General features: G+C 41.6%; 1 protein-coding gene across 6 annotated transcripts; it reads right to left on the bottom strand.

Annotated features, from left to right (window-relative positions):
- Positions 1-3,690: 3,690 nt before the first annotated feature.
- CUNH10orf71 (chromosome unknown C10orf71 homolog) lies at positions 3,691-33,392 on the bottom strand. Of its 6 annotated transcripts, none has more exons than XM_018069136.3 (4): positions 33,314-33,375; positions 17,715-17,945; positions 12,828-12,998; positions 3,691-11,071 (listed from the first exon to the last, which is right to left on the bottom strand). In XM_018069136.3, exon 4 carries the CDS (start codon positions 10,893-10,895, stop codon positions 6,252-6,254), a length of 4,644 nt encoding a protein of 1,547 aa, XP_017924625.2. In that variant the 5' UTR covers positions 10,896-11,071; positions 12,828-12,998; positions 17,715-17,945; positions 33,314-33,375; the 3' UTR covers positions 3,691-6,251. The 6 variants fall into 6 exon arrangements, 5 of the variants coding, with proteins under 5 accessions (XP_017924625.2, XP_017924622.2, XP_017924623.2 ...); XM_018069133.3 differs by lacking the exon at positions 33,314-33,375 and adding an exon at positions 23,654-23,936; XM_018069134.3 differs by lacking the exon at positions 33,314-33,375 and adding an exon at positions 23,654-23,936 and having other exon boundaries at positions 12,895-12,998.
- Positions 33,393-52,118: the final 18,726 nt, after the last annotated feature.

Raw genomic sequence — 52,118 nt, 5'->3', positions numbered from 1 at the left:
AATGTTTTCACCCACGTTCATGGGATGCAGTCTCAGGGGACTTGTTCAGGCAGTCAGTGCTCACCAGCAGAAACTGATTCTGCCAATAGACTTTGAGCAATCTCAGTGCAATCAAGGAAAGACTCTCTCTTGGGCCATATCCAGTTCTCATCTCCCACAGCTTATCAGTGCTAGGAACAGAAAGAAGGATCAATGTTTATCTCAGAGTCTGTCTGCCATCTGTGGTCTGTCAATATAAGGAAGATCCTGAAGAAGGCCACCTTAGCTCATCTGAAATGCTCCATGTTTTTGGTGACAACACTGACAACTCTGGCATAGCAGTAATTCCACTTTTATGTGCTCTGAATGTTGCCACTTCCTGTGCCAGTTTTAACCAACCAAAGGGACAGTTGTGATGAGACAAAGCTCTGACACCGAATGCCAGTGGGCAGGAGTGTGAACACACTGGGGAGCTCCAGGATAAGGGAGTCCAAGCCAGCACAGGGAAGAGTCAGCCTGTCAGGCAGCTTTGCCTTTGACAAGGCCTGACTTTTCAAAGTGCATTTCCAGCTTTGAACATTTTTTTACTTTTTGCTGGAAATCAACTTCTTTTCATTGCTAGAAGGATTTCAAAGATTGTCCCTGCTTCTCACAGGGTCTTCCCACTCTCCTTCTTTCAAAGTATCCAGGTCTCAATTTGTTCAATGGACTTCGACAGGGGAAAATGCTTATGTTTTAGGACTGAAAGCTGCTTCCTCAAGGCTTGAGTTAAATCTACTTTAATAAAAACACAGAGCTTTAGTCAGTTGGGACATAAATGATTTCTCTTCTGTGCTATTGAAATGCTGCTTTCTAAGTATGTTCAATAACATATTAAAAGAAGTCTCTAATTGGCCATAGAGTACCAAAGACCTGACTATCTAATGTGAAAAAGCAACATCATGAAAACTTTGAGAATATCAAAAGAAGCAAGGGAAGACCACAGGTCATTTTCAGCCATTCCCTATCCATTTAAACCCCATAATTACAATGTTATGTTTAATATCAAGGGACAGTGGTAAATGTGAGATCATCATAAGACCCGAGTAATCATCCTAAAGACAAAAATAAATCAATCATTGACCTCTGCTGTTATAATGAGCATTTTACAAAAAAACAACCCCCCCCCACATTCAAGTTCAATTTATGCAAGTGTTCCACGTTCTTTCTATCTCCTATAAGGCTCTGAAGCAGAGTTTCTTTAATAAAAATGACTGATGTACACCATTTCCTCCAAATTACACATTTATATGCATTCACTAGAGCCCATGTAACTCATCATGTACAATATCACTAGCTTCTGATGCTGCTTTTCAGTGAGGGAGGGGATCAAACTTAAAGTTCTTTATTTACTCAGAAAGGAAACAGAGTGTATCCCCCAAATACACATATGCAAATCTCTCAGTGTATTTCTGGTAAAACCCATAACTAGCCAACTATTCTCCATATGATCTGTTATATTCAAATCACAGTAACACTTTCGCTGTCAGCAAGGACTGCTTGGTTAGTCAGGGACCAAAGTAGAGCAGACCTAAATAAAATTGACAGTCTGGACAAGGACTGAGCCAAAATCACTTTGAGAAGAGTCCCTCCTGTGTTTAATAATGCAACATACAGTAAGAGAAACTGAGGAGAAATGTGAAAAAAAGCAAGTTACACCAAGTTACACTCCTAGTAGCTTCCCCCAGATGGATGGGGCATAGGGAATACAAAAGCCCTGATGTCCTCGGGGTGATGGTAAGAAGGTGATCCTCTTCCAGTGCTTTTCGACTGGGTGCTGGCACCACATTCCCAAGGTCCTCTGGCCAGACCACTGTCCTTGCACAGCAGGGAGGGGTGAGAATGACCACAGGAGTCCTGGACCAATGGTGTTTCTGCCCAGCTTTCTGTTCCCTCTCTTTAAGAACAGGAGGAAGGGGATGGAGCCCTGCATCCTGTCATCTCCTAGATCTTTTAACTGTGTACCACACACGTGCACACACACAATTCCCTCTTGTCAACTTTTTCTGCCAGCATAACTGGAGACAAAATTACAAAGACATATAATTGCAATGAAAAAGCTGGCTAAAAGGCATTCAAGTATTGCAAAACAAGTCCCATTTATTTTGTTTATTAATTAATAAATAATTACCTATTTGCAAATACAGTTGCATTGATGGAACGTGCCAATGACACACATCTTCTTGAACAAATTACTTAGGAAGGCACTGAACACCCAAGGAGGAGTTGACAAAAATCCATGCCTGTAGGCCATTTTAATTAAACCGAATTCTCTAAAACAAAACCAGCATTTTGCACGAGGAAATTCAAGCCCTTGGGACAAAGCCATGGCTGTGGGATTGCAGTCCAAGTCTGACATGTGACAGCTTGACTGGAGGCATTGCAGTTGCCTCAGGAGGAGGAGGTCCAAAAGGAGGAAGTTCTGGCCCTAGAACCAAAGACTAGGTGTAAGTCAGGTTCGACCTCAGCCACATCTGCTAAGGAAGAATCACCACTGTAAACAAGCCTCAGGGCACCAAGAAATGCAACATGCAAAAAGGCCACATGTAGGAGAAGGGAAACAGTGAAAACAATGGCCTCTGTTACCTTCAGCCTACCGTACTTCCACACATGTAAAAAACCTGCTGTGTTCTTTAGTCCTAATTCCCGTCTGCTAGCGAGGCAGAATTTAGCTTAGTTTGTCTCAGCATCTCTTTAACCTATGATTTAATATCACTGTCATGAAACAGTGCTTTCCTACAACTGCTTTCATGACTATTATTGCACGTTTCCCATAGCACCCCTTCCCCAAAGAAAGGGGTCAATTCACAGCTGTCATTTTGCCTGGTGTTGACCTCTTCCAGCCTTGTTTCCCACAGCAGCAATGGAAAATATCCCTCCAACAAACACAAACAAAAAAGGGCAAGGAAAGAAAAATATTTGTTATTTCGAAGGTGTACTTTGTCTTCCTTTTAACACGTAAACATTTTGTGTTTATAACATCCTTCAATCTCTGTGGTAAAGTGCTCTAGGGAAAGCTCTGGATACATGAAAAGAACCACTTTCTCATCTGTTCTGTTTGTTTCATTTCATAGAATCATTAAGGTTGTAAAAGACCTCTAAAATAATTGAGTCCAGCAGTTAACCTAGCACCAAGTGTTCACCACACCTTATGAACACTTCCAAGGATGGTGATTCCACCACTTGCCCGGGCAGCTTATTCCTATGACTGAACACCCTTTCAGTGAAGAAATTTTTCCCAGTAGCTAATCTAAACCTCCCATGGAGCAACTTGAGGTCATTTCCTCAGGTATTGTCACTTATTACCTTGGAGAAGACCCCCCACCTTGCTACAAAAGTTTAGCTACAAATTCTCTATGTTGAAACTCCCTCTGGGACCAGTTCAGAGACACAGTCCACTGTGAACGCAGCTCCCTGAAGCGAGCAGAAAGGATAGACAGAAATGAAGAAGTCCTGCTTGAAACGTATATGTTATTCAAGTTAGGACTCCTTTTTAGGTGCCCATGTTTCAGTTTACCTTCACAGCAGAGTGAAAAGTACACCCTGCTTTCCTCAGATACCTAGAAGTAGTATAATGGAGCATCCCATTCTCCACAAGAAGAGTTTAAGAAGACCCTTCATAAAAGGGTGCAGAAATGCGCATATCTACAAAACAAATGACAGTTAACAAAGTAAAAGGGATTTTTTTTAATACAGTCATACATTTTTGTTATCATATTACCATTTATTTTTTTAATCTGTGCACAGATACTTTGTATCCATAGTCTTCCCTTGGAAAGCAAGTGTTTATTGTGTCCTCTGAGAGCCTACTCCTTGACTTGCGCCTGTTAAGGGCATTTAAATTTGTAATATCACACCAAAAAAAATTGCTTGTACACTCTGCTAGGCTTTCAGATTACATAGGTTTTGTCTAAATGTACCATGGAAACCTAATAGATCTATTTGTCTATATTTTAACATGGATTATATTCTGCTCTATCCTGGATAGATGTTATGCTCTATAGAGTGACAAAGAAGGGCAACATGAATAGCACCATCAGTTTAGCAAAATATTTGTGACAAAAAAAAAGAAAAAATTTCATAATAAGAGCCATTTCCCTTAATTTAACAACTTGAAAATTAGTCTTTGTTCCTGAAACAATATTGATTTTCATTTTTTTAATGTCTTTCAAAAAGATCCCTTTCCCAGGGGAGACTGTATTTTCTGAGTTCCAAGTCAAAGTTGATTTAAAAATTCTAGTGTTTGCAGAACAGCACCATAGGTTAATTCAGGCTGCAAAAGATCTCAGGAGGTCTCTGCATGAACCTCCTGCTCAAGCAGGGTCAGTTTGGAGGCCAGCCCAGGTTGTTCAGGGCTTTATCCAGTCAGATGTTGAAAACTTCCAAGGGTGGAGACTGAACAATAAATGTTTATTCAAATATGGGCATTTGGCTGAATATGCTCAAAACCCAAACCATACCAGTACAAGCTTCTCCATTTCCACCCCACACCCCTGCTGCAACCAAACCTACCAAATCACAAAATGTATAACAGGTGAAATGAACCTCAGAAAATCATTAAAGGCTAAATTCAAGCCCCACTGAAATCAATGAAGCAATGCCCTTAGTATTTGTCTAGCACCTCTAAGGGAAACATTTTAGCAAATGACACTGGTGAAAGGAAGTGTCTGGTGGGATCAGGGCAGGTTGTGAACACATGGTTCTTGTCAGGGATGGAGGAAGGCTGAGAGCTGAATTCAGGTTAAGGAAGGAGTCAAAGCACCGAGTGTTGCTCTGTGTTCTGAGAGCAGCTTCAATCCTGGCAAATTTACTGAAAACCTCTGCCATAAATATTAGCACTGAGAGTGGAGAAGTTCCTGTATTTATTAGCAAAAGGCCTGATTCTTCCCTTTCTTTTCAGGAAGTCAAGAGCTGCTTCACTGAAAGCAATCCTGTAAAAGCAGCCCAAGATGTGAATCAGGCTGAAAGTCACTGGTTTTATTCTTCCTTAAAGCTTCTGCACTTCAGTTTTAACTGGGAAAACAGTATGAAAATGCGACAGAAAAAACCTAAACCAATACTCCAAATACAGATATTTATAAGCAGGCACATTACATTCAATTCTTTCATCTTTTCACCTAGGTTCCCTCATTATCTACGATGATAAAAAAGAGCTTACACAAGGATGAGTGATATTTTGATACAGATCTTTTAAAGAAAACTGATAATTTCAAGAAACATTTTTCTAGAAATTAATACTTTGGATGTTTTGCATCTTTTGTTTGTTTTAAATCACAGAATTCACAAGAACAAAATTAGGTACATTTTTCAGGTTTTAAAAGTTAGTGCCATGTTTCAATGGGAGCCTGAAAACAAAACAAAACACATTTCAATTACAATAAGCAAAGAACTTCTTGTCCTAACAAACAATTAAATACTGTTACGGGATTTCATTCAACCTTGTTACTCACCAAAATATTTCAGGCCAAGTATCAAGATAATTTGAAGTTTTAGGTTGCACTATAAATAAACTCTGACCCTGGGGGAACCTATTTGGATATTATCAGAAATATAAAGAATTCAGCAGTATGTTAGTGGTCACTGCAAAAGTATATGAGAAGTCTAGAGCAGCTGCAAGTGTATTTTGGTTGTTTAAAATGTGAGGGTTTTTGACATGGTTTTTGTATTGTGCATCCAGTATACAATCTTCTTGTCAATAACATTGGGGTAATCAATGTGTGCAAAAAATGAATCTTGCTAATATGGCATATTTGTAGCCACATACTTTCTACTTGTCAATATAGTTCAAAGGCAGTGAGTGAGGAAAGTTCAGTAGATGCAGCATCTGTCCTAGGTATCATAGGATGGATAGGATGGTCTCACAGTTTTATTTTGTCTCATGTGTCATGCAACATATCTGGGTAAAAGGACACTTGCTTTGGCTATCCCAGCCTCCTTAATGGCAAAACAGAAGCAGCAGCAAGCAGTGGCTTCATACTGTCATATGCATTTGTCTAGCTGGCATTGCCCCTTCATCTCACTGATAATTTGGTGCTTCCTAAATTTCACTCTTCTTCAGAGTGCTCATCACCTTGCATCTTTGAACATGGTCAGCTTTCACTTTCCTTCCTACCCAAACCACAATGAGATTCAGACAAAGTGTACAAACATCAAATCTGCATGTGCTTTTGTGTGCATGTGTCTGTCCAAACAGTTCTTAGAAACACTAGCTGGCATATTTTGTTATTCAATTTTCAAGATACTCCTTCAGCAGCAAAATCACCTAAATCAGTGAGGGTCACTATGCCAGTATTTGGGGTTGGGCTCATGTCCTTTCCTAAGTGAACCTGAATTTCTTCAGCATCTTGACTGTAGGAGTAAGAGGCTGGTTCAATATAGGGCTGAGTGTCCACAGATTCAGTGTATCTGTAGTCCTGCTGGACGTCTTCAAGTAGTTCGGCTGGTCCTGGTACAGCAGATATTGACCAGGTAGGTTTAGAGAGCTGAGAAGGTGACTTCAGCACTGCTACTGAGGAAGCTGGTAAAGGCAACACTCTAGGGTAGGAGGCATAGGGAGAATTCTTAATTTCTGAAGAGGTGGACTGGTATAAATTCTGTTCCAAGGAAGGGAGAGAGACTTGAACATATTTGCCAGTTTCTGGGTCATAAAATGTCTTTAAATTAACTTCAGCTGGTAAATCAACCACATAGTATTGACCAGAGTCAGGGTCTTGGAGGAGTTTACGCTGGGTTGAAGAGGGTGAAGGGCCTACTGCTGGTGCAACACTAGGTCTTCCAGTACTAGTTTCTGTGGGAGTAAAACTTGAGTGAAGGTGAGGATGGAAGGGAGAATATCCCAAGGGTGAAGCAGATGCTATTGTCTGTCCAGAATGAGAAGGATTTCTCTCTACAGCATCTGTATGCTCAGTCTGATGTTTTTTCTGCTGCTCTTGCACTTTTTTTCTCCTGCTTGCCAGCTTTTTAGCCCGACGCAGAGCCTTTTCTGTTTTTGGTGGTACAGTGGGTGGCTTGCCTGTTGTTCTCTCACCAAGTCCCTCGGGCTCCAGCCTCACAACTTCCCCTGCAACATCAGAAAGCAGGTTCTTCTGTGCTGAATCAGGTGTCTCTTCTGCAGGCGTATAAGCTTGCCTCTTTAGTGCCATGTTCAGCAAGGCAGGGTTTATAACATCCTCTGTCTCTCTAAGGTCAGAAATAGTTGGTTTATCTGACAATGAACTGGCAGCAAGAGAGGGCATTGTGCTGCCTGACCTGGGACTTGGAACAGCAGAGCATATAAGATTGTCTAACAAAATCGGCGCACCTTCTGTATGTAGGCTGTCCTCTAAAGCATCATGGGATACAGAAGAATATGTGTGGTCCTCTGATATGGAGCCAGTCACAGGGGAAATTGTCTCCCTAGTGATTATTTTTTTTGCACAAGAGCCACCTTTGCGGTTAGATAAATGATTATTCTTAAAGTAGTTCGTTTTAATTTCTGCAGGATAGCTGGGGTTGTTTTGTGCTTGGTCATTTTCCAGACCTATAATTGGCTGTGTTAAGCTGTGTCTCGCCTTTGTATTCTGAGGCTTCTCCTTATTTCTGCAGATACTTTCCTCATTCCTTTTCCCACCTTTAGTTAACAAAACAAAAGTCTTTCTATCTTCTTTCATCAGTTTCCCTAATGAAAACGTCTCCGTACCTTCCAGAAGATGGGGATCCAGTGTTGCTGAAGTAGATTCAGGTTCACTGGCTTCTTTCTCTCTGTCAATTGCTCCATCCTTCACATTCTGCTGACCTCTGTGTCTTGACGCCAACCAGCCTATCTCCTGGGCATGCAACAAGTTTCGGTGCTGATTGTTGTAAACTGCTGGGGGCATATACCTACGTTCCATTTCCTTATAACTGCTGCTAACAGTATCATCCAGGGAAAAGGACCTGAATAGGGGCAGCTTGACAGCCTTTATTACTTGAGGTGATCTGAATGTGTTATCTTTAATCATAAACAGGCTGGGTTTGGTTGAGCTTGAAGATGATGGTGTTTGCGGTTCCTCACACCTGGGGATTGACGTGTCTGTTATACTGTCAGAAGCAGAATTTGTGCAATTGGCCTCTTCCCTTTTCTCTCTCCCTACTTTCTCTTTCATTAAGCTCCTCTGTTCATTCCCAGTAACCTTTTCTTCCCTCTTCTCTGCTGCATTAATATCAGGACTGATACAAGCACAATATTGCAGTTCATCTTCACCAACCTCTTTCCCTCTCTCCATGTCTCTTTTCTTACTATCTGCATCCATTTCACTCTCAGTCCTCTGGCTTTCTTGAAGGCATGCTGTCTGCATCCCGGGCACTTGTAGAAATGGCTCCCCCTGAAGTGGCTGCTCTACTGTGGAGACATAAGATTGCTCCGAAGAACTAGTGCTTCTTTTGCATTGTGCTTCATGGCCAGATACCACAATGTTGGTTTGGGTGTCACTGTAAGGTACATCTTCTACTGGTGAGAGTTGGCTTAGGAGTGTTTTGAAGGCAAAATTTTCATTCTGAATAGCAGCTTGTCTCTCATTTTCCTCACTCTGGGCACTGTGATTTTGCATGGGCTGCCCAGGTGTTTTGTCCTCATTGCTTCTACTGAACGGTCTCTGTGCTGGATACTGCAGATGTTTTCCTAAATCAGGTTCATGTGATTCATGTCTGAATGAGGAGAAGTTTTCATTATCCCTTGTGCTTTTAACCAGTTCTTCATGTTTTGAATCATCTTGCTGCAAACTGTCTCCAGTTTGGTAAAAGGAAAGGTCTGCTGTTGTCTGGGGTGATGTCAAAGTCAGGTAATTGTCTGCAAAGTGTCCAGTTGGGTCAGTTTTATCATCCTGTTCCTGAACACTGCTAGACAGTACAGAAGCTATATCACTCAATTCATCTTTCTCTGTAATATTTTTCTTACTGTTTTCATGCAAAGTCAAGAGTGAGGCATCCATTTTTGTACTCTCCTGTATATTTTCCCTATTTTTATTTTTCTCCTCCAAGGCCCTTAACAGGGGAGAAGGGGTATAGATGCTTTTAACACGTTTACGCACATCCTTCAAGTTGAATAACAGACTTGATGCTGTCAATTTGTAATTATCCCAAGACCTATAATCGCCCAAGCTGCTCTCCTCATGGTCTCTCGATGATGTGCTCTCAGTGGGAGGAGGTGTCAGTGGGATCAGCTCACTTTCAACAGTGTCCACCTCCTGTTTTGGTGGTATGACAGGTGTCAGGAGTTCGGTGATGTTGAAAGAGGGACTGATTGATCTAGGGGAGTTTACCTGTTTAGCCAGAGGAGTCACATCCAGACCAGGTTTGGTACCAGTCGGCTTTTCAGACAAAGAGTATGTCTTGTGTCTGTCTGTGAACTTCTCCTTTGCAGCCTGTCTCCTCTCTGCTGCCCCTTCTGCAACCCTCTGTCTTCTCCAGGGTGGACAGGTATTGCCCAGTTGGGGGGTGGGGGATTCCTCTTCAGTTAAGATGGGCTGGGGTCTTGGTGGAGGTGGGCTGGGTGCCTGGAACGTTAGTGAGGGTGAAACCATCCTATAGGACATAGACTGGGGTGAGACAGAGGCTTGGGACATGGCAGTGGGGGAAAGTCGAGCTGGCACTGGGGGTGGTGGCACGGGAGGGGCGTCAGAGGTAGGGGGTGTTGGAGGATGGCCCTCCTGGGTTGGGGGTGGAAGAGGAAGTGCCTGTGTGGCCGGGGGTGGCCGAGGGGGACCCTGGTGTGCATGGTTCCTAGGGGGAGGTGTGGGAGGAAAAGCAGCAGGAAATTTGTTTTCTGAAGGGAGGGGACCCTGAGGTACATATATAGCTGGGAGAGGGAAAGCAGTTTCTGGTGGAATTGGCTTCATCTGAAAATCTTTCTCTTGCTTCTTAGCAGCAGTGGTTGTGACAGGTGACAATTTATGTTCACCTGTGTGGGATCCTTTAATAAATGGTGCTTCTTCCAGGTATGAAAGACCTTCCTTTTTCATTTTTATATCAACAAATTCCTCCTTTTCAGTCAATTTTTTATGATGAACATTCCATGATTCAAAGGCACTATTCTCACTGTGAAGAAAATTACCTTTTTTTGCTGGTTCATTAACTTTTACGTTTCTGTTTTTTAAGGCCTTTTTAGAAGAACGGGAAAAATTTGACTTGGCTACTTTTGACATCTCAATCAGCACAGGATAATAACCATCAGAGCCACCATAACCCATGTCCACTTTATTAGGTCTTTCCTGTGGCTCATGTTTGCCACTGAGACAGTGACTACCTGGACTAGCTTCAGAAAATTCAGAAAGTTCCTGATGGATGCTTAAAATGTCTGTATCATCCCAGCAAGCAATATCATTTCCATGATTTATTTTATGTTTTTGAAAGCTATTCTTAATGGGCTGCTTATTTGCTGTCAGAGAACTTCCTGACCCTTGGTCTGCAGTCTTATCAAATGTCTTAATCAATGAGGACACTTTTGAAACATGCTTATTGTTTGTTGGACCAGGGACTGGCAAATTCAGTGTTTTCCTTTCCATGGCAAAGGTGTTATTTTTAGCAATCCTCTTCTCCTCCGGAGCACACTTTGGTAACTGTTGGAATGTTGAAGCCCATATTGTATGTTCATTGTTTCTTGCTGTTAGCTTGTCACAGACATTGCTTTTCCTGATGTCATGGTTTAATGTCCCTGAGTGAATTTTAGCAGACAACTGGAGGGCAAAGTCTGGTGAAATGGCAAGTTCTGGTTCATTGTAAGAGTCTTCGAGTTCTGCTACACACAAACTTTTGAAGGCCCGATCTGTGAGGCTGCTCACCTCTCTGTCTGCGTCATCCAGGAGACTCCCAATACTTGAGGAATCACTATGTCCTTCTGTGTGTTTCTTATTTCCCTGCATTGTTCATGAGAGTCATTAATGAATTATCCAGAGGATTAACTTCAGATGTTGAACAGGCAGGTGGCTGTGTGAGGCAGTTCCAGCTCTTTGCAATTCACAAGCACAAAGCCATTCCTCTGGACAGTGGGGCTGCACATTGACTCATCTTACAGAATAGCTGAAGGAAATTTTCTTCTCTGCAAAGCCAAAAATAATAAATTATCATTTTCCTATATTAACACTACCAGATAGAGAACATTTTCCAGATATATCAGTCATTGACTAATTTGCTCCTACATGTTTAGAAACAAGATGCTAGCAACACAATAAACAACATTAAAAATCATTGTTATTTTGGTCAATTCAAACAGCTCATGGTAGATAATTTAATTTCTGGAAAAAGCCATTAAAAAAAAAAAAAGGTTTAACTCATATTTTTTACTTCTGCTCTTAAACAAGGACATGAGACACAAATTTCAAATATTTCTCTTTCCATATCTCCAACCATAAACGATTTCAAGTGCTGCACATGCATTTAGCAAAGAAGGTTAGCCATTTTTGGCCAGGAAGAATTAGTAACGAAAATCACTTAAAAAAAGATGTCACTGGGTACATCATTGCATACTATGTCCAAAATGAAAGAAAAGCTGACAAAACTTAATTGTCACAGCTTTGTCGTGACAATCGCTGTGAACACAACCCTTGTTTGAGAAAGCCAAATGGCCCCACAGGTAAAGAGGGTTTATTGTGCATGTTCCAGGCAAATATTGCTCGTGTACAGTCCTTTAGCCACCCACAGCAGAATACGGTTGGGTTGGGTCGGTGTGCTGAAGCTGAAGTGGCTGCTAACATCAGCTTAGCCAGCAGAAGGCAGGAGTGTCTAGGGGACTCTAGCAGACCCACTGAAGTAGCATAGGGAACATTTGGCTTCAGTTCCAGAATGGTTGAGAGCTAAAGGCAATCCATTCAACACAACTATAAAATATCACAGCCTTCCATTAATCCCTGATTATGAGGCACAGTCAGGGCCCACAGCCTGGGGTTTTTGTCTATCTCCATGTCAGTCTGAGTACAGGATGGGGGAATCTTTGGATGGAACAAGAAATGCAAAATAGACTCTTCAGCTGTACTTGAAATCTATACATTAAAACCCCTTACAATTTTTCTCTGTAAACTCTTCAGATGCTTATTCTCATGTTTAAGGACTTGAGCAGGGTATTGAGTAAACTGCTAGGAGACTCAGTGTAAAAGCATACTCAAGAGCTGTCTAAAACTCTTTCTTTAAGGAAAGTCTGATCTGTATCTCCATTTCCTCAAACAATGGCATTACAAACCTGTGATGGGCTGAAACAACACAGTTCACATCTGTAGCAGCTTCTATGCAAGTGGAAGATATCTCCATCTCAAGTTTGGATCCTCTGTAGAACTGAGCAATGAAATTCAGATCTGGATTTCAGCCTCTCCAGCTGTCCAAATCTATGATTCTACCTTTGCCCATCTCAGTGAGACTCTTGGAAAGGGTCTGTTTTTCCCTATTGGTGCTGGCCAAAATATGAAAAGTCAGAGCTGAGCTTAATCAGCTTATCAGCTGAATTACTTGGGCTCAGTTTTTTTTCAAATGAAAACACTCCTCACCTTCCTTTTCTATTTAAAAAAATCTCAGCCAACCTATTTTTAGACTCCAAGTGTCATAGTGAATCTATATCCTGTTTTTCCAGCCGTGCAATTCCAATGACTTATGCATAACTACAATAGATTTACACCAGAAATAAAATAAGCTTAACAGAGCTTCTCCATCTTACTTTGTACAAAGATTTTTCAAAAGTGAGTTTTACCTCCCCCCCCAATTTTTGTGTATAATGCAGCAAGATAAAAGACAAGACAAATTAAAGACCATCCTGCTCCTGGTTTTGATCCTTAACTATTATAAAAATGGGAAATACAGGTACATACTTGCCACATAATTTGCTTCTTCTCTTTAGAACTCACTCACATACTTGTATTTGGCTTCTTTTCTAACCATCTTTACTGAGAAGGTAGAAATAGTCCAGTGATGTAAATTTGATAGAAGTAGTGTCCCAGGATGTTTCTGAGCTTCAGCATTTTTTTGATCTTAAGTGAACTCTACAATTTGAAAACAAAGACATTTGTTCGAATGATCTGAAGATTGTCTCCTATTTGTTCATTAATTTGTTTGTTCACATTTTGCAACCATTCAAGGAGTGATTTACAGGATTTCTTACAAAAAGACAGGCAGCTATCCATCCCAGAGCAACAACAGTCAAATACCTGGAGGGTTTGATAGCTTGTGGAGTGCAGTCAGGTTACTAGCAAACAACTGTCACAATCTCCAGCACACTCAGGTAGCCCCAGCAGAGACTAACAGCTGGGTGAGCAGTGGTTTCCTGGCATGCTGCCCATTGCAAAGGCTGGGTGACAACTCCTGGCTAAAAAGAAGGGTTGTGCCAGAAGATTTTTTCCCTGCTGCTGTCTACATCCCTGCTGTGCTATCCTTTCAGAGGGACTCAGAGGAAAATATGTGCCTCCACTCCACCTGTACATGACTTTCTACTGTCAATAAATACAGACGTCAATCTGGTGGACTGGGAACTAATGTAGCTGATGTTTGAAAGTCCATGGTTTTCACAGTCGCTGTGCTAAAGGAGGGGAAAGGTGGACAGCTGGGATGGTAAGGGGCAGTAAACAAAACATCTTTTTGCTTCCATGCGTGAATCAGAGTCAGGAAATGCTAAAGGAAATCTCAGCTATGGTGAACATACATTGCTGCCATTCTTTTGCTGTGGAAACTCCCAAGGTTCAGGCTAGTTTGCTTAATCTTTGCAAGAATATATTGATTTCCTACCTGGTCCTGAGGTAATGCAAATAGCACAGTCTTCTCTAAGAAAACTTTTGAGTCAGCTCACGATATTAAAAACCTACTGGCTAAAGTGGCAACAAGGGCCTACCCACTGTGATGGTCTGCTGGACCTTACCTGAGGAATGACAGTTATCAGTGTGTTTAGGGATAAGCTTGTACCAATCAGAGCTTTCTGTGGTCTGCTTAAGAAGTCTGGGTAAAAAAATGTAAAACTAAAGGAAAAAAACTCAAAAAACAATGCTACATCTGACTGCAGACAGATGTAAAAGGGCATCATCTCTTCAGAGATGTGTGCTCAGTTCTTTGCTCAGAGGTTAAATTTCAATTTTACTGCTTCTGTGGTACTCTTAACTGTGCAAAACCAACACAGCTGTGGGAGATGGTGATTATGTTCTGCTCACTCATCAACGAGCCGCTGACTAAATTACAGCAGCACAATGTTTATTGGCATTTAGGTGGTACCTGAACTAGGAGGAAGCTTGCCTTTCAGATCTCCTGGATAGAGGTCTGGAGAAACATACTGTCCCTTGTAAACTGAGAACTTTTGCTGAAAAGTGAGTAGAGTAACTATAAACATTTTCCTAGATGGAAATTGTTTTCCTAGATGGAGTCACTGTTACAAAAACAACTCGGCGCCACTGATCAAGAAAAGAATAGTGACTGTCACTGACTCTGAAACCCTTGTGATGATCCTTGTCTTGCCTGGACACAATACTTGTACTTGGGCAGTGTAATGTTTCAAGCTAGAAAAGCTGTATCTGCACCAAGTGTTCAAGGTGTAGATCATTACTGGGACTGGATGGAAAAAGCAGCACTGTACTGATCTAGCTATCCCTTGTATAGGTATGACAGCAACTTCTGAACTAGGCAGAGAAGCTGTTCATGCCAGGTTTAATAACCTGGTAAAGCCCCATTTCTTTACCTTTCTGGACAAACATGGCAGCCAGCAAGCAAGGTGCAGTGTTTGAGCTCAGGTCAGTTCAGGATTCAGCTAGTTCAAATATTTAAGGATGTCTGAATTTAGTCTATTTTAAAGACAGAGGAAAGCAATACTGGGCATTTGGAACTGCTTGGAAATGCTGAGGAATGTGTGAGGGGTTAACAATAGGCATCATCTGATATGAGCGACTGAAAAAGCTCACAGGAACACACAGATTTCAAGTAGCCTAATCAGAAACCAACCTCCCCTCTCTTTTAAATAGGAGGCTTTTTTCAGTGTCTCTCTTAAGTACATAGCAAGTTGTGATGAGGAGGTTAAATTACAGACTATTCCTGGCCTGGCACAGACTGAATGTCAACCTTTTTTTTCACTAGACAGGAGCTGGGCAAACCAGCAAACTTGGCTGGAGTGTATGACATCACTGCTGCTGCAATATATAAAGGGCCAGTTGGTTCCCCCACCCCCCTGGGGTGGTATTTGGCTGAAGTGTTGTGCCATGAGACACTACAGCGGCATTTTGGCAGCACCCTTGGGAGTTGCATAGCAGTTTAAAGTCAGTAGCACTGCACTACCCATGAGAATGGGAAGAGAAGGGAAAGGGAGGAAAGATTTTTTTTGATCTTTGTGAGCTGATTTTTTTTTTATGTGGTTCTCTCTATATAGCATCCATCCACACTTCCAGCCCGAAACTTAGAGCCCTATGGTGACTGCTGGCTGTGGTTTATTCAGTAGTGTGCTCTACTTCCACACATGCTGCTGCTTTGGGTTTCCAGGGGCTCATCATGACAATGAATAGTTAGTGCTTCTTACCATGGGAAATAGGAGAATCCCTAATGAATTGGTGACTTTTTTGCATAGGTGCACATTTGCTCATGGCACACACAGGAGTTCATAATCAGATGACAGGGCTGGATGGAAACAGGCCTGGTCAGCAGGCTGAGACAAGGCTCCCAGTCGATGGCAGCTCCTCCTTAGCCTGAGTGGGGCTGGCTCAGTGAGCTCTCTTGGATATTGCCAAAAAATCCTGCATGGCTGCAGTGATCAGCACATGAATGGCTATGGAGGATGCTGCTGTTGGTCAATGATCACAGCACTGATGTCTTCATTGTGCAGATAAGAAGGAAAACAGATAAGAAGGTGTCAGGGAATTAAGTGTCAGGTGTCAGGATGTGAGTCACTACCAGAGACAAGGAGCCAGAAGGATGTCCAGGAGAACTAACGAAAAACCCTTGTGGTCTGGTGTAGAATACTTGAACATCCCTTGTGTGAGGCTGCTTGGACTGCCAGGGTGTGTGAGCTGGTCATATTGGGCTGTATTGGAGAAAAATGCTCTCTGATCTGCCCTGATGCCTGGGCTGCTCCAGGCACATGACTTCTCTGAGCAACCCTTGGGGTATATGGACCTGAGGGAGGATCACAACACCCTCAATGAGGAGGGGAGGGGGAGCTGCCTACCAAGAGAGTCAGTGGTGCTCAAGCCACATTTCCCTGAACTATCAAGAAAGGCAACATCTGGATTGCCATGGCCATAAAATTAAAGCTATTAGCACAAGCCTCCATTTCCCTCATCCAAGATCACTTGCACCTATGCTTTGCAGTCATAAGGGGGAGCCAAAGTGAATTCTCCTGCTATTGACCTCAGCTATTCCAGCATCAGATTTTTGATCATTGCACTGGAAAGCAAGATGAAGGAACCATTTGTCTTCATCAAACCAGTATGGTAGACTGGGTCCATTCCTCTTGAGGATTTGGTCTCGCAATTGTGTCTCGAACAGCTTGTTCTGGGCCCGAGAAGAGGAGAGACTGTTCTTGACTTTGGGCCAGCTTCTGTTCTCAGTTACAGTGGTATAAATCTAGAGTCATTTTACTGACGTCAGCAGAATAACAGAACAGAATTGGTGACTCTGAATACATCTACTTCCTAAGCCAACACTGATGCACTATCCAGAAGCTGCATATGCAACTGTAACCACAGGAAAGTGAAATTCAACAGCTGTGAAGAGCCAAACCTCACCCCCATGAGGAATTCAGACCAACATGCAAAGGAAAGGGATGTGGAACCAATACCACGTTGCTGGGCCACCAAATTGTGTCCTCTAGATAATTCTGATTTTCTAACCTGTATCGCTCATTGCTGACAATAGCAGTGCATTTGAGATAAAGTAATTTTCCTCTTTTCTGCAATATTTACTGGAATACCTAGACCTAAGAGTGGTGTGGTCCCAAACATGGTATGGTCCCAGACATGCAATAGTCCCAGACTGGACAAACAGAGCTGGCTGCCAATCTGTATTGCCATCCTGTGGACAATATCATCCTTTGGAAATGTGTTTGTGTATGTGTTAGGGGATGTTGTTCTCATTTAGATAGTTTCTGAAATTTTACATGGAATAAAGATTCTGAAGAGAAATTAAATTATAAATTTCAAAATTTCATTTAAAATTAAAAAAAATCTTTTCATTTTAGATTATTTCACTATTTTTACACTATGGACCATGAGAAATAACATGTAAATATACTATAATAGTTAAAATACTATGTTATTACTGTCCTTAAATCAGAGAGGGTGTATGCTACTTAACTTTAACTGAAACTTTTCATTTTATTTTCTATGTCAAACAATACTCTGATGATAATGCAACAGCGTGATCTTGTTTTGAAATTTCCCTAAGTAAATATTTCAAATTATAAACCCCATAAATTTCCAATTATCTCTCTAGGGGAAATGTCATTAAAATGAATATGATTGTGATTTTATTTGTTTAATCAAACCACTTTTTTTTTTTCTGAAGAAAAGAGCTGAAGTCTTTTTCTTCCAGTGAGCTCTACTGAAGCTACAGTATCTGTTGCCATGGGAGTTGGAACCAGGGACTCATCAGTTCAAGGAAGGTCAGTGCAACCTGGTGGAAGTATGAACGCAAGGAGGGAGTGTACCTAGCTAACGACCATGTGTTATGTGTCCTGCTCTGTGTCCTTTCCCCAAAGGATGTGAATGTCTTCCAGCCCCAGCTGAAACGCTTACCTCTTCAGCTCAGACCACAAAGCTTCAAGCACTGGGAGATGAAGACCTCACGTGAAGAAAAATGGGAGGAATAGAGATTGCTTGCGACAGCTATGGAGAATCATGGCAAGTGTCTCTACCTTTCCCTTTCTGGTTCAATGGCAAGGACCCAACAGTTATTTCCAGCCGGTCTCCGGACTGCCTTTCCCAATGTCCTCCAAATGCCCCATCCTGCCAACAGGCCTGTTAAGTCTGGAAGAAGGAGATGTCTCTCAGAAAGAGTTGTACCTGGACTGAGGCTTTCTTGCAACTCCTGTTCACCCCTTCCATCACATGAGCCCTATTCACTGCCTTTGAAGAGCCAGTAAGATGCAGACGTGACAGGGGAAGCCAAAGGCACAGAGCACATGACTAACACAGGCAAAGGGCAGGTGCAGCACTTGACAAACAGCACAAGTCCATGAGAAACACAAGGCAAAGGGACAGTGCTCCTCCCATGACCCAAAGTCAGCACAGACAAGTGACATTTAAGCAACTGAACCCAAACAGTGCACTTCTTGGCATTAAATGTCTGCCTGGAAAAGGCCACTGTCTGTAACTAGGTCAGTCACTATACACCAAGATATTTATACAGCAACCCAGCAATATGGTACATGAACACCTCGTGGCTATTTATCTTTATAAACTCTCCTACTGCAAGGAGGATTTCTGTCTCATTTACAGATCAGCAGCTAAGGCCCAGCTTCAACTGACTGATTTGCTCAAGACCAAACAGGGCATCTGTGGCAGGGCATGGAATCAAACCTAAGATTTCTGAATCGCACAAGAAGAGCTTAACTTTTGTCAGTTAAGGCAAAAATATTTCTTCCCACTGCCTTTCATAAGTGATAGTACTTTAGTCTCTGCAAAAAAAACCCCACCTTCAACTGAGTATAGTGCTGTAGCTTGACATTATATTGTATAGTGAAATATGTCCAGATTTGCAGGTGACTAACTGCAAAGATATCTGCTTTGCCTCAGGTGCTTGATACCTATATCTTGTTGAGATCATTAAAACTCAAACCTTCCTCACTAGTTCATGGTGACAACTGACTTTGCAATGGTACAGCCCCCTCGCTGAGCACTGGCAGGATTTTGGCTGATCAGACAAGTATTCATCTCCTTCCATTCAGTCTCAAGAAAGGCTTAGATGATGAAATCTGAGTTTTCGCTTCCTGAATGGGAGAGAGACTTTCCCACAGGAGAGGGAAAGTTGTAGAGTACCACAGGATTGTAATGGCTTGAGACGGGAGATGACAGAGGGGGAAGGGAAATAAAATACATGGACAAGAAAACAAATGTAATGGTTTGGGTGCCTTGTAATCAGGAGCACGCCACACAGTCCCAGCCCCTGTCATGGGAAAATTGTAATGATACCAGCAAGTATGTAAGACACAAGAGGGAAGCAGGTGCATTCTCCTCTGTGACCTACCCAAGCAAATTTGCAGCTAGCAACCAGCCATGCCTCACTTTTCTTTCCAGACTTGGGAATCTGAAACCATCCCCCACTTACACTGCCCTCTCCTCGTCCGCCCCAACACACCAATACCATCTGCACTGTCAAGTTTACACTCAAGCTTACATTTAAGCTTCTTGACAAGGAGAGTCTGACCCACACCCACTCATATAGGATACACTCTCAGGAAATAACAGACTTGCAGAAAACAAGTATTACTTTTTTACCGGTAGTCTCGCTCCTTTCCTTTATAACTTCTGGATACTTTTAAGGTTTGGACAAAGATTTGGTAGATCTGTTTTCTATAAAGAAAAAAATTCAAGCCACTTCTACATGCTAGGTTCATAATTGTTCCAAGTTCTAAGTAGTCTTCTCACCCACTGAATTCCACAGAATTTAGGGACAGGCAATATCCTGAAATACCTGTATTATGTTACCAAAGACAAATAGGTATGTGTACCAGAAGTAAGGGAGAAGGTGGAGGCTTTGGTTTTCAAAATTTTCTGGCTCAGGCTGCAGGAATAGAGCTATTTCTTGCTTACATCTTGCTACAGCTTTCAAATGCAGTCCAAAGAACTCTGTTCTTGGGAGTGTGGGTGGAAGGGTAATACACACATACATGCCAGAGCATATGACTCAAGCACATAACCATCCTTTCACATAACATTTCTCCTCTGATGACAAAGCGCTTCCCATTTGTGATTATAGCAGAGCCATTCAAGTTGAAGGACAAAAGTTGTGGTTTGCCTTTTGCTTGCTGTATGGAAGATGGCCATGAGACAGCTACACACCTATGGGAGGACTCTGAGAGGGACAGCAGGGGAGAGCCCACTCACCCTTGCCCCCAGGTATCTCTGGAGGCCATACTACTTCCCTCTTCTTGTGGAGCAAAGCCAGGACAAAAATCTCATCCTGAGCAAGATGGAAGCTCCTTCCAGTTCCCTCTTCACTGTGCACAGGAGTTATTTTGATTTTGCCCTGAGTAATGCAGACTCCCTCTTCCTATTCAGAGATTGATTAATTGTTATGATTAAATAGTGTGTCCCCAAGGCAATTCCTCATTCTTTCACAGTTAATGAGCATGCTATGGTGTTTCTTGCAATGATTCTGTAAAGGATATATGCAAAAGACTGAAAGGAAAACATCAGGAGTTTTAATCAGAATCCACACTTTTTCCCAAAGAGATACGCTGATGACTTTGGCTGAGTCATTCCCTCAGCAACTTCAATGATGCTGTCATCACAGTGCTTCTCCAGACCACCCAGACCCTCTGAAGAAGCTTACAGGCAGACAATAGCATCAGCATCAGGCTATCACCAGCTACTTCTTCCCCAGCCCTTCTCCTCAGTTCTCCCACATAACCAAAGTGGCAATTCTAGCTACTCGTCCATGGCTTCGTTCAGTTCACAAGCATGGGCAAAGAATAATTTCTCAGTTTCGGAGAAACAGACTGAGTCCTAATGCCACTACCTCAAAGTAGATCAGTCAAAACAAAGAGTCTCAGTGAACAACAACATCATGATAAGTAATGCTGCCCCACTGCCTCAGCACAAACCCTGGATGCAGCTTGCAGGGGTCAGTTCCCTCTGAGTATGTTTTTTCTTCTGCGCCAGCATCCAGTTTCTGCACAACAGAGCCCTGTGCTTTGAAAACATGCAAAGGATGGGAAGAGGGACACATACGAACTAAGTATCAACAGAACACAGAACAAAAGCCATCAGAAGCATGCGAAATTGTACATGGGTCTATAATGAAGCTGACAGGCAGGCCAAGCTGGCCTTAAGGTATGAGAGCTTATGTCTGATCCAAGTAAAGATGATATGGGCCCATCTGAGACTGTGGACCTGCAGAAGCTGCAAACTGCTGGACACTACTCTTTGCTGACTTTGCATGTTAAGATGTAGCCAAATATTTACCACATACATGTCTTTTAGAGATTCTTCAAAAAATTGCAGAGATTTTCATATCTATCTTTTCCAAGTGGAAAGTATGAATTAGGTAGCCTTTGTGTACCTGACTGTTGTAGTCCTATGATAGTCCCCAAAACACCCTTTGGCATATAAGTGGCATATAAGCGTATAAGTAACAGGGAAAGCATCCCTGAAATTAATGGGATGTAGCTATGTGAGAGGCTGAAAATAAAGATGCATCCCTATTTGACCTGCTTGGCTCATAAAAAGATTGGTCTGACTGTTACCAGATGATTTAGATTAATCATTACTAGCTACTGCCTTCTTGTATATTGTTATTTGCAAGCACAGGAGATGGATGATAAAGAAACTTAGGACTGTAATTAAATATCTGCTTTTTATTCCTGTCCAAAGAGGATCATTTGGAAGGGAAACCCAAGGGAGAGGAAACCTTACTTCTGTGTAAGGGTTGTCCTCTTATGGCTTCAGTGCTCCTCAGTTTCTCCGAGGCTGGTAAAGGACAGGGGTCTTGGTGGCAGTCTCTCCCACCACACACACTTGAGAGCCATAAAAACCTGGCAAGCACCAAGACAGTCACAAAACAGCAAGCTTGACATGCACACACAAATATACATACATACATACATATATACATATATATATATATATACACACACACACAACTTTAGATATATATGTGTAAGCAATCACTGACCCGTCCAAAAACATATGCAGGCTTGATTGAAGAGGATCAACCTTTTCTCAAGGGTAAAGTTTCCCTACCAGTGCACACATGCAGCTCCCACTTTGGTCGTTTTCCCCACACACCTGTCAGCTGGCTCACAGACACATGATCCCAAAATGTGACACTACCTCAAGCAATGCACACTACCTCTAAAAGCAATGAACTCACCCATTTGCTTATAGTAGACAAAGCTCTGTGTGACCTGGCACCCTGGCTGCAGGCAAGTCAGCACAGTGAAGCCTGCAGCTAAAAACCATTTGCAGATTTTGCCTCTGCCAGCAACTTTCCCTGTCTGTAAACTCAGCTGGACTAAAGAACAGAAAGACTGATATGGATGAGTGGTATTTTCTCCCAACATGGTTCACAGGGTTAGTTGGCTTTTTCCCTGGTCTTGGAGGGATATGGACATTTTGCACAGGTCTAGTAATGCAAGTACAAGCAAGACAAGCATTTCAGAGAAGCAGGTAGGAATAAGGGGCTACAGAGCAAAATTTCTGTGTGCTTTTGGTTTGCAGTGCTGGGGTGCAATTACACCTGCATATCTCCACCCAACTGTGGTTTCGAGTTCACCAGAGAGGCCCTGTTACAACTGTTTTGGTAACTAAGTCGATAATATGTATATAAATACCTTTCTAGTGACAAGTGTGGAAGGATGGAGAAACGTAGTTGGTTTGGGGCTCCAATGTACTGGGAATCTTTTACTTGTTAGGATTTGTCACAGACCTCATCCTTCAAGCATTTAACTGAGGGCATTTGCTTTTCACACAGACAGTTCCTCGAAGAAGTGAAGGTAGAGAGCCATAGCCTTTGATCCTGTCCAGAAAGCTTATTTGTCCTTATCTCTTCTCACTTTTCCTTCTCCCCAGCCTCTGTCCCAGCAATGTCAGAGGACCACTGAGGAGCCCTATAGCTGGTGCTGTACGAAGTCAGTGTGAACCAATCACTTTGGTCTTTTGCTGCAAAACTTTTCCTTACTCAGATTTAATTACATTGCCTGTTCACAGGCCATTTAAAAAAGCATAACCAGTTTGTCTTCTCGAGCTCAATTTTAATTATTTCTGTTTTTATTTTGCTTCTCAGTTCTGCCGCTAGGCTAATAAAATCCAGTTCCTTGGGATAGCAGATTAAGTTCTGCAACAACTGGAGGCAGAAAAGCTTATGCCATTTAAGAAATTTTCCAGCGATTAAAATTGGATACAAGTCATAGTCACAGTCATTTATAGTGGCCTCTTAGCACTGACTAAGTATTTGAATTATTTTACTTTTTCAGATTCTGTAGTATACTAACTGTTTTCTATAAAATATTTAAATTATTTTATTCCTATTTATTCCAAAAAAAGAAAACAAAAATGCCTCAGACCCCTATACAAATCACAAAAGTTTTTAAAAGTAGTTTATCTGTAGGCAGTAATCATCTGGAAAATACAATCAATGTATTTGCTTAAAGTTACTTACAGAACAATGCACCAGACAATTAAATGGAGCTTCATAGCAATTTAGTGGTCTTTTAAGAAGATCATGCCCCTTTATAAAATAATTATATGTCATAAACAGTAATCACTGCATACAAATCTTTCCACACACAAACTTTCAGAGACAATTCTGCATTTCTCAGAGCAGAAAAAAGCCGGACAAAACAAAAGGACTTTCCAACTCTAATCACTAAAGAAAATATTTAAATGCTGCTTGATTTCTCTTACCTGATCAATCACACAAGTGATCCTTGAGTGCACATGCATTCACATGCTCAGAAACCACAATTCCTTAACAATTTCCTTGTTTTAAAAACATCCATATGCTTCTCTCTTACCTTCTGTGCTCCAGCTTCCTGATAGGGATAGCACAGGGTTGCACTTTCTTCCCTTAAGTCAAAGCCCCAGCAAGTTTTACAGCAACCTGCTTACTATTAGCACTTCCCATTATTTATGTGTGTCAGACTCTTCTTCTGAACATGGTTATCTTAATAAAAATGATGACTGAAAAATAAATAAAACAGCAAAAGTGGAGGAGCTAACCCTTGAGCCCTCGCAGACCTGCCCAGCCAGGTGAAGTGAAATGAGCAAGGAATCCGAAGTTAGTAAAATGTATTTAAATAGTTATCAGGCAAGGGGAAACCAAACGGAGATCATGGTGGGGAAGAGGCAAACATACGTATTGGAATAACCATGCGGTGTCAAGTAACAGACAGATGAAACAAACAGTCATCAGCTATTTTTACACTCAGATTCGCCACTGGTAATGCTTCAGAGATAACTAATACAGAAAGCAGTGCTGTGCAATTGGTTCACTACTGCCAATGAATCAAACCTCAGAGCACTGCATTTTTGTGCCTACAGGTGTGAGTCAAAGTGTTTATTAAGGTCACCACTAAAAATACTGTGTAAGTCTGCACACAAGCAACACATTACTGTCTTATGGGTGTTTTTTCATAAATAGCTCATTTCATCATCAAGGCTGGACAAATGTAGCCAGTGTTCTTGGAGTAAGGACCCCATTCCACAGTCCTTCCAAAGCAAACAAGATCAGTCATCCTCCTGGGAGATACATACTGGCATTGGGTTTCATTTGGCACACTGCAATAGGATGTTGAATAATTGGGGAAATATGCCATGAAGTCAACAAGCTAAGTTTTTGTACTGCAGATCTAAACAATGGATTGCACCCTGGGCCACACTGGTGCATACAGCTCCTTACTGAAGGAGCCTGCAGCAATATAAGAAGCAAGATCTCCTGTGATTACAGCCCAACTCCTGCTTCCATGATAGAGCAGGACTCCACATGAGCCTAGTGTCATTTGCATTTTAAAAAGGGCTGCTAATTACATTGCTACAGCATGAACAAGGTAACAACCACACAGTAGCTGCTGCCTGAGAATCTCCAAGCACCAGGACGCTTGTGATGAACTAATTGTCCCTGAGATCCAAGAGCAGCCCAGGCCTATCCCTCCTTGGAGGGACAATGACCTGCCTTCTCCAAAGCAATCTTCAGTTTTGAATTCCCCACCTGAGAGAAGTGTATTGTTCACTTCAGCTACCAGCAGGAAGATTTTACGAAGACCATTCTCCTAAACTCCTGGTCTGGGCTTTTGGTGCTCAAGTGTTTCTTCTAACACAGTCCAAGCTGAATGCTGGTCTTGCCAAACATCAGGGAACTTCTGCTAACTTCTGGCCTGGAACTACACAGTTCCAACAGTTTCCCATGTCCTCCACCTGTAAGAGTACTTATGCACAAAGGTCTGGTGTACCATGAATCACGGCACCTATGAACTCAGACGTTGGAGAGAACAGGTGCATACTGAAAAAAAACAAGTTTGGGATTAAAACAGACAGTGGAAAAGTAGTTTTCAGGCCCCCACTGCCACTGATGTAGTCAAAACTGTCTGTATATGTGCCTGTCTCTCCCACACATTTCTGAAGAGGAGTGGAATGTATTTCTGGAATACTTCTGCTAAAAATAAACCCATCCTTGCTGTCTACGAAGTGAGGCAGGTATAGCCCTGCTTTCTATAAGCTCGTGAACTTGTGAACTGATTAGAGGCTGAATCACAACTAGAAAGACCCCTATGGAAATTGTAACTGCTAGTGCAGGAAGGGTGTTTGATTGTTTGGTAAATCTAAAACAGGCCTCTCACATGAAAGCAGCTGGGGTTAACACCATTCATCATGATGAATGTGCTTCGCAGACTGCAGCTTTGAAAGGACTCAAATCTTGGGATAGCCTTACTCAAATATGGTGATAATAAAGATATATACTTGCAAATTCAGTGCTCAGATGAGACTCTGGGATCAGATGGCCTGTCATTAAAATAAAACCACTTCTGGGGAAAATTACTGAATAATGCACAACAAACATGACCCAGCGGAACTTAGATGTTGTTATCCTGCTCCCAGAAAATTTACAAAGCAAAAATTCCTGCTGCTTCCATTCAGTGAGTGTAGAGCAACAACAGATCACACTGAACTTTCGTAGACAGCAATTTAGACTGAAATTTTAAATCTATATGAAAAGAGTATGCAAATTCCACAAATACGTCAATGGAAAATGTATGTATGTATAATGAATGTATCTTTCACACATACACACACACTTGAAACTTTGTATGCTTGGCAATGCTGAGAATACAGACATGTAAGCCTTATGCAAGAGGAGTAGCTTTCAGCTTTTTCTGACTTGTCTCCCATCCCTGAACACTTTCTCCAGGGAAATAAATGGAGCTCTGCCCTACTGAAAGAGACAGTTTTTTTTCCTTTGTTACCTTAGCTGCAAATCCCAGAGTAGCAGTATGCAGACCCCGAGGGGTCAATGCACGAATCACATGTGAAAAGTTGCTGGTATATGGAAAGCAAAAAGTGGAACTGATTATAAACAGAAATGAAAACATCACCCTGGATTAGGAAAATGCAAACATCAAACTGTTTTGGTTGTAGAAAGTAAATGTTTATAATTCTCATGGCAATAACAAGCAAGGGGTCTATTTAGAAACCCATGAGAGCAATAGGACTATATTGAGTTCTCAGTTGTTTACTTACAGCACTTTTTGTCCAGCCGAGGAATGCAGGTTCAATTCTTACCTGGCAGCTACAGATTAAATGTTCTGTTGATTATTATCACAGTGAGTGGAATAACTTGATCTCTGGGCACTGGACAGATGAGTGTAGAACATTGGCTGGACAGAGCAGCCTCAGGATCATATCAGCCAAACAAAGGCAGTGCAGCAAGGAAGTATTGCTTATAGGCATTTTCTCTCACAAAGGGGAACAAGATCAAGGCTGCATTTTCTGCTCAGCACCTCCTGTCAGCCAACACATGCTGTTTTGCACCTGATATTAGAGGAAATGACAGGTAGATCTCTGCCATATTTCTCCTCTCTCTCTGTGTCCTCTTCTGGGCCCAGCCCCTTACACATCCTGGTTTGAACCAACTTCTGTCCTGACAAACCCAGCTGAGATGTAGGTGAAGAAAGAAAGGTCCCCAGTACCTCAGAACCATTGGCAGTCCTACAGCCTCTTCCCTTGGGGCCATTTCTCCACCTTACTGGAAGGGCTACTTATCCACCCCTTGTGCAGAATATGTGCAACGAGACCAGGGCAGGACTCATCCACAGCCTCTCTCCAGGGCTAATCCTTAGGGTTCACACTTTGTCAGTAGCTGGAGTTTGTCAGTCCCAGCTCCAGGGACTCCTAGAGCTCTGACAAGGAGAGAAGTTTTTTAAACTCCTTAGAGTTTTTTCTATTTGTCCTAACTGAAGCTTTGAATGAGGCCCAGCAAAGTAAAAAGTCTCTGTAAAAGGAAGCTCTGGAATAAATTTCAGAATAGTTCAAGAAAAAGAAATATTTCCTTAATTTAATCTTTCATAATAATTTTATAATATGGTGCTTAATATAATACAATATCAAAATTATTTTCATCCTGCCCTCAGAAAGAGTAAAAGATATTATTTCTTAAAAAGAATTGCTATGTTTCTTCTCTGAAATCAGATTTCTTATGAAACCAACCAACTTTGCTACATTTCAGCTTTGTTTGCATTATGATCACTGGCAGACATTGGTTCCACCAACTTTTTGTCCATTTGTGAATAAGACATTAAAATCAATTTTAAAAGAATTTCTAATCTCCTGATCTCCTCTCCCTGCTGCTGTGCCATCAATAGCACCCAGACTCAGCTGACTCAGAAATGACTTGTCTGGATTCCAGCTCTGAACACTCATCCTGAAACTGTGGGAGGTGCCTGGCCATTGCACCAGAACAGATATAGATTAGAAGGACCCTAAAAACACAGCCTCAGTGACAGTTTTGGCAAGGATGTCAGTCACAAACTCATCCTACTTATTTCCCCCATAATTAAACTGACTCTTCAGTCAGGAGCAGTTATGCTTTTGCCAGTAACACAGCTATCCCACATACTGTGATCACATTTGCAGAACCCCAAAAATATGCTTTTGTATAATTGCTTCACTATTAAACACTCTACAAAGAGTGGAAGACAGATGTGGCAGAAAAGAAACTTACTACGGGAGATGCAAAACACCAGAAGAGGACTAAATTATTCTACAAGTAAGCGATTAATCCTGCAAAGCAATGTTCTACCTGAGCCCATTTTTCAAAGAGATTGCACTAAGATAGCCAAAAACATGTTAGGTACCTCTGCCATCTGAGACCTGATTTACCTTGGAAATCTTTCCCTTCTCATCAGGAATTGTCAGCAGAAACTGACAGCACTTTGCCATTTGTAGAAAAGGTTCAGCCTGTCCCAGGACACTCAGTGAACCACTCTTTCAACTAAAGGTTAAGAAATGAGCCCACTTGTGACATATCAGATGAGGTAAAAAAACCTGTAAGTAGTCTGAGTGATCTAAAAATTAGTTCCCATTATTATGTTGAAGCCAGCAGCATTTGGAGAGATTAGGACAGATGCATTAGGTAATTTATAAACATAGCTGTAATCCATCTAGTTTAAGGAGAGGTTGGAAGAACGTGGAGTTACTGGCCTAGCGTAAATATTTCCAATTTACGAATCACAAAGCAAAAACTGGAGACCACAGGCTAATTAAAATAGCTGGAAAACCACGATGGGAAGCATAAGGTGCTATTTTTAGGGGGATCGTATGAGAGCACAGGCAGCCAGAAGTCTAGTCAATCCAGAGGTGTCACATGGCTGTTCTCAGAGTCCTTTGCGCTCTATCACTGCACTACAGACAAGGTGAACCAGACAGTATGATTTTTGTTCCTGCCCCCCACATCCCCATCCAGATTTCATACAGTATTTTACATTTCACACAACACACTGGATGATTTTCCATGGAAGTTTCCACAGAACCACTGTCCCTATCATGTGCCAGGTTCCTTCACAAATGAGAGATGGGGTTTGAGCAGTCTGTGCAGGACTGACTCCCTCCAGATGCTGGAAAAAGCCAGTGTTTTACAAGAGGAAGTTGTGGTACGCTGCATTACAGGAGGAAGTTGTGTTATGCTGCAGTACAGCTGGTACTGCAGAGGTAGCTGCGGTTCAAACGTGTGCTTATCTCTGGGTGAGGAGAGGTAAAGAGAGAAATAAAACACTAAAACTTGTTATAAGCCAATGGGTTTGCCTGAATTACATGAGTTTTCATTTTGTGGTTTGTAGAATACACTTGCTGCGGGCCAAGAAGAGGAAGGAGTGAAGCACAGCAGAAGAAAATATGATAATTTTATTCCTCGGCAGTCGATGAAGTTTCAAAACATACCTGCATTATCTCAAAAACTCAGAGTCCTGCAAATGTGTTCAGAAGATACTGGGGTGCAAAATGTTTTCCTGCATGGTTTTGTACTGGAGCACCAGTGGGCAGTGAGGGGAGGCCAGCTTGGTTTCAGAGGAAGATTTCAGCCCAGATGTGAATCAGACAGGGAAGAAATTTAAATTTGCATTTCCTCCTTCTCAAACCAACTTTATTTCTAGCTCAGAAGCCTTCTCCGGAAAGGACTGCTGGAAACCATGAAGGTTTTGAAAAATATTTCAGTTTTGCGTGTCTTGGCAGAAAAACAGCTACCATGAGTATTCAAGCCACAGCAAACACAATTGCCTAACCTGCTTCTAGTCCACCAGCAGATCAGAGCACACCCATTAACTGCAAGAAGCAACGTAGTTATTTGCCTTTTTTGCATTCCAGTAATCCAAGTAATTATAATACAGTCTTTCTAAAGAGATATGACTTTGTCATATTTAAGAAAAGTAAGCAATCTAAAACTGGCATTCAGTAAACCAGAAAGCACTAGAGAGGGAACTAGAGTTTATGCCCAGCCTTTCAGAAAAAGCCAATGTGTAATTGTTCAAGGTTTTGCTGAGTGTCAGGAATGGAAGATTAACAAGCAGTGAGATTATCAGTGTTAGCAGGAGGAATTCGCGCAGACACGGGAAGGCCAAGAGCAGCTAAAAACCTGGTCTGAAAGATAGTAAATGTGCTTCTCTGCAGAACAGTGCTAAATAATGACTGTGAAGAAAGGAGCCAAATGAGGAACAGAAAGCAACTGCTGCAGAAAAGTGAGGAAACAGAAACAGGGCAATCAGAGACAGAACTCGGTTGTGCTGCTTCGCTGCAGGAATCAGTCCCAGCTCCCCCACACGCAGCACACCTGGGCTGGCTGACACACACGGACCTGGGCAAAACGTCCTTGGCAAAATCTGGCTGGGGAATTGGTGGACTGGGCAACTAGGGATGGATTTTCATACTTTCCCTGTAGCTGCACTTAGAAAGTAGGGTCAGTGAGATATGTGAGGTAGATAGGAAGACAGCATCAGAGAGCCCCCTAGGAATCCCGTAGGCCTAAAAACTATGTCACATCCCTTTAATGAGGATTAACCAGATGAGTCCCAAGTAATCAGAGATTACTCTTAGCAGTAAAGTGATTCCTGTGACTGAAGGTCACGGTACCAAATGTACTAAAGTGGCTGGTATCAATAAACTGACAAATGCAAACAAAGGAATTCTTTAATCTCATTCCATTAAGGAAAAGGCATGTGGTTTGAATTATGATCATTTAAATCACTGCCTTCAGGCACTTTTTGAAGGTTTGTAGTCTGTTAAACTCATTAGAAAATTCATGCTGTCAAATATTTGAAGAAAAATATAATGGGAATAAAGAGATAACTATTGTCTTTTCAAAAAAGCCACAACCGACTTCCTTTAAACTTTACAAAGTCATTTTAGGGAAAAAAAACAAACACAAACCAATAATAAAATTATTACTGATGAAAATTCTAATGTTCCAAACATGTACATGATTAATTATCTTCCTCCAGAGATTAGGGACTCTTCTCTTAGGAATAAAACTAAACAAATTTGCAAAATCAAGACTTTAAGCAGATCCATAATGGCAGTCATACAGATATCCTGCTTGATTTCAGAAGTGTTTACACACAATACAGAGCACAGGGTGAAGCATTTAAGCACTGTAAGCTCAAAGTGCATTTCATTGCAATCTTTTAGTCAGTGTCAGAAAGTATTGCTATTTCCAAACACAGCAGTAATTCCCACTTCCAAAGTGTATCTGAAATCCATTAAGAAAATGACTGTGTATGCAGGCAGGCCCGAACTAAGAGGCAAGGTTTGATGTACAGACTGGCAACACTTTCAACAGCATCCATGTCATTTGGGATCACAAGTCCCACTGATTTAAATATTTCAACTCTGTTGAAGGACAGTAGCCTCGCAGATATTTCAAAGTGGCACATGAAAGCTGGATATTTTGGAAATCGAAGCAGCCTGGTTGATGCAGCTGTGCTAGCTCCAGTCAACAGAAACCCTTCCACAGACACGACTGGGAGCTGGAACATTCTCTGCTTGCTTATTGTTTCAAAGACAGAATTTGTGATGTCCTCACAGGAGGGATGCTAATGAGACCTTGGAACAGGTGGTGTAAATAGAAATGCATAAAATTCAAACATTTAAACAAGAATATTTTTGCACTGTTCAGCATTAGATATGTTAATGAATGGTTGATTCCAGTATCCTATTCACATTTTCCTTTGTACCTTTCCCAGCTTTACCATTTATTTTAGCATTAATGTAAAAAATCATAGTCAGCAAATTTCATAGTTCCTTCAAAAATCATTTGTAGACTCATTGCTTCCACAAAGTACTTCAGATATAATCACACAGTCCTTATATTTACTATTTGAGTTACATTAGTTCATGAAGCCCATGAGATGTTACTAACAGTCATTCAGTATATTAGGGGTTTCCACTGTGTCCAGTACTAAAGTGAGCAAATACCTACTCTTGCAGTTAGAGATGATGATTTGTAAATCCAGGTCCATGTACACATGGTCCTTTTGCTTAAGACAAAAAAACCCAACCACTGCCCATTTGAATAAAATCACCCTGCAAAACACATAGAGATTCATCTCAAATACTTCTATCGGAATTCTTTCCAGATCTCACCTTTAAACACCTACAACACGCTTTGTAGACATGTTGTTAGCTTTAGAGCAACTGAACTATATGCTCAAGTTACACTGGGAACCTACAGAAAAGCTAACTTTCTCCTCTTCTGGCATTATGGACTATTCATCAGCTTATGCTGAGTCCTAGATGGGAAAACCTCCAAGGCAGGATTTTTAGTAGCACATTCTGCCTTCTGCAAATTACTATGGTATGATCATAATGCCTTTGTGCTTTCATCTAACTGTTGGTAGTATTTTAAAAGTGCCTATTGCTCTTTAGTCTAGAGCTGCATAAACAACAACAATAATAATTAATAACTTTTGCAATTATCTCCTGCCAAATGAAATCTCATTTTCAGCTTCAAGTGGATACATTCATATGTCTTAAGTTGTTGTCTAGGGTTTCTATGCACTAACTGTTGGTATGTTCCATCCCAAAGGTGGCTCTTTGGGAAACTTTGATGCTCTATAAATAGAAGATATTTATTACTACTGGGGGGGCACAGGAATGCAACAATTCACCCTCAAAGGACAGAGACACTTAAGAATGCTTGCTTCAGTATTGGATGCATGAATAGTTCATAATCAGTGATGTGAGAGAGAGAAATGCTCTAGTACAAAATATTCTGTATGAGCAAGAAAGTGAGATCCAGTGGACAAAATCCATCACACCCAGTGCTGGCCTTTCACAAGTTTAAACTGGCCATCTCAGCTCCCTTTCTCATTCATGGAGGTTAGCAGACAACTCTGGGAGCTCTGAAATGCCCTTCTTCCTGCAAGGAAGAGTCACAGTCTCAGGACACAGTCCTTCTGGCAGACAAGAGAGGAAGTCTTCCTGAGCAGCTTAGCCTGGGCACCGAGAGCTGAGACAGCTGAAGAGAGGTGGCAGGACTCTGGTCTCAGAAAGGGGACAGAAACCCAGCAATGGCAGAGATCATAAGAGCAAGGAAACACAAATACAATGCACAAAACAGGAAATTTAAAGGGAGTAGAGATACTGAGAAAGTACTAAAAAGTCAAGAAAAGAATAAAGGGAAAACTAGGAGCAGCACGACAACCAAAGTAATAATTTTTCTTCTAAAATTTGCAGGTCTGTTCCTGTATTCTCCTTGTTAATTTTTCAGCAGGAAATATGAACAGATTAGGATTTCATAGGATCAGATCAAAGGCAGTTAAACATATCAAGCATTCTCCTCTAAGTCACTTCATTCCAACCTTCCAAAGCAAGCCACGCTGAGCTGTCACCCAGCAGGAGAAGCCCTGTGCAGAGCGTTGTCCAGTGCTGGGTACACACTACAACCTGACATGCCTTGACCTAAGATTTCAGACCTCAGTGTCATTCCTGACTGCTGCAACACAGCAGAATTTCAGAGCTAGGCTGGAAAGAGGGAGAGAGAAGGTGGACTCTTAAACCTCTGGCAAATGCAAGCAAGACAGGGTGCCATACCTCACCAGCAACAAGCTCATATAAGCAAAAGGTGTTATATTTCATTTCAAAATCAGTGAGGAAACAGCGTTTCACCCGGAAAGTTGAACTAAAGAGATACATACCCAGTTGTCTCCATAGGGAAAATCTGCCCGAACCGATGCCCTCCTTCCCCTGCCGTGGGCAGGAGACTGTGAGACGGCCGGGTCAGAGTGTCTGGAGGGAGCAGAGGGTGCTGAGTGGTGCTGGCAACGATGCCCCAGGGCTGACACCGAACCCCCCTCCGCTTGCCCCAGGGCCTGCCAGAGCTGCGGGTGCTGCAGCACGTCCTCACAGCTCCCCCTAACACCATCAGGTGCCTAAAGGGCCTTTCAGGCAGAGCCCATGCTGCTGACAGGAGTGACAAGCAAACACTGCCTTCACCTAAAAAGACAGGTGCTGTTTTCCAACTAAATGAGCACTGAAGTCTGTTTCCTTTCACTGGTCATTTTACAGCCCGGGAAAAAGTGCATGTCCTCAGCTCTTGGTGTGCTGAGCACAAGGATTGGGGGACAGAGGAGAGGGTGGCCATGGCTTGGCCCCACTACAGCAGCTCTCTGCCTGGAAGCAGCAAGGGGAATGAGTAGTTACAGTTCAACTCTTTCACCAAGTGAAAAATTCACCTCTACCTCATTCTTCTCCAGGAGTCCGACAAAGGGCTAAGGTGATGTAACCTGCTGGCCAAAGACAACACCAACCAAACTCTCTCTTGCTTGGGTCAGGGAGTTCAGGTATGAAGTGAAAGGTCACACAACAGCACTGGAGCTGATGGTCTGACCAGGAAGGCCCAAAAAGAGGATGGAAAAGCAGTAGCCATGAGAAGTGGACATTAGCCATTTGTCTTCCGAGAAATGCTGCTAGTTAGAAGATCTTTGATTAATGCTACTAAAGACATGAATCCCTGCCCACCCAGAGCCAGATAACTGTTGCCTAGTAAAAATGCCAGGATGGAAACTATTTATGCAGCCTCTATCAAAGAGTCAAATTTTTTTGAGCCCTCTGTAGGGACTGCACTGTCCACACAATGGGACAGACCACCAAATCCAGGTTGATGCAGGTACCATGATTCAGCCCAGCCTTCCTCAAATGCTGTCTGGCATTTGTTAGGATGTGCCTCAGCAGGTCAGACAAAGAAAAAGATTTAAGGAGGTCCTTTGTGCACCAATTTCACTTGTCTTTTTTCCAGGTAATCAGTGTAAACTCTAACCCTCTCCCACACAAACCCTATTTTTCAGTGTCTTGCAAGAGCATAAAAAAAATAAAAGAGTCAGAGACTCTGGCCAGGATTATCTTTCTACTGGTTTTCACTTTATGGCCTGTAGTTCCTAGATTGTGGAAAAGGTAAAAAAACCCACCAAACCAAACCCTATCACTCTGTCTCCTAGTCTCAAAAATCCTTTTTATTTAATCTCTTCTCATGGAAGAAAATATTCTGTGTTTCTCCACACTTCTATTCTCTGTATCTTCTTTAATCTACTCTTATGACTGTTTTGAGGTGACAGTAATTACCATAGGCATTATTCAGAATGGATTTATGTGGGGACACAATACTATTCTTGGTCCCTTTCCCAGTCTTCTATTTGCCTTTCTAACCACTGAGCATGAAGCAGAGATTTTGGAGGCATGAGTGTAGCCTACTAGCACGGAGACACACATACCAAAGCCAACACAGCAATATGCTTGAGAAAAGCATTTTGGAAAACCCTGCTCCTTTTAGCTCTCTGCCAAGACAGCCTCTCCAGGCTGCCCCACGAGTGCCTGCTACATCCACAGCAGAGCTGAGGCTTCAGTAACTCCGGATGCTGCATGTAGAATATACCACTCAGTTTAGCTTCTCCTTAACTACTCCCATTCCTCATGCTTTATATTAATCCTAGCAACTACCCCTAACAAAAACCTGTTCTACCCCAATTTTTGCCATTCATTGCCAAAGCCTCACAGATAGGGAGTGCTGAACTTGTGCCCATTACTTACACTGTGCAGTCTGTGTAAATTGTACCATTAACGCAGATGAGTCCTACAAGAGCCTATGCACAGGGATAAAGGAAGGAGTCAGATAAAAGACATTTGCAAGTACCTATAATCTCGGCTGGCACTGGTAATTTCAGGGCTTTATGCAATAATCAGTACAAGGTGCATTCTGTCAATGGTACAAATGAAAATGATTGGGCATTTCTAGGTCCACATCTTAGTTCTGGAAGTGTTTGTAGAGTTACAAGGATCTGGTTTAGATTGCACTGAACTGAGTTCAGTCCCACCAGATGCCTTTCTGTTGGCTGCTATGGGTTTTGAGTGCCTCCTTACCAAGTGATTTTTGCCAGTGTGTGCTGCACTGGGAGGTGTGAAGGAGGGACCTCAGCCTGGCACTTATCACGCTCACTCTGGCATTGGAAGGTATACCAGCACACCAGTGCTGGCAGAGCCATTCAGGGGGAATCACGTGTGTCCCAGGGGTTGCAGCAGCTCAGGTGGTGGTGTTTCCAGGTGTCTGCACCACACTCTGCACCAGAGACACACAACACTGACAGCTGGGGTCCCTCGGGGTCATGACACCTAAGCATGCACACGTATCATGGCAAGACACCTGGGAAAACCTTCTCCTAGAAGTTCTTGCATATCTGTCATGTTGCTAATCATTTTATCCCAAGCATGAGCTCTTTGCCTTGAAGTCAGAAATGCCTTCCACTGTGGAGTTAATTCACAATCTTAACAACACTAGAAGGCAGGTTTTTGTGGTCAAATATATTACCACATTAATAACTTCAGAATATTGCATGAAGCACAAAAAGAAAAGAAGTGAATAAATTAACAGAAGAAGGCGGCATGGCACACTAGAGAATTAAAGTGCCATTTTATTACACACACCTCAGAGTTAAAGTTTTAATTTTCTTTTAAAAGATCACAATATATCATTTTCATCCTCCACATTCAAAAACACTTAGAGAGGATGATTTGTTCTTTTGTTGTAATCTACAAGACAAACAAAGTTGTATCAAGTGATGCTGACCAAATCCCTGCAATTTCCCAGTGATAATAGAATTGTTATTATTTTTTGTATTCATTATTGCTCTAATAAGGAACTTTTCTCCAAGGATCCTGATGTACTTTAAATACAAACGAATGAGTCTTCCCTAATCCCTTGTGAACTGTTCTGCAGTCTTGTTTTACAAACAGATTAAAAATGAGGACACTGAGGCAGAGAGGGGTTATTTACACAGGAACTGACTTTGAAACAGTTCCTAGTTAGTGGTTTGGCTCAGGTCAAAGCTCTAGCTCTAAGTCAGAGGTAGCTCCAGGAGTTATTCCCAGACCCCTGCTTGGTACATGCCTCCTTGTCCAGATGTATGCCTGCACGAATCCATACAGTGTAAGTACAGTAAGCACTGACACTTGTGGGTTTCACTTGCTCTGCTGAGCCGGCACTGAGGAGCTTTTAAAAGTGGAAAGGCATTCAGAGGCATCTTTTTCTTTTACAAGCTGCAGACATTTGCCTCTTAGCAAAGAAGGTCATCAACTAGGCATAGAAATCTCGGTGGATATCACTGCAGCAGTTTCCAAATGGCTCCTTGATGCAGCAGCTCTCCCCACTGCCTTATATTGCAGACCAGCAGAGTTATATTTGGAAACAGATACCAGGGTTAAGTTCCTAAGAGCCTCTGATGGAGTAAGTTCAGAGTGCGTTGTCATGATGGACATGCACACATGTGCCCTAGGAGAGTGGAGGTCAGCCATCATTCATGAATATGTGGAGACCACTTACAGTCCAGTTGCAGCATATGCTAGTAACACGTGTTCCCCACACACCCTGTTTTCTCCCCAGTAGGCTGCTATATTTTTAATGTCTCCATTAGCTCTTGGAACAACTGACAGCTTCAAGTTTTTCCCTGCACTGAGCTCCAATCTCAGTTGGTTGGAGCACGGTGCTAATAACACCAAGGTTGTGGGTTGGCCCTGTATGGACCATTCACTTGAGAGTTGGACTCGATGATCCTTGTGAGTCCCTTCCAAGTTAGTAAATTCTGTGAAATCTGTGAAATGTGGAAAAGTCAGACAGCTTTTAATCACAAGCCAAATGGCTAAAGATTTTAAGATGAGATTTTAATTCCAGAATAGGAAGCCTGCCCAGTCAACCTTACACCTTTAATGCAATTATTAGTTATTCATAAACAACCATAAATGCACCTAGTTCATGCAGTACCATTTGTCTTCCAGAATGCCTTGCTGAAATTGCAGGTAAGTGTCTGGGTTTTTCTCTTTCAGTGCACCTGTACCTAAGACAAGGTTTGCTGCCCCTCATGCTTCTATTGAGAGACAAAAGATTCAGCATTTAATTCAGAGACACCAACTTATCTGGCAAATACATAAATTTTTACATTTCTTTTAGCACAAGAAATGATTCTTTCATTTAAAGGGAGGAAAGTGTCATTAAATGGTTTCTACACAAGGCTATCAAACCTCAGTCCCCCCAAAACCACGAGTTCACACTTACAGCTCAGAAGAAAGATCTGAAGCTGGTTAGTGTTGCAAAGGTTCAAAGTGCCAAGCAAGCAGAAGTAATACAAAGCATCTGCTCTCCTGAAGTCTTGTGTCTTTAAGAGATGCTGTCAGCCCTACCAGCAATGAAAGATATGCACTGGTATGAGATAAAATGATGTTTCTCTAAGAGCTATGTGATTTAGTCTGGGAGCAGAAAGTCAACCAAGGCTCTTAATTTAAAAATTACTGACAATTACAGTTTTGTTATCAAAAGTTGGCCCAGTTTTAGTGGAAATGCCAAGCTGTAGAGGTACATGAAGCTTGTGTCCTCTTAGGTGGTTCAATTCTGTGGAGCTACCAGGAATAGAAAGAGGTAAAATCATATTTCTGTCACTGAAGGAACCACACTTTGAACAGCAATTTAATTCAATTTAGAAAATGATTCTGTTAAAACAGATCCGTCCCTTGGTATAATCTCTTTGATTCTAGCTTTACAGCAGTATTTTGACTAAGAGACTACTGACTGAAGAAAGAGCACAGCAGGTCACTGAAGCTGCAATTACATGTGCTGTGCTGACTGCTGCCAGGCCATTGAGGGCATTAGTGCCCAGCAGTTTTCTGGCTCAACGTTACTGGCCCATCTTCCCTCTCTGGATCTTGCTTCCCTCTTCAGATGCCCCAAGTCTGACTCTGCAGAAGCAGCACAGATTGAAAGTCCTCCCAGTAAGAACTTAAACCAAACTTTATCTTTCTGGTGGAACGGGCCTATGAAGAAATCACACATAATTATGTTGGCAGCCAAGGGAGGAGAATAAGACCCATGGTAAGTAGTGATATGTGGTAACCCACATGCTACAGGAACACAGACCTTGGTCTGAGCACTAAGTTATACTGCTTATACAAAACTTGGCACCTTGTTTGACTTGGTTCAACAGTTAATGACAAACTTTTGTGTAATACGCTAAACCTGCAGTCAGATGTGTTCCTGTGGTAAACCAGGTTACAACTCTATCACAACCACCCCATATCAACTGAACCATGCTAACTAGCCACAGATTCACTGCTGCAGTGTACAGCAAATAACATGTAAAATGTGTTGGTTTAAATTCCAGTGAAACAAGTGATGTTAGACCCACTTAAGTTAAGCCATGCCAGCCTGTATGGACACAGTTTTACTGTTTGAAACCTTGCTGGCATGTTTAACTGTAAATACCAGTGGAAGCCAGAATGCTCTGCATTCAATTTTATCTAACAGATACATCCACCCCACATGTTGGTTTCAGCAAACCATTTAATTTGAGCTTTTGGGAGGCACCAGTATGTTCCCAGAGGTGAAGAAAGATATGTACTCATAGGGAAAGGAAACCAAGTAAAAGAGAGATATTTATGTGGGAAGGTGTGACTAGCTGAAAGCGATAAGAGAGCTTACTGATTTTAATCTTAAATAACAGTTGCATTTGGAGTAAGAAATGCATCTAAACTGCTCATTTTCATGCTGTGGTATTGTCAACTGCAGCAAGCCACTACAGGGAACTCTGGTGACATGAAGCCTCAAGGTAATTATGTCCCTGTTGCTGTTATGTTTGTTTCTTGAGGGTGCCCTTCCCAACAGGGGCACAGCCCAGCCAGGAGCTGTGCTTCCAGACCAAAGAAAGGGTCCTCCATCGTGCCACACATGCCTGTGGGTAGAGGTTGTATAACCCTGGCACACTGTCAGGATATGAGTCTGATATTGCTTTCAGTTCATGTGAGGCTTATCTCATGATAAGCCTTGCAGATAAGCAAGGAGATAGCATCCCTCATTTCCCTGTCTTGTCCTCCACCCCATCTACATTCATGATTTCTGAAAGAATAAAACTCTTCTTGTTTTTTTTCCACTTGGGAGAAAACAAGTTAGTTAGCTACAACTTCCCAGCAGGAGCACTTTGGACAAATACATTTCAGCTGTTGGCCCTGTGTTTTGGAGGTTACCATTCACAATTACACTCCCGTGCAACAAATGAATCACAAACATGAAGGAAACCAGCACAAGAGCATTACTGAAATCAGCTCAGTGATACTAATCTTCAAGAAACTTCTGCTGTAGAGAAATGTTCTCGCAAAAAATTCTACACATTGTGTGAGATCACAAAAGTTAAGAAAATGGTCATAATTCCCATCAGTCAAGACACCCATGCACTAAAGGTCTCTATTCAGGCAGCTAGGTAGGCAGGAGAAAATAGAGATATTTAAACATAGTGGAGGTGGAGAGTTTTATTTTTACAATACTACACAGCCGGAGAGAGAGTCCTGGGACTACTGAGTGAAGTCCTGACCCTCAGTACCCAGTCTGTCTCCTGGATGATTCTCCCAGCACCAACTGCAGCGAGAAGAGACTTTGATGATGCAACTTCCTTCTAGCATTTACTGAATTGCTTTGGTTTTCAAGTAGGTCTACATTACCAAAACTGCTTGATTTAGATATAGCAGTATGAGTTTAGCTACCATCTGGCTTGATGACTTCATAAAGGAAAAAGCTCTGTGAGGACCTGCCTCTTGGAGAAGAGGTGAGTTGTGGGTTGTGCATGAGGAAATACTGCCTATATCAGACACTCATTGTTCTCTTGAACTTAGACCCTGCAGGCAATGATGAAGCAAGCAATCACACATCATCCCTTTATCTTCACGGTCACACTCCAAACTCCTTTTTTTCAAAAACAATGTGAGAACTTATGAGAGTAAGTCTCAATGAAAATTCCTTTTTGTAAGTGGCATTAAATCTCTTTTGAACTTTCACAGTTGTATCTTGACCTCTCTTGTGCAGTATGGCTGGCAAATCCTTTCATCCAGCTGCTGACAGCCTATCTGCAGAGCACAGCTCTTCAGGCTACTAGAAAACATCCATTTCTAAACAAGACAAAGCCCAAACTGACCGGATCCAGTGTCAGCAATAGACAAGCTCTGAGGAAGAGTTTGGGCAAGAAACTCTGGAGCTTTCTTGCTACCAATGCTTCCACGATTTTTATGCCTTAGGAAGGAGAAGGTGCTGGCAAGATTCCACGTCAGTCTTACAGCATGGTAGGGTCTAGTATTTTCTAGCATCTTTCAATAGGAAGATACCCAGATTATCTACAACCCAATTTATTTCAGTCTCCACTCAGGCACTGAAACACACCACAGGGTGACAAAAAGACTCTCCCCTAAATCTTCCCTATCGGGGATTTCAGAGGGAGATGTGAGATGCACCTAGTTCATTGTGATAGGAGAAGACTTTGAGATGTGCAGTCTTCATACCTACATAGGAAAGGGCAGGTCTTGCCCTTCTCCTGAGATAAAAAAAATGGAGAGAAATAAGGCATTTTTGCTGAAGACTAACAGATTAGACATTTCTGCTGTAGTACAATAGAGTTCAAGAGAGGTTTTATGTACACTCAGAGGAATGAGCAAATCTTTGTAAATGCTGATAGACTGTAAATAAATAAATGAAGTATTAATCATCACTGCCACCAAACTCTGGGAGAAATACATCTTTGTATTATTAGAATAAAATTCTGTCATTAGTTCAGCCTTGCCATTTTTAGAGATTATTAGAGTTTTATAGCAGGTCTGAAACTCTACACCGGTGAGACTGTGATTTTAATGCATATTAATGGGAGAAATGGGGGAGGGGAAAGGAAGTTGGTGCGATTCCCTTATAGAGCACAATACTAAATAAGAAGATTCCAGCTGTGCAACAGGAAAGTTAAAATGGTTTGTTTGGATCATTAATATTGCAATGAAAACTAATTAAACCTAGAGCTACAAGGAGGAGCTCATTAGAGATTTGAATAGAGGCAGCATAATACTCAGCAGCCTCCAGTTTTAGCAGTTTCTTTTATCACACCAAGTGGGATAGCAAGAGTTCACTGAACAAACAGAGGGTAGTCTGAAGAGACAAGTGGATACGGATGCCCAGTCCAGGGGATGCAACTGCAAGAGGTACCTGACTGATACAGGGCTTCTTTGGAAAACACTTCATGAGCTTTGTAGCTCTGTAGAATGAGCCAAGCCCTTTTACTGGGTCTCTGCTCAGACTAACATCACTGCTATGTTACAAATCTTTCCCTTGTCTGACCTGACATTTGAAACTTTGCCTAAAATTTCCTTAGCCCAAGAACCCCCAAGTAAGCTTTACAAAATATATCTATCTACTTGTATAGCATTAGTCCCTATATGCCCAACCCCAGTCATGGCACTTCCTAGTCTGTAGTTTAAGTGTGACCCTCAGTTTTGCACTTCCTTTTTTCTTTACCATGCCATGCCACTTTTGCTGTAGCCAAAGAAGGTGTCCCTGCCCCTGTTCCATGACCATCAGCATTTTTCTAACAGCTATTTAACTCTTCTCACTTCTGATACTGTCATTCCCTAGCCCATGGCCTCCCCACATCCCAACCTCCACCAAACCCTGCTCACAGTTTCACAGAGAAGCCAGGGACTATATTAACCTCTTCCATAGACATTTGTCTCAGAAGTGAATAATGATCAGATTGGGCTTCCCTAAGTCTTGCATCCTTGCAAACTCAAGTAAATACCACAGCCCCAACTAAGCTGTTAATTATCTATGATAAGTGATGGTAACAGTGCTTGCATTTCATCCCAAGAAAGGCTGACAGGGTGATGGAATGACCTCTTAATGCTGATCAAAAAGGATTCTATGGGGGAGAGTCCTTACAGACAAAAGATATCTTGTAATTTTACTAATGTTGCCTAAATGTTGCTGGATTGGGATCCTACCAATGACCTGGGAAATGTAAAAATCCTTTAGTCATGGAGAAAACAGAACTGTACACATGTAACAGACTAGAATGATCTTTAAGGTTCTTTTCAGCCCTAACCGTTCTATGATTCTATGATTCTGTGAAATGAACCCTTGCCTCTTAATAGCAATCCTGAGAACCTACATTCCACTTTCTGTTTTCCCCTCCCTGATGTTCCCCCTCAACCAAAGTCCTCAACGGCATAGTTTTGGAATGACAAATATCTGCTTAGGCTTGAGTGACTGCAGTAACCTCACATTCCCTTTCCTGGTGCAGCTTGCATATCACAAATTCACATAGCTCAAAGACAGCCCTCGAATACTTCAAATGCTGGTTCTGCTCCTTCCCCCACAGCATCAACACCTTTAAGCAACCCTTCCATCTGATATGTTTTTGATTGACAAACAAGGAGAGTGACAATGGGGAAGAAAATCAAGAAACATGCTATGGCCAAGTGCTTGATTTCTACAGAGTGGTGAAGACCAAAGAATACATTACCTTCACATAAGCTGCCATCAGTGGCCACCTCACATTTATTGTCCACCACATAAGGCTTTTAAGGACATCTTCAAATGAATCTCATTCACAAAGTTCTCTGTGAGAGAGGAATCAGGAGTGCAGGAGACCACAAGCTCAGTAGATGGACAATGCAGGGGAATGGCATCTACCTGAACTTGTGAGGCACCTACCTGAACTTCAAGGATTTAGTGGAAAAGGCAGTCTTTTTCAGATCCCTCCCATAAGATTAGTCTGGGTCGTGATGTAGGCAGATGTTAGTAATGTAGTAAAAGTTGAATGCCTTGGCTGTCATTTGATCCCACATAGTGATGATTTTACTAGCAAAGTGCCTATGCACTGAGATGATGTTTCTGCTAATTGCCTATCATTAACACTGCTTCCACAGGAAAGACTTCAGGACTAATCCGTCAGAAAGACAACGTCAGGTAAATTCTATAACCTAATGTAAGTATCTTAAATCATAAGGTAAGTGCTTAAATTCCTGTTGAAGGAGTTATAACAGATGTTTACCTCCCTAAATCTATATATAAGAGCTTAAAGAAAGCAGCGAGGTAACTAGAAACATATTTAATTCTCCAGTTTCAGGCATCTAAATTTGAATTTTGGTGCCCTTCTTCCTTGTTTGTTCATAAACATCTCTCCACTCTCTGTGCTTGGCATGCCAGAGCTAGGCAGGCACAGTCCCACTGTGCAGAGACTGAGATTTTTGAAAAGCCTGTGTCAGAAGCCAAAAGCTTTCAGGTTTCCACAGCACCATACACAAGAGCAAAAGGGCTGTCCTCATAGGCAGGTAATGTATCTGGGGGGAATCTGCATGGAAATTAATGCTGAATGGTTGTTTTATTTTAACTTGGTGTTTATGAAGATGGCTTCTAATGCTTTTTAGTGTTTGTTAGATGAAAAAAGAGAAAAACTACACCATTCTACCCCAAAATAGAGGATTGGCTGTTTTATGCCTATTATATTCCATTAAAGATGCAACATCTGCTTTATCTCAAGAGAAGTCCCAGCTTCTTTCATGCCTTGTGTAAGGGTAAATATTAGTCAGCACCAAAATGGAATGCAGTTAGGTCTAATGTCATGTCACCAGCATTGCTCATATTATAAAGAAAGTAAGTGGCAATTACTTTGAACCGGAACTGCATAGTTTGTTCAAGTAGTTTTGCTTTCTGTGCATTCAAAATTTGCTTCCAACAACAGAATTTCAAGAGTAAAGTACAACATGTTTGTATACACAAGGAATAATACAAATACACTGTAGGAGCCTCTTTGTCCACTGTTGACTAGCCATAGCTGTCCTTGACCAGCAGTCTGGCATCAAATGCTTCCTATTCACTAAAATAAACAAACACATCCCCAAACATAAAAGCTGAACATTTCTATCCAGAAACTTAACAGACTTTCTTGTGGAAGTTACATATCTGGCATTTCATGTCCCCTCTTTTGATGGTTGAATTGACTAGTAAAAAAAAATAATCCTTGAATGCATCAAATTTTTGCTGTGCTAGTGCAATGGATCATTCTGTCCTCTGGTTACAGCACATCGTAAGAATGCAATTCAGCAGGTGACTCAGCCAAGAGAGGATAACAGGGACATGAACTACCTGAATTACCATTCTTATAGGGCACTGCATCTATATTCTCAAAAAGGAACAACTGATGTTTCTCAGGGTTTCATTCCTGGTAGAGAAGCCCAACCTTTTCACATTTACAGTAGAGTTTCTTCAAAGAGTTATTATTTCTAAAATCCTATTTCACACCTGGGAACAGAAGAGACAAAAAAGTTTCTTCCACTCTAACACCCATGTTCTTTAGTAGGTCATTTGGAGGAAACAACTTGCAAACAAGTTTCTTTTTTTCTGCCATGAGGAAACTAACTTATCCTGCCCAGGGTGAAAGCAGCAATGGACCCTAAGCCTTCCATAAATTTCCTAGCCACTAAAGCTGCAAAGTGACTTCAGAAGAGCATCATATATTTATAGTGCTCTGTACCTGTAGCAGCTGCTATGAGCAGTGTGTTATGATACCCATTATTTCCTGAAAATATGTTATTACTGAATGCATATGTTACTTTTATCTTTAGATATGGCCCAGAATTTGCTACATCACTGGTTTTAGTCTGCCAAGTGGTCATGCCCACTTAAACTTATTCTCACCTTTATAAAGTTGGGGATTTGAGATAAGCAGACAAAAAATGGACAAATTTCTTTCTACTAAATCAGAAAGATGTAAGGACATTTGTGCACTTTGGAGGTACCTAGGGACTAAGGGGAACTGCAGTCAGAAAAACTTCTACAAGAGAAATCAACAACAGAATCATAGAAAGATAAATTCTCTCCTTAAATGCTCTATCCTCAGAGCCAGATGCCATGCCTTTGACACCATTATTCTTGAAATTCTAATAAACCACTTAAACCACCTCACAGTGAAAAGCTTCCTGCACATTCAGCACTCAGCACAGTAAGTGACCTTTTTGCTACTCACAGAGTCCAGCAAGTGTAGATTCTCCTAGACCAATGAAGGAAGAAGCCAGAGAGGTAATCCTGGTGTCCTGCCCTTCCTCTGTGAAACAGTGAGGCTGTTCATTCAAGCACCTCCCTACACTGAAGCTGTTGCATGGAAAGAAATGGTCTCTGTGACTGTATTAGCAAAAATGGTTAAAGTAAGTTTCCTGGTTCTCCTACTACTTTCAAAACTGCATCCCATCCTATGCATGACTCAAAGGACCTATTTCACTTTCCTGACACAAGCATAATTAAAACAAGACAACTCACACACATAGACAAGAGTATAGCACAAGATCACCTCCACAGCAACTGAAAGCAAGGAAAAAAAAAAGGTCAGCTCTGCCATCTTCTTCTCCCACCCTCCCTCCTTGACTCTTCCCTTCAAAGCCTAATTGATACATTAAAAATAAGTATTATTATATGTGAGCAATTTATTTTTGCCATGTTCTTATTGGTCACCCTTAAAACAAAAGGTTACTTAGTACTCCCAAAAACTGTTAATATTCCAAATAACTGAAGACATGGTACAATTACAAGGCAAACACATCAAGAAAAGTCAAAGCTAAAAGACAGGAACTGTGATTACACTAGGTGTTCTGTCTTGCTCAATTCATGTCCTACTTTCAATTAGGTAAGTGCTAATACATAAAACCTGAAGTGTTTTAGGAAAACGACTATAGAAACGCTGTGTTTTGGTTATGGTGCCATTACTTTCATATCATTTGACTTCCTGGGCACCCTTAGGTTTACTGTTGCAGCTTTTTGCATTCATATTCTTACAAACACTGGCAAAAGATTATGCTCCATCTCCTGAGTTAGCATCAGGTGAAACAGGCTCATTTTCAGAGATGAAGAGCAGAAAATGATGTAGCAGCAGAAGGAATTTAAAGTGAACAGGATACAATCTGAGAGTGGCAAGGATCTGCCTCTCAGTCCTGAACCCTGAACTGCAGAACTGTCAACAACATCTGCAAAAGGCAAACTCAAGTTTTCTTAGAATTACATACTATCTGAAGAGGGCTAAACAAAATACTATGCCTTTGTAGTTACTTCAAAATTTCTGATGGCTTAAATACCTCTAAAGCATAACTGTAGCTAGAGATTTTCTCTGCTGTTTAGGTTTGGTTTTTTTTCAATGACCACAATGCCCTTGGAAATGTTTACCATATTTTACTGATATAAATTACAATGGTTTCACTTTAACAAAGTCCAACATGCTTATACAGAATACAGATGGACAGGAGATGCATGGATGGAAACTGGACATACTTTACCATTTCTTTTTCTTGCTCTGAAATTTCCTGGCCACTGCATTTTGCTCTGCCACCACACATGCCACCTTCAAAGAGTAAACACCCAGCCATTTTCAGAGGCTGCTTTCTAAGTTATCATCACACACGTCAAAGGTATTTTAAGATACAGCTGAGTGTATCAGAATGTGCAACAATGACAAAGCTGGGCTGCCTGGCATGTTTTGTTCATGCCGTATGAAAACCGACATAGGAAAAATTCCAGCAGTGCTGCCTCAGTAAAGGAATTTTATCAACACAAAGTCCTCCAGTGACTGAGATGCTTGATAACCAAAGGAGCAGACAACATCATCCAGTGAGTACTGGAGCCATAATTTAGGGTCACACAGCCCTAAACTCACTGCTCAGAGAGCCAAAGTCTCCCCCAAGGACTTCTTTGATCAGTTTTGTGGATTGCTTCTTCCTCCCATAGCATCCCAGCTCCTCTGGCACTTTTACAAATGCTACAGTATCTCCACTGTGACTTACAGTGCTTCAGAGAATATACAATATGTGGAAGAATCTCCTCCTCCAGTAGCTCACTCAGATAGATTTGAGCAATGAGACAAACAAAATGCAGAGAGATTTTCCCACAGGAGGCTGAATGTACTAAAACCCACACACTCTGTCACTTCTCTCCTTTAGCAGACTCTTAACTCCAGCCTGGAGCTGACTTGTACAAAGAGGAGCTGTTAGCCAAAGCGAGCCAAGGAAAACAAGCAGACACTTTCCTCCCCAGCCAAACCTGGCTTTCTGACGGAGTTGGACAAGTGGTGAAAGGCACCTGCTGATGCATGGGAGCAGCTTTCTGGGATTAATACAAGTTTGTTCTGTGTTTGAACAGGTGGTAAGTAATAAATAAGACCTGTTAGTCCCAGTGAATGATGGACATAAAGAGATATCTTGAATAACTGTCTTCTTCACTCTGCCTCATTCATTATCCATTTCAGATGAGGTGAGAATCTGTCCTTGAAGTCAGGTGGAGATGGGACAGGCAGGACTGCTTACCATGGGACCATGCTATTCAAGTCCAGACTATCATGGAAATATGCAACAGGTTCAATTAACATACTCTATATCTGACATTTTACATGGTAGAACAAAGTAGCATTTCCAAAATGCTTGCCTCAATGTAATACAGTTGTTCTATTGATTTTTTTTTTTGGTAGTGTTACCTACATATGTGTTTTTGTTTTCAATAAATAAAGAAAAAGGCAGATTTGGTTCTCTGATTTTGTAAGAGCATCAGTTCGGGCATCAGCAGCAGAGCTAGACTATTGAATTTTCCATACTGTAACAGGAAAGTTCCAGTGAAACCATTCCTGTGAGCTATGGTTCACAAATACATATGAGGCTGTTGACAATGTTTAAGAGTCAGCAAAGATTATCCTAAGAACATACTTATAGTCCTGCATGATCTAGCTGGAGATTGATGCCTCTCCTTGAAACTTTTTAGCTGAAACTAGAAAGGAATTTAAATCCACACATCTTAAGCACAGTGAGATGAGAAAAAAATGCTGCACTGCTGATGCTCTCTATATGCTATCTTGAATCCTAGCCTGTGGGAAATTAGGAGACTGAAGGAAAATGCTAGAGACACACCTGCTGCAATGGCCATGCAGCCCAAGACTCAGACAGGAAATAGCTTGCAACCTGGCTAGCCCTAAGCAGATGTCTGTTCTGTCACCAAACATATAGCATGGTGAAAAAACATACCACCTTGACCACAAGATCACCTCCCTGAAAGCCCTGCTACACTGTATGTAAGTGCCAAAGCTCTCCATCTGAGGGGTGTCAGTATGGGAAAGCACACTGGAGACGAGGAACCACAAACACTCCTGTTGTCTGTACTCCAGTCTGAGCTACAGATTTTTCCATCATGAAGCAGCATCAGTAGGTTCCCCAGGATGCCAGATCATGCCTGTGGCAGAGTGGCAGGAGCCCAGTGCTCAGCCTAGAATGAATTTGACAGTTTTCATGCAAATATTAGATACGCACCTTTCAAACAAAAATTAGCCATGTTTCCCCAAAAAAGGTTTACTTTTCAACTCAAATTTATGTCTGCCTACCCATGTTTCATTCCAGCACATAATATGCTCATTGTTATGTGTTAAGCCAAAAGATATACACCTTCCCAGAATTCTGGGCATCCTTCACCACGGAAGACATTGTCTTCTGTTGTAATATCCTTTTTTCCTGCTGCAGTATAACACAGAGTCAACAGAAGTACAAAAACCAATGTGCTTTACTGGGAAGCAAGCAATAATGACACACAGACGCAAAACACCTGAATGAATAATCTAAATACATCTGGTATGGAAGAAATGCGGCTCAGTAAAAGTTGTAAGTTCCATGAGGGACACCACACAGTTTTATAAACCTAAGAACAGAGCAAGATCTGGGGCAGGACATCTGCAAATGAATAGATTGCTAGCTGAGACATGGACTACTTCAGGAGTTTCTTTCCCAATGTACAGAAGAGACTCAAGTACACATGTCCCAAGGCTTTTTACTTTGTCTCCTTGCAGCTCTCTGAGTTGGTAACAGGACCAAGTTATAGCGTCCCCCAAGTAAAATCCAGGAAAGGTGTTTTTAAAATGTAGCAACACTTCTGTAACATGACACATTCTTTCACACTGAAAAGGAAACAGAGATAGAGGGGAATAAAAAAGGAGAAAGACTGAAATGCTGAATGTTTTCCCACAGTATTATTTAATGTCAAGGGAGGAAAGCACTAAATAACTGGTGCAGGCGTGTTTCCCTTTGTTAACACACCCGACATCTGTGATCCTACTGCTTGCCAAGATGTGCAATCCCTTCCAGTTGTCCCAGCAGCTCAGAGTCCTGACAGAAGAGGAGATGGAGAAAATAGCAAAGGAAGAGCAGCTGTGAGTTTTCAAACATAGTTGCAATTTGTTCCGGATGCCCATAGCAAAAGCACCTTGATTTTTTTATCAGTAACCAGCCCAAACACATTTTCTTCAATTTGTTCTATGATGTGACATGACATGTTAATGGAAGGCAGAACAACCACACACACCAGACTGCCAGAGGTTGTTTAATTTCCATTGATATCCACCAAGCAAAGTGTACAAAAACTTCCAATCTTTTTCCAAGAATCTTTTTCAATTGGAATCAAGGTGTTCTTAGCCACATTCTGAAGGCATATATTTGAGCCCAAGGGCTTCGTTTTTGTGGTGATGAGCTCTCATCAAGAGCTGTTAATGGAACAAAGGATATGACACCTTTGATCAGACCAAGGAACTGTTTCACTTCATGTCTGCCTGCAGTGGCCAACACAGAGGATGCAATGTTTGCATGGGTTAGTCCATAACTGAACATTCTACTCATCTGAGATGTTTCTTTTTGACTCCTCACTTTGGGACTGACATACATCCCATTGCACTGGAGTTACCTCTTTCTTTTCAAATAGGTTGGACTGCTGTTATTTAAAGACCTTTTTGACGTTTGTCTGTCTCATTTGTCCTGCTGGAATTCTTCATTTTACAGCATTTGCTGTCTCTCCCCATGCTAATTTTTGTTGGATTCTTTAATTCATGATGTCTATAGCTCTGTTATGATTCCTTATATTGTGACCATGCTGAAAGTAATCTGAATTTCCTCCTCGCTACTTAATCCCCCAATGTGCTGCATCCTTTGCCTTTTAAGGACCTACTCCCACAAAATCATGCAGGTAGTCCTGATCCATCAACTAACTCCAATGAGAAAAGAGGCCCCACTGTGGGTAAAGGCTTTGGAGAATTTGCTCCTAAATGCTCAGATCCCTTTTCTAGTTAAACAGCATAATTCTGGGCACATCCACAAAAACAAACTGTGTTACATGAGTCAAAACAAAAAGGGAACAAGCACTTGCATACCCAGATACTTCAGAATCTTTTAAGAGGATGTCCTTTATGAACCCACAACTATCCTGGCACCCTGTGCTATGATAAGCTGCTGCATTAATTTTTGCTTTGAGCTATTTAGTGCCATCTGAGTCCATTTTTTGCTCATAGGATGAATTCCACAGAGAATCAAAGTTGGCCAGGACAGATTTCTTTTGAACCTCAGATGGAAGAGAAGGAACAGCATTTTAGCGTGTCTCTAATTACAGCCACCATGACAGTTCATATGTGTAGCGATAAAAATAACCATAAACCTACCTAATCATTAAAGTAAAGCAAACAACTCCTCTCTGTATCATCATACACAGGTACTGGAGTTGCTAATAAACCAGGAAGAGCACTGAGGCACTGGAGGAGCATCTTTCCTATCTCCACAGTTTCTTAAACAACTTTAGAGGCATATTTTTATTAAGTATATGAAAGGCAGATGATCTTAAACCTCAAAAAGAGTCTGTATAATAATCGTGTGCTCTTCTAATGCTCTCCAAAGACCTATTCAGAGTCCATTCTGAAAGACAATAATATATCAAGAACTTCTGCAAACTTCCTCCTAATGAACACATGCCAATTTGAGACCAAGAATTCTGGCCTCGGAGGACAAAATAACCACTGCACTTAGTCTCTGGGTGTTTTGCTACTTTATTTCAGAGTGATTCAAAATCTAATTAAATTTCTAAACTCTAATGAAATTACAGAAGAAAAATCATTTAGGATTATATTATATACAATTACTCACAGCTGAAAATTACAGTTAGCCTCTTTCACCAGGATAAGGTCTCCTGAGAAATCCTTGTTACTCATATAACGTATAAATCTGACATTACTGCCACTATTTACAGGTCGAAGGTAAAAGCAGAATTAATTAAACATATATATCCTGCCCAGTGGCTGGATGGTGAAGAATAGAGGGAGGGCTGATAATGATGACTGTGCTTGAAACCCCAGTTCTCAGTCTGGTCAAGAATCAGAATAAAGCTACTACAAAGCAGGATTATATTAAGCCTGGCTTATTCTGATCAGTGCTTTTCCTCACTGGAAGTATGCTGTGAATGAGAATAGTGAAGTGTACACAGTCAGCAGTGTGCAGTCAGCTAGCCAAGCTCTCTGAAGCATTTGTGGAGAAGTAGCAATGGAATAAACCGAACAGTTTGACAGAGTTCAGCCAAATACTCAGATGTTTTGTTCCTTCTCTGAAATACAAAACCCACTTGAGACAACTGACTTGGGCCAGGAGAAACAAACAAAAAAACCAAACCCCAAAACAAAACAAGAGAGTTGACATTCATGTTAGTCCTTCTGTAAGAGGTTTTCAGGAACCTTGGAGCATGGGATCATTTGCAGATGAAACACATGAGGTACAAAAACACTGGAGGTTTCTTACAAGGATCCTGATCTTTTCCACCCAGCTGGTGCAGAGATT

Source organism: Manacus vitellinus, unplaced genomic scaffold, assembly GCF_001715985.3.
Source record: "Manacus vitellinus isolate BGI_N305 unplaced genomic scaffold, ASM171598v3 scaffold_15_pilon, whole genome shotgun sequence".
NCBI classification, from domain to species: Eukaryota; Metazoa; Chordata; class Aves; order Passeriformes; family Pipridae; genus Manacus; species Manacus vitellinus.
Note: the sequence above shows the minus strand (reverse complement) of the source record. Positions and strands in the feature narration are given on the sequence as shown.

What these genes read in the sequence shown, in the direction of transcription:
- CUNH10orf71 (XM_018069137.3), bottom strand. Translation starts at nt 10,895, where the DNA reads ATGCAGGGAAATAAGAAACACACAGAAGGACATAGTGATTCCTCAAGT.